The sequence below is a fragment of the Ixodes scapularis genome, unplaced genomic scaffold (genome assembly GCF_016920785.2).
Source record: "Ixodes scapularis isolate PalLabHiFi unplaced genomic scaffold, ASM1692078v2 PGA_scaffold0__279_contigs__length_252992795, whole genome shotgun sequence".
NCBI lineage: Eukaryota > Metazoa > Arthropoda > Arachnida > Ixodida > Ixodidae > Ixodes > Ixodes scapularis.
Window position 1 is genome coordinate 164668304 of NW_024609835.1, and position 71675 is coordinate 164739978.

Below are 71675 nucleotides of genomic sequence, written 5' to 3' on the forward strand. Positions count from 1 at the left end.
ATGTCTACACAAACTACATTCCTATTTTTTAGGGCTTTATTGAACGATAACTTCAACTATAGTTAATGGAACACGATGACTCGATCTCAACAAAAACCTCAACGTGCGAAGCTTCCACAGACGGTCGCTTGCGAGTATTCTGAATGTGAGACTTCAGAAGCTTTCGCTTGCCATAGGGAGCTTGCTTTCGACTACAGCACTGCACGGGCCCGGAAAGCGCGGAGCGCGCTGCTGTGGGGAGAGGTTGACTTACAAGATGACGTGTTACGTGGTCACGTAAGATGGCATCATTTCGTGCAGCGTGATCACGTAAGATGACGTCATTTCGTGTAACGAGATCATGTAAGACGACGTGTTTGTGTCACTTGATCACGTAAGATGACGTCAGTTCGTATGAACTGACGTCATCTTACGACAACGCCAACAACATTAGTGCCGTCCGGAACCATTGACCTTAGAAACGCGCCTCTTCGCTTGAAGAGGTGATATGCGTTGATTGTTATTTGTTTCTTTTGCCTACTACAGACCATTCAAAAACTCGCCTTCTGGGTGCCACCAACTTCGTCTACTGGGCTGTGAAGCGCGTTCGAGCGTGCGCAATACCTCTCTAGGCCGAAAGATTGTACACTGAGTATGCGTTCACAGCTCAATGACTTCGGCATTTTTCGTCAGGATAGATGCTCCCACGAGAAGAGCGTAATGGATATGTGAATAGAATTGGAAATTTGAAATGTTCTTGTCCAATCGCATTTTTCTTTGGTTATCAAGGCTTTTTAGCGTCATCACAAGACGTTCAATCCATAATACACTGGTGATTAAAAAATAAGCACCGAAAAACATGCACCGATTTTCGCTCAAAAATAAACACCAGAAAAAACATACCGTAATCATTACCCATGTCACCTTTTTGGGTGATATGTGAATTTCCAGAAGAACAGCGAGTTATCACCCTCCCCTAGGAATACCCTGACTACAGAGCAGGCGACCCGTTTTTCCCCGCGTTAGACTGCGGTGACCACGAACCGTACGGAGGTCACAGGACGTCCGTGAAAAATAAAAAGGAGGAAAACAACGATCTACTCTGTGCGCGCTGCTTCGTCCCCGATTTCCACGACCCCAAGGCCGAAGGACGTTTGTGTGAAGGATAACAATAAAATAAAACTTTGCGTCAAAAAAAAAAAAAAAAGCCCGTTTTTAAAATAAAAGAAAAGTGGAAAGAAGCGCAACGCGTTGATGGTCCGCTTGCCACAGGACGGTTGTCTTCGACCCATAGCTCCAAGGTGAATTTGCCACGTGCGAAAACACGGAGACCTACCCAGCGAGAACCAGGAAAGCAAGACACGCACACTGACGCCTCGGCGTGCAGAATGAAACAGGATACGGGCGCGGAATACGGCCGCGGAAGAACACCTCGCACAGTGCCGATCCGGCCGATCTCCGAACGGACGATTTAGCATGGATGATGGATGGATGGATGGATGGATGATGGATGAATACGGCTGAGCCCTTTGGATCGGGCGGTAGCTTACGCCACCTAGCCATTTTGTTTTACCATTTAAGCTTAGAATATTTAAATGTGAAATCTATATTCACTTCGCAGTGCAAAGAAAGTGAGGCTATGAAACCCCCTTGCCATCAGTGAATAAGAAAATACCTAGTTTTCTCTCGATTTCTGCCACCATTCACTTAATCTTTGCTTGGTAATCTCTACAGTCTTGAAATCCACTCTCCCTTCGCTGTCTCTAAAACCCAATGACTTTATTAAATCTATGTTGTCTTCGGTAGGCATAGGGTGAAGCCCTTTACAGTAGAGTATCAAGTGCTCAGCCGTCTCGTTCTCCTCTCCACAAGCAGTGCATTTCGTGGACAGCGAGCGCCACCGCACGGGAGAGAGAGGTACCTTAAAAAAGACGAAAACAAGCACCGACACCTTGGTTCTTTATATTTGCTGTAGTTACGGAACAAATCGACTTACATGAATAATTTGAATATTATTCGATTCCGTAATAAATTTAAAAGACATTAAGCGCAATACTTCTTATGTTTGAATTTAGATAATTTTGTAAATTCGCTCCGAACGCAAGAGTGCCGAATTAGCCGATTTTGACCATTTTCATGATTTTTTTAAAGAATATAATTAAATTTATGATGAAACATTTGTTGCGCTTAGTGTCTCGATAATGACTCAATGTCTTTAAAGCCAGAATTTTCAAGAAGATCCGCGCAGCCGTTATTATGTGAAAATTTTTTTAATTTGGTGAAAAACTTCATGTATTCTCTATGGGGCTCTGAGGTGCGCCCCCTCTTAATATTCTCCGGCATGGGCGACCTCCCTTGATTGTTCACAATAGTCGCTAAACGGACAGTCGAACGGAGTTGACGTGGGCGGGACAGGTTGCAATTGCCTTCTGCAATCGTCTCAAGTTACGAATCTCGTACCTACAGTTTACTTTAGGGCAAACACCTAGCGTTATCCTTTGATTTAGGTGTACTCGTTCACTTCTGCGTGGTGAAAACGTTGAATTTTCGTCTCTTTAGGATCGTCAAAAATTTACCCATTAAAGGGATACTGAACCGAAATTTCGAGCTCACTAAACAAGGCCGGGCGGATAGGCGGGAAGCTGCAAAACCAAAAAATATCACTCATACGGCGATATATTTTTGGAAAAGAAGTGCGCGATTGAACCCGGCCGACGAGGCCGACGAGGCAAGGCACGTCACGATTCCCATCCCTCTCTCCTCCTCGCTACGTCCCGTCAAGCTGGTGAACCGAACCGAGGAGGAGAGAAGCGAGGCCGCTTCTCCTCCTCCTCAAATTCTCCCGGAGGACAGTTACGTCAAAGAACTCGCTTGATCGCGCCCTTCTTTCCCAGAAGTACAGCCAACCGTTTGAGATATCGATGTACGAGTGATGTTTTGGGGTTCGTAGCGTCCCGTTCAACACTTCTGCAGCCTTACTTTGCGAAATCCAAATTTCGGTTCAGTATCCCTTTAACCTGTTCAAATTATTAATCGCGATTAAACCATTAATCGGTCGGTTAACCGATCAATTGCCCAGCGTTAATTCCTAGCTGTAACCGCCAATGACGAAAGAACGATGGATAGATGCGTGGTGGCGGTTGAACCATTTTAATCGGGCGGCGGCTTGCGCCACCTATAGTCAAAGCTTCTAAATAAAACAATGAACTAATCTGCGATTCAATTCTCAAGAATGAACTAATCTGCGATTCAATTCTCAAGAATGAACTAATCTGCGATTCAATTCCCGCAGCCTCATCACCGGTCCAGTGGATCCGCAGAAATGCGTACCCGGATGCCGCTTCGTGTACCTACACTGTTAGCGAAAATGTAATATTTCGCCCGTTTACACCCCATTTTCACTCGTTAGCATATTTTTACACGCTCTGCTAGTGATAAATCGTCAAAAAATTACTTGGGGTAGTAAAAATTGGTGTTTCGGTTTCGGTTTACACGACTAGGCGTGTAAGCAACACTGAAAACACCCCAGCCCAACACCCAAAAACGTCGAGCGCCATGTTGCTTCTGCCTTGAAGCGGTACGGCGGACGTAGCAGCCGAAGGTGAGTGTTTGATTTTTTTTTATCAAGTTTGTATAGAATGTAGCACGTCTCAGATTTTTATTACATGACATTCAAGAACGTTAGATTTGCTTTGAGCAAGCCGGCTCAGGCGTTAAGCCCGATTCACACAACCGGCGTTTAGCCACCCCGTCAACCCCGTCGATTGGAAACGACTCGACTGCTCGCCGGTTCTTTTGCGCGAGCTTTCGCTCGGGCGCTGTGAACCCTATGAACTGTGGTGCTCAAAGCTAGCACAATTAGGCACGGCTAGCGTCCCGGTGGAAGCTGCAGAGAGCGGAAACCGAAGACACCGTCGCATAAGAGTGGCGAAGCCGCGATCCTGCGCTGATCGTTGTCCCGCCGCTCTCTCCGGCAATATCGACACTTCGCTGCTGGGTGTCTCGTATTTCGACGTTTTAGAGAAACTTGGCATTGGCAAGCGCGAGGAGTCTCTATATCGTTTTCTCCGTCGCCTGCGTGGAGGAAACACGGTGGCGACAGAAACATATGCTCATGCAGTCAGTCAACTTGGACAATCCCCCTGTTCCCTCAATCCTATCGCATTCTTTGACTGCGTTTGTGACAACAACGTTTCCCCAGTGTGAAAGCTTTCAGTCACAACGGGCTACAAACTGGGTTGTGCATTGCATGTAGCCCTGAGGGAATTCTTCGCCGGAGACACCAGCACATTAGTTTCATTGGTAAGGTGACCGGCCACTAACGTGTTTGGCAAATGAAGCGAGCACGGGTAAGTAGAAATGCAAACAATGTTGAATGAATATTAAGGTGGTTGTAGCCAGAGCCTGCCAGTTGAAATCAACCTTTAACAATATAGTCTGCGGTAACTTCTTTTTGCACTTAGGATTGCAATTTTAAACACAAAGCCACTCCACATAGCTGTCGAAAATCGTGTAAACAACAGCAGTCATCGACCCCGGTTCGGATGAGCGAAGCCTTAGCTTGATGAAAAGAATGGCAATCTATACTTGGTTGTTTCAATCACAACCTCGCACAGCTGAACAGACAAACAAATCAAGGAAATATATCCCGCGCTGGCTTGCAAATCACAGCACACAAGCAGGGTACATAGCAGAGCAGAAAACACTGGCAATGAGCACACGGAGGCATGCAGCTTCCTTTCTTTTTCCCTCGGCGAATGATTGGTTTGCTGCAGCATTCCGTAAGCACGTCGACATTCAAAAGTTGAGCCTGATCTGTCTTGCAGTGCCTTGCGGAACGGCAAGTATCGCCCACCATTCCACAAGGCACTGCAGGACTCGCAAATGTGTGAACAGTGCTTTGCAATAAAGGCCATGATCGGGCAGCAGGTGCCCATCTAAAGACATGTAATATTGATTGGCATTGAACGAACCTTTGGGCTTCATCACGTAGCAAGCATGGGTGAGGTATAATTCAAGAACATTTAATGTTCGACGAGTTTAGTACGTTGTGGTGCTTTCCCATCTGTTTCGGTGTCACGGAGTGGGGTTCAAATTAATAAAAATAATTCAATGATCCACTCTGAGAATAAACGAGAAATTACGGGAAAAGAACAAGAGAGCTAAGTTCGACCATTGACTAGCGCTAGGTCCACGCCTGGTGTATAATCAGTAGAGAAAGATGATGACACAGGGAGGATAAGCAAACAAAAGATTAGATTTAATAAAGTGAAAAACTAAGCTGTACACGGCAATAGAGCACTCAACACAATCCACACTCCAGCTCAAAGCTATGGAGCCCTGCGAGCCAGAAACTAATACTAAAAAGACTCGACGCTCATAAAACCGGAATAAGCCAACAAAACAGTGACGAAAACCCGACACTAACAACGAGAGCAAACGAGAGATGGAGCTCGAACGTTACCGCTACACACATGGGATAATCCCCCAAAACAGTCGCGACAGAAAGTAGCACTGTGTAAAAATCTTCCCAACATTCAACAATTCGTACTTCAGAGCCAGAGAAGGCAGTAGACAAGTCCTAGAAAACCAGGCTTAGCTTTCCGGTAGGTGCCGAGTCCAGAGCAGTCCGTAGTCTAGAGTTGTCGGCCGAAGAACGGCGTCTCGAAGTCCAGCGGTCCAATTAGAGGCTTGATGAGGTCGACACCGCGCACCACACAGCCACACATGCTTCAGCACAACAAACTCAAACACTTGTCCGACAGGCAGGGCAGAAGCCAAAAATTACACGTTCCAAGACTCATCTGCAGGGAGTAACCGCGTTGAGTAGCGACCCGGCCAGCTCTGGGGTTGGACTACCTTCTTTGTTCCCGAACCCCCTTTTATAGGCTCGTCTACCGACCAACCTCCCGTTTCCCCGCCTTTCGGGTCAGTCAACTTTCAAGAAAAACAAAGCTACACAGCAACGACCCAAATGGCAAAACCTATTACATTTTTCAGACAACCAAACATATGTGCCCATCCATTGCCCCGTACGAGTCCAAAAACATCAATTATCGCCGATACATAGAACACGACAGGCGGCAGAATGAGCAAAGCCGCCGCCTTCAAAAAGCGCGCTAGCCAGCGTAAACATCTTTGTATCCCGGCGGCGCCCCTGCATGTCAAATCGGCACCATACGCGAGCCAGCATACGCACCCCTCCGTCCGCGAGGTCAAAGCCACAAACTGTGACCTGGGATGATCTACGTCGCCCGTTAACAAAAACCCATTCCGCAAACGAGCAAATTCGTTGGGGACTTAAAAAGGAACTACGACGGGACGAACAGAGATTAAAAGTGGCACCACACTCCCCCTTTTTGACCGTACCAACACTTAAAGTGGTCCAAAAAAAAGATCATAAAAGTATTTAAAAAAATGAAGAGAAGCCTGAATTTGTGACACCCGGTTTCTCCATCCTGTGTTTTTTTGGTGCTTTTTCTATTACGAAGCGAGACATTATTCCAGCCGTAGGCACCAGATGTAATTCCCGTCTGCGATCATAAGATTATAGGATCCTAACTGCCGGCAGCTAAGTGTCAATTACATCCGGCTTGTGCATACAGTGCAACATCTTTTGCTATTCAGCCGATCATCACTTTACAGCCTGGGTATCTGTTCTTGTAAACAACAGTAGTGCTACATGTTAAACGGCTCTAAAGCGATAGAGCAAACTCACATCTCATTATCTTTTAGCTGAATAAACTGTTTGTTTGGTTATGCTTGTTATCCAATTTTTGTTTTAAATTTAATTTTCTCATATAAACACCTTACATTATAGAAAAAAAATCTTTTTATAGTACGGAGGTGTCCATATTAAGGAGACATGACTGTATCATCTTTGAAACTAGTTTGCCGCAGCCAGTGTTATAATATGTATTGATTTTTTATGCAGTGCCTGCCTTTCCTTGCCCCTTGTGAGGACGACTGAGAGAGCGACTTTGCGCCACAACGACGGATGGCAAGTGTCCCAAGTGTCGTCACCTATAGTGGTCATGTGCTATGTGTTCGCAGCATTGTAAGCCGACCGTGGAGCACTTTCAAAAGGGAACTTTCGCCATGTGCACAGTATGGCCGTGTACAATACGGGGCACGTACAGTCAGAAGAATTTTGAGAGGGAACATGCGGGCGCGTGTCACTTGGTACAGGCAGAGCAGCCTAGCAAGTGTCATGCTTGTGCACTGAGGAGCCCTGGTTTGAAGAGCGGAGGCAGAAGTTTCAGCGGCGGTGTCACCGCCCTGGCGGCTTGTCGCCGAAGCAGAAACGGGGTTAGCTAGCTTTGCTCGTGGCTGGCTTTGTGTAGTGTGTGTAGACCGGGAACGTAGGCTTATGAACTTCGGCAACAAGAATACTACACGGCTTTGGTGTTTTGGTACGAGCAACAAACGTGACACTATCTGCTACGACTAGCTACGACCACCCACCGCAGCGGTGAAGGCATCCAAGAAGCAGAACCTGTGTATTAAGCCATTGCCGTAACCCAACAGTGCTCATTTGTCATGGAGGGCTTTCCGCCCAGAGACTTTGCTCGTCACTGAGTGTTATTTCCCGTGTTTCTCTTTGTGTGCGCAGTGGCTGTACGGGCCTCATACAGCAGTTCTTCAGTCTCAAAGGTGACTAAAAGTTGAGGGTGGATGGACTTGCAGCAATCCCCTCGGTTGGTGCGTGTGACAGAACCTTTGTACGGCATCATCGGGAGGATGCTGTTGTGAGTTAGCAAGTTGTCCAATTGTATGTTCATTATGCTAATATTTGAAAAAGCTTGTTTAAAAGGATGCTGGACCAAAATTTGGATTTCATAAAATAAGGCCGCGGAAGCTTTGAATGGGAGCTCTACAAACTCCGAAACATCACTCATACATTAATATCTCAAACGGATGGCCGTATTCTTGGAAAGGAAAGGGCACAATCAAACAAGAAATGGGACATCATACTTCTCCTGGTACACTTTAGAATGAGGGGAAGCAGCCTCGCTTCTCTCATTCTCGCTTCAGTTCACCTGCTTAAGGGGATGAAGCCTAGAGGAGAGGGAATGAGAATCGCGACATCACATGTCTCGTCGGCCTTGTTGAATCCCACATGTTTCCAAAAATACGGCCATCCATTAGAAATAATGCTGTATGTGTGATGTTTTGGGGGTTTTGCAGCGTCCCGCCTACCGCCCCAGTGTTGTTTTGCAAGCTTCGAATTTCGGTTAAGCATACCTTTTAATATGAATAATTGTGTCATCAGAATGTTAGAACATGTCAGTTCTACACAGCTACTCTCAAACATTTTCGAGTGGTCTCGCCTGCCAGATTCAAAGGGGGGGGGGGGGGGGGGGGGGGCAACATGTACATATTTTTATGTCTACAGCACAAATAGTTCCTATCATGCACTCTAAATAGCTGTCAATCGACAGACTGGGTAAAAGAGTGAGCACAAACAAGTCCAACTACCAACAATGCTGTCCATGGCGAATCTTGGACACCATGTCTTACGTTATGTGGCCTCAGCGGTCTTTCTATAGTTCTTTTCATTGTTGCCGGTAGAGCAGCTACCGATAGGGGGGGTTGCGAGGACGTCAACTTTGAAATGCAGTTTCTTCACATAATGTTTGCACTTCGGGAAGTTTCTACACATATACCTTGAAGTCGCTATTGTACGGATGAAACAACTTTGTAAGAGTGTCTATGAAAACTTGGGCAGGGTTCTCTTTAACGTGCCTGACTTACAACAAGGCTGTCCAACTTGAGAAATTTCACTGGTGGGAAGCTTATTTTCATATAAGAATGGTGTACTTCTTCACAGCGCTGTATGTATCCAACAGAAACTCCAGATGTGTTCAATAAAAGTAGCATTTGCTAATATTGTGTTTTCTGTGTATCTGATGCACTAGGTTGTATTTGTTTTGAACGCTTGCTACGTTTAGGCTATAAAAAATAGTCTAAATTTTATGCCGACAAGCTTATTGAAAAAGAAGTGTTCGGTCTGAATAAAAGATTCCAGAAATTACACTAAATAAATTGCTACTTGGGGTAGCAAAAATGGTGTTTTACAGTCGACTCTCATTATTTCAAACTCCAGGGCCCGTTTGCTCGAAGCGCTAACCGCGGCTGAAGTTAGCCGCAGTACCTAGGAGAGGGATTTTCAAATCACGTGACTGGCTCGGTAGGGATGCGGGGAAGCGTGGCGGTGCCCCGGTGAGTGAGCGCCGCACGCTTTGGAACTAATATGTCGTTGTAGCTGCAATACCGGGCGCGTTAGTCAGCAACGAATGGTGCAGGAGGCTTTCGCTTTGCCTTACCTCACTTCATCACAAAGCATGAGCAAGGCTCTTGCCGCATTTTTTAGATAGTCTTTCGACTCTGGCCATTCCTAAGCCTAAATGAATGTGGTAATTGTCGGCTTAGCAACATCTTTGGAAAGCGGATTGTCTTGACTCTATCGGTCGGGTATTGATTGCACACAAAAGCAAACAGCATCCCTATAGACCTTTTTCTAAATTACCCAAGCATCGAGAAGAACGCTGAAAGTATAATTCTGCGGTCCGCGCGCACTGGCCTTCCTCTTATAAAAGATTCGAAGTAAATAATCATAATAAATATTTGACCAACGCACGTGCAAGACAAAATTTGTTTTAGACTTTTTGCTTTAGAACAGTTACTACTTCAGACGCCAGCACGAACAACGCGTGTAACTACACTTGTAGCATGCACCTCGGTGCTTGGGAAATTTAGAGAAAGGTCTAATATGGTCTATTGGGACGCTGTCTGCTTTTGTGTGCTATTAATACCCGGCCGATTGAGTCAAGGCAATCCACTTTCCAAAGACATTGCCATGCTAACATTTATCGCGTTCATTTAGGCTTAGGAATGGCCAGAATCGAAAGACTATCTAAAAAATGTGGCGAGGTCATATGCTCATGCTTTGCGATTTAAATGAGGTAAGGCAAAGCGAAAGCCTCTGGCACCATTCATTGCTGACTAACGCGCCCAATATTGCAGCTACAACGACATATTAGTTTCAAAGCGAGCGGCGCTCACTCACCGGGGCACCGCCATGTTTCCCTGCACTCCTGCCGAGCCAGTCATGTGATTTCAAAATCCCTCTCCTAGGTACTGCGGTTAACTTTAGCCGCGGTTAGCGCTTGAGCAAACGGGCCCTGGAAGCCACACACTTTAGTTTGAAATATCAGAAGATTGAATTATCAAAGTTCATCTAAATATTGTCACGAATAAAAACATACTTCTTTATTAAACTTAAAATCAGTGTGTAATGCGCCGAACTTGTGCTGAGAAACATAAATTAACAAAGACTTTTGGTGGTGTCGAAAGGACAACTGCCTCAAGCAGCCAAGCGAAGGTACTTTTGTAAGCGCGTGGGTATCTAGAAGTTTCTGAGCTCGAACAAAAAAAATTTAGAGTCGTCTCATCATTCCAGTCACGCAAACAAAAGAAAGAAGGACATGCGCTGGCGGGGTCAGCGGCATGTGAGTCGATCACGCTGCTGACTCGGCTATTTGCACGTGGCATTACTCCCCTCTTGTGAAAGACTCATAGTCTTTATGCAACACAAAATTAAATTAACAGCTTAAACAAGACTAGGTCAAAATACAGAGTCTCGTAAATAGCAGATTTTCACAGTCCTACCGAGCATACCTAGTTCAGTTGAGTCGGAAGACGTGAATCGCCTACGGGTCGCAGAGGGCAGCGTGACAATGTTGATGTGCCATTGGCCAACGACTTACAACTTAGGTCTCATGTAGCGAATAACCTTGAGGTCGAAGCAACCACTTTAACAGTTCCTTGCTGCGACGATGAATTGGTGTTTAGATTCACAGTGGGTAGCCAGGCTGAAACTGGGCGTCGTGGTGACAAAGATTGTAGCAGTCATCGTCAGGAAGTTGTGGCTTGCATCAAAATGCGACCAAGCTGGCAAACTTCCTCCGTTCGTTGAGTGACATACCAGGCGTCGTCGTCCTGTTCGTCTTCGTGACAGATACCACACTTGCCGTAGGTATTGTCATCGGGTTCATCATCAAGGTCGCCGTCAAGTTTGTAGTCGTGGTTGTCGTTAAAGGGCAACTCCGGACCATACTTTCAATTTTGGGATTATGACTGTTTTTAGTGCAGTCAGCGTCCTTGAATTGCAAGGTGTAATTTTTTCGTCGTTATTGTGCATAGTTTTAAAGATATGGACGCCTCAAAGTTTTGTTTGGAGCACGGCCAACAAAACCGAAACTAGCCGCTCGAGGCCCTGGCAGCCGCTATGTGAACGTGACGTCAGGATCGTTCTCGTTCAACGAGTACGCAGGTTGATCAGCAGCTACTTCTGTTGCGCTAGCCGTCTAAAGGTAGGAGGTAAGCTGATTTTATTTTAATTCTGTATATGTGGTAGTTATCCAGCACATGTAGGAAGAGTTAGTGCGTATACCCAAAAGCTAGTGACTGAAAAACCCGTAAACTCGTACAGTGCCGTACTCGGCGGCCGCTGCCGCCGTGCGTGTGCCATGCCGTACTTGTCGCTAGTATACCCAAAAGGTAGCAACTGGAAAACGAGTGAACTCGTTCAGTACCGTACTCAGCGGCTGTCGCCGTGTGTGCAGTCTTCCGTACTCTGTCGCTAGGCCTAAATTGTCATCGGGGCTCCGTGGATGGAGCGGCGTTGCTCTACGACGCGCTGCCAGTGAAGTACAGTACTGGGGGCCCTCTCGCTTTCGCGCTGCGGGTCAGTAACAGACACGAAGCTTTGAGGCTTTCCGGCACGGGCTGCTGCGTTAAGGCTGTACATGTCTGTTTTTGCATTCTTTTTTCCTTGGGCGCGTAAAAGCCAAAGTCCACTCGTCGAACAGCGTTTACCCACACCTTCTTCAATTTTTGGTACGTTGGAAACTTGTGAAAAAGCACCTCCGTGTTGTGCAGCGGGTTGTTTGAGCAGCCCACAGCACTACAAGTTCTACTCGGCATCCTTCGAGGAACAGCTGGGCAGTCTTGGGTGCTACGAGTTGCTCGCTAAAACCAGTCTTTGAGTCCTCACAAGCAAATAAACAAAAGGCTATACCGAAGCTACACGGGCTACAGATAAAAGCAATGGCTAAACATGACAATCACAAGTCCAAGTAGCGGTGGTAGCGGCTCAAAGAAGCGCACTCCGTGTAACGCTTGGAGGAAAAAAAGAACGATACTGACGTCACGGCCCAATGTTGCTTTAGTGATCGGCAACCCGCTAGCCGACCGCTAAGGTGCAGCGGCTCGCGGCGGGTCACATTTTTATTATCGGCATTAGTTGAGAATGCGGCATCCCACGGACGTAATATTTTGGCTGGGGTCGTATTTTGTGTCACTACAGCGATACCAGTAATTTCTTTAATTTCGAGTTTTGGCCGGAGTTGCCCTTTAAAGTCATCGTCCGGATTGTCCTTGGATAACTGTCAAAGCCCTAGTCGGGATCGTCTTCCATGAAATTGTTTGAGTCTTCGCCTGGGTCATCATCAGTGTCGTCATCAGTCTCGTCACCACGGTTGAAGACTGTTTGTCATCGAGGCCGTTGTCAGGTTGGTTGTTGACATTGTAGCCGGGTTTGGTCTTTGGAGTTGTCGTCCGTTTCATCATCAGCGTAGAAGTCGTCATGATGTTTTCGTCTAAGTGTGGTAGCCAGGGGCTTTGTCAAGTTCATTGTCCGGGTCGCTTCCGAGGCCATAGTTGAGGTCGTCGTTGGTGTCAGAGTTGGAGTCGTCCTCGGATGATTTCAAGGACGTCGCCTTCACGATCGTCGTCTTCAGAGTTATCGTGTTCACAGATGGTACGCTTTATGGGCATAGACTGCGTTACCCTGCACATCCACCAATATGTCATGAACAAAAACAAACTTGATTAATAAAACTTCAGATCAATGTTAAATGCAGCGAACTTGTGCCGAGAAACATAAAGTAACAAAGACCGCACATACTTTGACAGCGACAAAAGGACGACTGACTCGAGCAGCCATGCGAAGCTCTTTTTGTAAGCCCGTAGGTATCTAGAAGGTTCCAAGCTCGAACAAACAAGATTCTCGAGTCATCTCAAACATTCTAGGCGTGCAAACAAACAAAAGATTCCCCATTCCACCCAACTCCATTGCAGAGAATTGGAATTTTCTAATACTAATTCCATTCCTTTGAACTCCTGGAAAGGAAAAACTGGGCCCATTCCCACTCCTGGAATGGCTGAACTGCTGCATTCCATTCCTCTCAATCCCTCCCAATTGTGAAAATGGCACTTGACAGCTAGTACTAAGTTACCGGAAAATAACGTCGGCGTAAAGCTGGCGTTGTGAAATGCGTAGACAACTGCAAAATTCAAAACCCTACCCGCAATCATTGATTTTACTAAGTTGAGCTTTGGTCGCACATAGCACTAGTGGCAATTGGTATGGGGGCACTGCAGATATTGATCGCACCACCAGGTGTAAAAGCCTCGTAACAGAGAGGAAAACTAAGTCGCCCATCTTTTCCACAAAAGAACCGTATATGTCCTCCACTTTTACGAGATACATAATAAGTGAGGAGTCACGTGTATTAACGAAGTGCGGGCGGTGTGACATTGTCCCTGCCTGGTGGCCTGCAACTGGTGCTGTAATCACACATGGTCCCAACAGCCTTATGGTTGCATCTCGCAGCACCAGGAACGACACTTTGGCTGTGTTCCAAATCTTACCCAAATAGATCCGAGTTACTCCGGTGGGTCGTGTCACGTGACAACACAGATTGAAAAGTGCTGGGCACGGGTAGTTTTTGGAACGCTGAGGTACAAAACCCTTACCCTGGATTAAGATTGAGTAAATTGCCCTTGTCAGCCTACAACTCTACAGTTTGGGTTGCTTCACTGGGGTTGCCACTTTCATCCTCGAAGGAACATAAGCAGTCAGATAACCAAACCGTCAGTTACCTAACTGCAATAATGCCGTTTCGAAAGCCCCTTTGACGGCATCTAAGCAGCTCGCATTAGAACAAAGCCTATTCCATTCCTACTCTATTCTGGGCAAAATGTAACTACTAATTTCATTCCCATTCCATTCCAGTGCTGCCACCATTTTATTTGCATTCGATTCCAGGGTTGTGGAAGTGCGGAATCGTTCCAACTCTGGAGTGGCAACTCCTCAACACTGGTGATAGTCACTAAGGCACCCAGTTCAGTGTGAATGCTGTCCTCACAGCCCATCCAAAGCTGTTATTACTGTAACAAACTCCAGTACGACGAAGTAGTTGAATTTGGAAGCCTGTTGTGCAGATTTGTACCTTGCATTGTATTTTTTTTTTTTTATTTCTTTTGTATTTTATAATGGACAACAACCGTTGTAATCTCGGTATTGTTGCCGAACCTGAAGGTTTTATCATCGGTGCACTTTTAAATAAATACATATATGCCACAGCCGCAGCTCAGCGATGAGCACTTACACTGCGACTTAGGTGTTTCGTAAGTATTCATTTTGATTGCGCGATAATGATGTTTGTCTTCTGTTAGAATTAAAAAAACCAAAACAATATTCAACATGATGGATAATTTTGGACACCTGCGGCATGTGTGATCTGAGCATTTGTTCTTTTCATCTGAAGTGTGTCTCTTGCTTACTACCTATAGAGTATACGATGTTGTGGACGGAAAAGATGCTGCGACCGACTCCGAGCAATAAAAACATTCTGTTTATTCTCATGTCGTTGAGCTCGTGGTGACGAGTATGAGTAGCACTGTCATCTTTGGCGATGCCAAGGCTGAACCGATAGACTGCCGCAGAGCTATCGCCCTCAGCTCTGCACTGTGAGGAATGGCACGATTTTGTTGAGGTGACTGCGGCTCCAGAGAGGTGTCGTTGCTGTTGACGTGTACCGCAAGCAGGATGACATATTAGAGAGCAGGAAAGAGAGCGTTTGGAAGCCGTGCATGGTAGTTGATGCCGAGGTCAGGAAATGAGGCAGCAGACGGGGGAAATCGACCCTGTCGTGCTTTCAGTCCGGCTCGATCAGTTTGGAGTGTACAGCCTCGGACTGAAAGGGGGATGCCGGCCGACTGCGGGGCCGATGCAACATCCCCTAAGATGAGGAACCGAACTGAGAGCGAATGCCTGACATGGCAACGATGAGGAGACCCTGGTCGGCTAGCAACATGCCTTGTGAACAGTGTGAAGATGTCGATGAATATTCACTTGCCAAGCTGGTGGGGCAAGCAAGGTGGTCGCAGCCCATTGCTGGGAGATGCCGGTGCTAGATGCGACAGAGCAGAGGTGGTTGCGGAGGCGCTGCAGATGTGGAGGCTGAGAAAGTTGAATATGTGCCTACTGCATTTTCGTCCGAAAAGGCAGAGCCATTGCCGTGCCCTTGGCCACGAAGAACATTCCCCTGGATATCAGGCGCTCGGAGTCAATCATCATGTCCAGGTCACCAATCTGTAGCACTTTCGATCTTGAGGACGGAAGAGACGGTGCAACAGACTCTGAGTTTAACTGTGAAAACATTCTCTTTATTCTCGTACCGTCAAGCTCGTTCCGACGAGTAGCTTGCTTTTATACACTGCAGTCATTAGCATTATAGTTGATCTAAGTATTTTGCAACACTATTAATACGGCAGATTGGGCCAGTTGGTACGGCATAATTACGAACCAGCGCACAGGTAGACCAGTTACTCAAAATCCAAATACACAAAAATATACACTCGCACAGCGCTGATGTGAGTTTTTTGTGTTTGGATTTTTGGTAACTGTCTACCTGTGCGCTGGTTCGTAATATTGCAACACTGCCGTCTTTAGGCGGTGTGGAGGCTGAACCGATGGACCGCCAGAGGCCCATATCTGTATCTGTTTCATATAGGCAACCTGCAATGCTGTTTGGTTTGGCGCCATCCAGCGACTGAAACAAGAAATACTGGGTACCCCTGGGGGTGGCGGCTGCATTGTTCAAACGTGAGCGCTTACTCCGGTGGCGCCGCTTAGCCTAGTGTCTGAAGCAAGAAATACTGGGTATCCAAGGAAGCCGTGATCGCGTAACGTGCCAGTAGAGCGGAAGCTACGGCCCTGGCGGTCCAATCGGAACGTGACTGCCTATCACCGGAGCGCGCCTCAACTCCGGAGAAGTATCAGGCTTTTCGCTGCGTCATGCTCCAATATATGTGCGTTGCGCTCGTATACGTCGCGCATTTCGAAGCATTCGGCACGCAATGTGGGGCTTATCGTTCACCCTTTTCCAAGTTACAACGAGACAGGGTATAACCACGCGCTCTCACGCTGCAGGCGCCGCCTGGCCGTTGCCGGTTGGCTATACTGAATGCCTTTTTGCACGGCTCTGTGTTTACTTTTGTCTTCCAGATTTTTACTGCTCACTTGTTTTTTTAATTTTATTGAGAGGATACTACTGGCCATTGAAGGCCCAAGTAGCAGTGGGGTGCAACATATGCATTCACACACCTACAACAACAAACAAATAACACAACATTAAGAGGTTTACAACAACTAACCAGCAAATATATATTTAAAGGGGGGGGGGGGGGGGGGCGGCACAGCATGCATCAAGCAGCATGTAATTCAATCATTTGTAATAATAGATGTGAAATTTAAAACTCATATTTAAGATTGAACATTATCAAACAAATGTGAATTTAATTAGGCTATAAATTTTATATAGACTGTTACTTTTTATACAATTTTGTCTAGATTTGTCAGGATACAATCTGCAAGTACGCATAAAGTAACTGGAAAGTTGAAAGAAGCAAATTAGAGATTGCAAAACCTACTTCTCAATAGATATTTTTTCCCAAAGTATTTACGTGATAGTGCAGCTGAAATAAGGCTCCTTTTTCAGTTTTTTTTATTTGAAACACCTTAAAAATACATTGTTTTCTAAGATTTTTTTATTATTATTATGCTTGGAAAATTAAGTTACCGATTGTGTTCAGTTTATTCTAAACTATTTATATGAAATTCCAGAGTGCTTTTGTGCATAACAGTGGCTAGATAAGGTTTTTATAACTTCTGATAAAACAAACTGACTAGTTTCTCTTTAGTGACCGTTTCGCCAAGGTGGCAGCAGAACAAGTAACGGATCCCGACGTCAAACTGCAGGAATTTGAGATATATGTTTTCTTAGCGAATGCACGCCACTGTTGTGACATATTTGAATATCCTTATCGCTTGCTTGGGCTCAGCGGGTAATGCAGGTCGGCACTAGCGTGAGTATAAAGGCTGAACTGCATAAAGCGATTTAGCGAGCGACGGCGACAGCGACGAGTCAGCGACGTATTACGAAGATTTCTTACTATCGCTCGTCGCGTCACTCGGTTTTTGGATTTCCAGAAAACATCGTTCCGCTTTCATGCGGCTTGCGTCGTCGCGCGAGTGATCGAGCGTCAGCGAAGCGGGTCGCCGTCGCTGTTCTCGTCGCTCGCAAAATCGTTTACATTCGGTTTATACTTCACGCTGTCAATAATATCGACTCGAGCGCGCATAATTTCATTTCCACGGGAGCGCGTGTAAATCAAACCCTAAACCAAGACGGGGGCTGCAGCCAGCAGCTTTGAGAGCGTCATACAATGGATTATAGTTTGACAGAAGCAAGCACACACTTCGCTAGCGCATTACAGCCTTGAGCGCTCGAACTTCCGAAAACGAAACCAGATTTTGCTACATTTTGGCTAGCTCGAAACATTTTTTTAAAAATATAGGGTGTCTTTTAGCTATAATCTAGACTAAGAGAAATGTGTACCTTCCCAAATTATATTTATGTCGCCGTACTATATAAGTAATAATTGTGTAATATCGTTACGTTCATATAAAATACGGGGGGTGTCACCGGACCTTCGTCTGAAACAAAAAGTCTGCTATATATACCGAGCGGGTTTTTATTACAATTGAGTAGGAGTGTCGGGTTGTTAGTGCCTCTGTTCGTTGTTTGTGTATGTAGATGCTTGTATGTTAATCTTGTGGTATGTGCTGTGATGTATGTGTTGGTATGCTGCCGTCCGTGTTCGATCGTGTCACTTCCACGAATGCCGAAATGTCCTTCATTTTTTTAGTTTTTCCGCATACTCACTAGATGGCGCAAGCAGCCGCCCAATTTTATTTTAGCTTTGTTCGTACATAGTCCATTTATGTGTAAGGAACCACACCACATAGCTACAGTCTAGTAGAAAAGTAACCGCGTGTTTAAATGGCGCGTAGCGCCGGCGTTCAGTTCGTCTTCGTTCGCTGGCCGTTTCGGTAGCCGATTCGTACCCGGAAAGCCGCAAAATTTGCGTACACACGAGATATGAGTGGATACGTCGAAACGTCGCGTACAACTTTGCTCGCGGTAAAGAGGTGAGCGGGACGTCGGTAACGCCGGTCGAATAGGGTCGGGTCGGTGTCGGAGCTATTCGTCGTCGCTCGCGGCAAACGGGCTTTTTCAATAAAGTTCATGTCTGTGGTCGCGAAAAGATAACTGCTGTGGAAATTACCCGGCGTCGGTGACAATGCAAACGGCTTGAGGCCTCGGCGATCGGCTGAACCGCCACGCGAACGAGACCTGCTCGATGGGGAAGCACGCTGCTGGATGCAGTCGATGGTCGCTCCCACTGTCGCGTAATCGCCGTAATGGATACGGCGTCGGCGCTTGAGGGGTGAATGCTTGCGGTAGTTCAGCACGTATGGACGATTACGAACGAACACGTGCAAACTACGCTTTCGCTGCGGCGAAAAGCCGTGTAAAGCGCTGGGCCTCGCTCGTAGAACCCGTCTTGCGTCAAACGGCCGCCATTGTAAAAAAACACCCCTAGACGTGTGATCGCAGAACGAAGTACACGTTCAAAGATGTTCATTTTACACGAGACCTCGGGTGCAAACGAAATACACCGAGCCTCGCGTGTAAAACGAACACCATTTGGGGAGTCCGCCCTGGGACAACGGTTTACACGTCCAGGGGTGTACTTTTTCGCTGTGTGTGTAGGTGCCGCTTCAGAAGCGAAATCTGCATCCTTTGCTTTGCAAGCGCTCCTAGTTCGATCCGTGGCCGTCGCAGTTGTGTTTGCGCGATACGGCATATGTCTGCTCGAAGCTTATGGCTGTTTTCGAGTAATATACTGCTAAAAGGTGTGACATTTTTTTTGCACACGCTTGGGAACTGCATTAAAAGAACCGTATTTCAGTAGGGTACAGTCTAGGAGACTAATTCGAAACAGAATAAAGACATCCATCGACTATAATGCAATTAAATGCAAAGGCACAAGCGAGCTGGACAAGAGTGACGAAAATAATCCTTGGAGAAGGGGAACAAGAGGGACAAAGGACAAACACAAATCTCCAAACACAGCTAGGTAACGCTTGTTATCCCGACCATCCGACAAACCTTTGCGTTTTGTGACGTCACGCAGCAGCTACGGATGTCAGCCAATGACACTGGCGAAATTCGGAATGCAGTTTCGTACATACGGTCATGAAAGGTTTAATTAATAACGGGAGAACATATATCAAAATAAAAATGACGTTTGTGTACATGAAGGCTCCCTCGACATAACGAGCGCAAAAACTTAAGTACTTCCGGTTTCGACCAGACAATCCCTTTAAATAATCTGGGAGTTGGTGTCTCGACCTTTCCGAAGTAAAGAACAAAAAACCGCTTTTGCCTGCATGTCCTAGTTTTTATTTTAAAAATGGGCAAAGATTGAGATTTTCGGCACCTCTCAACTCCTTCACCATCTTCCGGGGCACGTGCGCTGTGACGTCAATGAGGGTGGCGCGGGGTTCCGGTGAAGCTCTCTCTAGAGCCATCAGTGTGCAGCGAGAACTTATCCGCTCGCGACCGCGTGACCACGTGCTGGCGGACGCAGCGCGAACGATATGGTGAAAAGAGGAAAGTCTCATCCGGGTCCGACCATACCCGTCCGGCCCTGTCCCCATCCCCCTCCGGCTTCTGGCGGCTGTTCGCGGTAGCAGATAAAGCTGACGGTTTTGTGGACCTAGGATAGATGGCGCCACAAAAACTCCGTATAACAAAAGTTTTGTCGATGACTACCAGGTTTTCGATGCATTTAATTTACGTTGGAACGACAAGATTTATAGGAAAGTCACCTTTTATCGAGCAGGTATTCGCACAACTGGCTATCTTTCTACAAGACCCCCATTGACGTCATGTGGCGTGGTTCTCATGGCCGCCGCTTGCGGCTGCAGGTCGGGGAATATTCTCACTTTTGCCTCGCGATTACGCGGCGGAATCGCAACATTTCGAAGGAAGGAGGTGTGTTTCTGTTCTTTGTGACAAGGTGAACAATGTCAAAAGTAGAAGATGCCAATTCTTTCAACGTTCAAATCGTTGCACAACTCCTTTAAAGTGTTGAGGATAGAAATGACGCTGCGCTATTGGATTTAAAGCGGTATTCGCGCAGCCAACTTTACAGCGGTGTACTCAACAAGGCGAAACATGTCGAGTCCCGGGACGCGGACGCATGCGCGACGTCTGATAGGCCACGGAAGAGAGCAACCACGCATGCTCAAAACGGAGCAGTATAAAATATGGCAGCGTGCAAAAAATAATAAAAAATAATACTGTTTTTTTTTTTTATTCACGACGGGTCGTCCTTCATTTCCCAACACACACTCACACCTATTAAAGCGGTATCTTTATAGGGCCAAAGAACCTCAGGAGCCAAGTATAAGTTCAAAATGTGAAGGTCAGCCCGCAACCGCTACACAATGTTAAAAAAAAAAAAAGTCATTTGGTGGTAGGGATCGAACTGCGGTCACCGGTGTGGAAGTCGAATGCGCTGCTGACTGAGCTACGAAGCCAGTACGCAGGAACGGGAGGAGAAGAACCAGGTGGTGTAGAAAGAGCGCGAGTAAGCGGGGAGTGGAAATGGCAGAAAAGCGTGCTTCCCTTCTCTCGGTGACCCAGAAAATTCAGCGCAAAGGCTTTGTATCCGGGTGGTGCTGACAGCAAACGCACGCAGCGTCACGAAGAGACAATGGTGTGACGTCGTCTGTTCCATACAAAACCTTGCTCTAGGCACCACCCGAACCTGCCAGGAATCGCGTACGACTTGCGCGCCGCAGCATGGCCACCCCTACAAAGCCACGCCTTCGTGTCAGCACCTCTGACCGCTAAATAAGCAACAGAACATATGTGCACACTGCATGCACTTACGCAGGCGGACATCAGCCAGGATGCCACGTTCGCAAAAATACCGCAACAACTACCACCAGTGGCTCTAAAAAAAAAAAAAAAAAAGAAACGCGTGACGCAGTTTGCGGCCATGTGACCGAAGGAAGAGCACAAAGCCGGAAACGGAAGAGTCATTCTGACGAACCCTGGAGAGCGAGCCAGTCCCGGGGCGGCCCCAAGGCGAACCGGAGATTACTGGCGTCGTCTCGGACACGCCCCGCGGACCCCCGACAACGACATCTCCCGGTACGGCCCATTACACGAGTTCACGAGCGCCTCATTAGAGAAACTTGGCCGCGGAGGACAGCGGTGGGAGGACGCGCCACGGGTGCCAAGGTGCTGTGCGCCCAATCGGGGGATGCTGGCCCGGGTGCTCCCGAACGAATGGGCGCACGCTCGCAGCGATACACAAACGTGAAGGTGTGCCACTCTCACTGGGGAAACCAACGGAGCTACAGCTAAACAGATCGTCAGGTTGTGCAGGATCGAACGATACCATATGCACATACAACGTATATGGTCATGTCTAAAATCGGGCCCGATGTGAGTGTTCTGCTTCTAGTAGAGTTTAAGTAGATCATTCCGATAGGAACACCGGATACTCCGTTGATGTCTTTGAAACCCCCCCCCCCCCTTCCCCCCCTCATAATGGCCATCTCTCTATATATATCTGGAAACTAAAGCGACAGCGAATATCAATTTTTGCATCCAGCCCGGCCCATCTAAAACAGAGACCTCTGAAATTATTTAGAAGGCTTATGTCAAAAAGCAGTGAGGTGTACGAGGTGTGTTGAGGGGCACTCGCCGCCTAAAGAATGGAAGAACGTCACTGAAGTCAAGGAAAGGTCGGATAAGGTCACCTCACCCCTACCCTTCCAGCGATGTTCTGCCCTTCCTGAGGCGCAACTGCCACTCCAAAACACTTCGCAACATTCACTGCTTTTTGACGCAAGCCTGCTGAATCCTTTCAAAGGTCTCTGTTCTACATTTGCCGAGTTTGACGCAGAATTGGTGTTCGCTCTCGCTCCAGTTTGCAGTCTATGTTAAAATCGACATCGTGACCGTGCACGTGGTCATAAAAACTCGCGTAGCGCAGCTGCAAATGTTCACCGAGCGACGCCCTGTGGTATATAACGAGACACGGAGGTCCCTTCCTTTGACTGCCACGCGCGCATCACTGTGCTGCCCTCTCCTTTTAGCCTACAAAGTCAGTACCGGAACTTTTTGGTTACACCTTGTACATCGTGAGAAAAACAAACAAAACAAAAACGATAAAAAAATAGATTTTTTGCTTGGAAGGCGGCTTCCTTCGAACAACAGCTCTCCGCACAGACTCAAAGGCGGTACACTTCATTTCGTTCAAATACCCGTACAAAACGACGGGAGTACCGACCGCCTATTCTATTACTGGAGTCTTTCGCTTCATTAATTTTATAACTTTTATTGGCGTAGCTAGTTTCCCAAGTACGCCATCTGTTCGTCCGAGGCCTCGGTGTACCTGTACGCGCGCCAAGTCAGCGACAAAGGCCACCAGGTCGCTCCTCTCCACGCAGGGAGCTCTCCCATAGGCGGAACGTGTATCGGCCATGAAATCGAGCCGCTTCTGCCCCTCACCGCGGCGTTACCCATTACCGAATCAGCGGTGGCGTAAGAGCGACCATGAATCCCACAAGGCTGTCCCCTCCTCCCCCACTTCGGTCCGAGGTCAGGCTTTCTCCCCGCTCGAGGAAATGACATCCACCGCCAAGGAGGAAGGGCCTCTTTGCTGCACCCAGGCGGCGCTCCCGATGCCAACTCTTATCGTCCTATAACCGTGACACCGGTTATTTACAGGTTGGTAATGCAGATTATAAAGAACAGACTGGAGGAATGGGTAGATTGCGAGGGCATACTGGGCGAGTTACAGAACGGGTTTCGAAAACAAAGAAGGTTGGAGGACAACTTATTTTCTCTAACACAGTGTATAGAAATAGCGCAAAAAGAAAACAGACAGCTCTGGCTGGCATTTCTGGATATCAAGGGTGCCTATGACAATGTGAACCAAAGAAACCTGTGGGACATAATGGAGAACTTAAACCTAGATGAAGGACTAACAGCACTATTAAGGAACATTTACAAAGATAACAAGGTGATTATAACATGGGAAGGAAAGGCGACAGGGAAAATAGAGATAAGACGAGGCCTTAGGCAGGGGTGCCCGTTATCGCCTTTGCTGTTTATGTTGTATCTGAGAGGATTGGAGGATAGACTAGAGAAGAGTGGGCTTGGGTTCAACCTTTCTTACAGTAAGCTAGGCCAAAAAATTCAGCAATCCTTACCGGGATTGATGTATGCGGACGATATTGTACTAATGGCTAACAACAGGACAGAGTTGCAGGAATTAATGAGCATCTGTGGTAGGGAAGGAGAGGAATTAGGTTTAGAATTCAGTAGCGAAAAATCGGCAGTCATGATTTTTAACGAGGATGAAGTTGAGAGGCTGAAGATACAGAATATTACAGTTGAGAGAGCTAGTAAATACAAGTATCTAGGAGTATGGATATGTGATGGTGCAGAATATCTCAGAGACCATGAAAAGTATATAATAGGTAAGGGCAACAGAAATGCAGCTGTAATGAAAAATAGAGCACTTTGGAATTACAACAGGTATGAGGTGGTGAGAGAGATTTGGAAAGGGGTAATGGTGCCTGGCTTGACTTTTGGAAACGCAGTGCTATGCATGAAATCCGAAGTGCATGCGAAACTAGAAATAAAACAGCGCGGAGTAGGTAGACTGGCTTTGGGGGCGCATTGCAAAACGCCAAACCAGGGAGTACAAGGAGACATGGGATGGGCATCATTTGAGAGCAGGGAAGCGGTGAGCAAGGTAGAATTTGAGGATAGGTTGAGGCTAATGGATGGGGAGCAATGGGCACGAAAGGTTTTCAGCTATTTATACATGAGGAGTGTAGACACAAAGTGGAGACAGCGTACTAGGAAATTAAGAGGAAGGTTTTTGGGCTATAGCGAAGATACGGAAGAGCAAGTCTCAGTTAAGAAGAAAGTTAAGGCCACAGAAAGAGATCGGTGGCTAGAGGGAATGCAGACAAAGACTGCTCTGGAAAGCTATAGATTAAACAAAAGAGTTATTGCCAAAGAAAGCATTTATGACAATTCTAGGGGAAGCTCATTGCTGTTTGAGGCAAGAACGGGTGTTCTGCGAACCAGAACATACAGAGTGAAGTACCAGGAAATCGATACAGTGTGCACTGCTTGTGGAGAGGAGGACGAGACGGCTGAGCACTTGATACTCTACTGTAAAGGGCTTCACCCTATGCCTACCGAAGACAACATAGATTTAATAAAGTCATTGGGTTTTAGAGACAGCGAAGGGAGAGTGGATTTCAAGACTGTAGAGATTACCAAGCAAAGATTAAGTGAATGGTGGCAGAAATCGAGAGAAAACTAGGTATTTTCTTAATCACTGATGGCAAGGGGGTTTCATAGCCTCACTTTCTTTGCACTGCGGAGTGAATATAGATTTCACATTTAAATATTCTAAGCTTAAATGGTAAAACAAAATGGCTAGGTGGTGTAAGCTACCGCCCGATCCAAAGGGCTCAGCCGTATTCATCCATCCATCCATCCATCCTGCTTCCAGGGTTATCACCGCGCGCAAAACCTAGTGTGCCTCACGCCCTCTCTCTCCCCCTCTCTCCAAGACCCGCGAGCCCCCTCCCTGAACCTCCTTCGCGATCGAGCACGGCATGCGAAGAGAGCAGCCGAGCGACGATGTCCTCGACCTTGACAAGATTAAACATCCTGCTCCGGGCTTCGCAGGTGAGATGGCATACACACACGCGTGATTTCGAGCTAGCACAACAATAATAATAAAAAAAAAATAAAAAGAAAGCCAACAAAGATACCCTTTCATCGCTTAGGCGGGGCTGACCAGGAAACCAGACAAGCACCGACCAAAGGTCAAATCGGACACTGGACGCGGCTTCAGACTCGAAGGACCGCTGTTATCGCAACGAAGATCATTCCAGTGACTGTCATCACTTCACTGCCCAGTAGCTAACCCCCAGTCACACTGGGAGGGGCTTTCCCTCTCGGCTCTTTCCGCGGAACAATGAAGTCGACATCACAGACGAACCAATCGGCGGAACAAAACGTGGCGAGCACCACTACCGTCCCACTAAACTTTTAAGCAAACTAACATGCGTGGTTAAAAGCAGTCATTTTTAGCTATCCAAAATTAACACATTTTCGGAATGCCCAGGCTTTGGTCTTCTGGGTAGAATAATTATTCTCTAAAGAATAATAATATTAATAAAAACCTAACCTTCATTTGCCGTCTCTCTCTCTCTCTCTCTCTCTCTCTCTATATATATATATAGATATATATAACAAAAGTTGAGGAGTTCCAGGAAAGGCCTTTACTGCACCAACGTTTCAAGCGGGGACCGCTTTTCTTCAGGGTGGACCCTGAAGAAAAGCGGTCCCCGCTTGAAACGTTGGTGCAGTAAAGGCCTTTCCTGGAACTCCTCAACTTTTGTTTTACGTCCAACCGGCCCGTTGAACCCTCTCACCGTATGTATGTATGTATGTATGCATATATATATATATTGAGAAAACGGCAAATGAAGGCTACGTCAAAATAAAGATTCAGCATTACCCGCGATCCCCAATGGGGTGACACAACACAACCTGGAAGTCAAGCAAGCAATCTTAATCTACAAAAAAAAAAAAAAAAAAAAAAGTTTTTGAAAAGTTTTTGAAAAGTTTTTTAACGCCCTAAGAACTTTTGCAGCTCGTGAAGAACGGTTTCGACTCAACCAGAGTCGGCCCCCGCCCCCCGACGCACTAGAAAAGTAACTGGGCGATGAGAACTCTTTCGCATCGAAAAAGGAGGTTAAACCCGTCCTAGGTTGTCCACGAAGAACCCTTTTAGGCTGTGCTTAAAATACCTTTCTCAGGGTGCAAAATATAGACAATCCAATTAAACTTGTGACCCGATGGGAACAAGCTGTACTCCAGATGGATGGATAGATGTTAGTGGATATATCTTTCGTAACGGGCGCCAGCTTGAGCCACCTACCCTTCTGCAGTATTGCCGGTAGAGTATTTCAACACTTACAAAGAAAAATGCAAAATCTTTTATAAAATAACAAATATTGTGACTCGTAAGTTGAGTTACTAGATCACACGCGTCCATTTGTGTGTTTAAGCAATTTTTGAGCCAAATCAGTGACCATGAATAGGGGGACTAGCCCAGCCGGCAGAGCGGCAGCGAAGCCCAGGTGGGCATACTGCAGCGATATATCTGACTTCTAAAAGCAGCCTCGGCGTAGGCCGACACCAGGGATGTGCTGGAACGGCCGACGTCGTCATTGGCAGCCGCTCGGAACTTGCGGAACGGGCCCTTTCTTCTTGGCAGCCTGCTCTGCAGAGGCTGGCCGACCTCCCGTAACTTATTGCAGCCAGCGTCCTTCCCTGTCACCTTCAATGCCTAAACGTCTGTTCGAGCAAAATCCAAATCTACCAGCCATTTCTTTTTCTAGCAAAGACAAGAACGCAATGTTCCAGAAAAAGATACATCAAGGCAATATGATACGACTCCAACCAACCTAGCCCCGCCGCCCACGTATGCGCCTGCGTTTTCATGCATGTGCCCAACCTCCTAACGATTAGAATAGTCAAGGGTTTAGCCTGCGAGGGTCCCAACAAGCAGTCTGTCAGAACGTTGCGAGGGTGTTGCCATTGTTTTGTACTTTCCCTAACAACTGCGCAGACGCACGAGAACCACTAATCTTGGTAATCGGGCCCGGGGATAGGAAACATAATAAACCGGAGACACGGAAACAAAACGGACGTACACAACACCGTCTATGACGGATAACGCCGTCCTGGCGTCGGGGAGCTCGCTCTTTCCTCCTACAGTGACGACACATTTGGTGACGATATCAACTGCGGAAAAGAGAAACCCTGGCAGCTCATTTAGTCGGTTTCACAAATAACCGGTTGATTGGAGGACAAAATATTCGTCATTTCTATATTTATAACTTCATCTACTGCCCTCCGACCTGACGTTGCCGCGAAGGTTTTTTAACGTTACAGTTGCTTGAGCCGAACTGCAACTTTAAATTACATTTACCCTAACTGTAATTACCCAAATCCCCCCCCCCTTTTTTTTGTCTAAACAAAAAAAAATAGAAAAAAAAATAGAAAAGAAAAACGCCTTGATTTTGAGTTGCTGGCTAAGTTACAATTACATGAGTTTACTGCAAGCCAGTGCGTCCAGGAATGGGCAGTATTGCAAATTTGAAATACGCATTTAAAATACCTTGTGTATTCTGCATTTAATTACATATTGGCTAATCCATTTGTCGTTTCTATTTAAACACTGAAAATTGAGTATTTCAACTACTTGCATTTGAAATACTGCCCACATACAATTTTGGTCACTGCTCTTCATAATCAAATATCCGATATTATGCACACTCTTCGCGATGGGAGTCATTCGCAAAGAGTATGAAACTTGCTGCGCTTTGCTCATAACAAACATCGCAGAAAAAAAGGAAGAGTAGAACAAGGAATGAACGGGGCGATATAATTTTTAACTTTTTGGTAATCTCATTTAAATTTTAGACGTCGCATTAATGACGTGGTCTTTGAAAATGCTTTATTGTCTTAACTGAACCTTCCAGATTATAGTTGTACGGACGGGCAGTATTTCAAATACAAGTATTTGCTATACGTACAATTCAGTATTGTGTAATTCGTATTTAATTACATGTTGACTAATGTATTGTTGTCAGTTGTACTAAAATACAGAAAATTTAGTATTTCAAATGCGGACAAATAGTATTTTGGCCACTATTTCTCGCAATTAAATGCGATATAATATAAAGAAAGAATAAGTAAACAGGCGAGCTGGTTTATGCTACACACATTTGAGAAGAAAAAAAAAAAAAAAAACGGAGACGACGGATGAAGGGAACAAACACAAATTGAGGTGTTTTTTGTTTGTCCGTCGTCTCCGGTTTTTTCAATATACGATATAATATGCTCTCTTCACTATAGGAGTCATAGGCAAAGAGTAGTGTCACTAAATAAGCTACGCTTCAGAGTAACGAAACTCGGCCATATTGTGGCTTAAACTCATGGTTGCCAGTTATCTGAAGCTTTATCTGAAATCACAGGAAACGCTTTTCCGTCCCCCACAAATGTGTAAGCAGTTTGCGACAAAGCAAAGCAATATTACATGAGCTTCCTAACAGCGAATCTAATGCTGAGGAGGTCGCACTTTTCAATCATGACGATCGGCAGTTCCGTCTGCTCTGCATACGAGCTAAAATGGCGGCGCCCACAACAATGTCGGAGAACGGAGTGCCGATACTCTAGGCGCAGCTCATTTGGGGGGTCTAGCAAAGAGCATTGAACTTGCTGCGCCTTGCTCATAATATACATGAAAGAAAAAGAAAAAAAAAAAAAAAAAGAAGACTATAGACAAGAAATTAACGGAGTGGGTACAATTATGGACTTTTTATTTTGGCTGATTAAATTTTTTAAGCGACGCGCTGACGACCTGTATGAAAAAGGTTTATTGCTTCAACTGAGCCTTTCACGTTAAATTCGTACAGGACACATTTAGTTTCCAGACGTTGTACCCGCCTATTTTGTGACAAATTGTATTTGAAAAGCTGCAGGTTTCTACAAAGCGCTTGATTTTTTTTTTTTTTTTAAATATAGGTGGTATTTACTGAATGTGCATGTTCGATTTTGCCAGGGAGCGCCACTGTCGCGCCGCCATCTTAAAGGTCGCGTTTTTGTTTCGGCGGCTTTGGTATAGTGGCCTAAAACCCTGCAAACTTTAAACTGCGGCTAAACCACGCTGAAAGAAACGGTCAGACGAGGGGCGACACGCAATGCGGCCTAAGAGGGATGAGAAAGAGACCTCGAAGATGACGGTCGACGCCAGCGCACCTAGCGAAGCCGCCTCGGTGGCTCCGAGGCGAGAGCGCCGGCCTACGGATCCCCAGGTGGCGGGTTCGAGTCCCGACCGAGGTGCCCGCAATATGACGGAGGCTTATTGTGGAGAAGGCGCCGTGTAACCGAGCTTTCGGTTGCACGTCAAAAGATCCCCAGGTGGTCGAAATTAATCCTCAGTCCTCCGCTGGGGCGTGCCAGATGCCCGTCGTAGGTTTGGCACGTAAAACCCCCAAATTTGACTTTGGCACCTAGCGAGAGACGCCTTTATTTGAGCATGCTCTTTTTTCTTTGTTTACTCAGAGTTAAATTTATGTTTAAGTTTATGGTAACAAGGTGTATTTGTAAAAGTATCCGAAGATGATCAAATACTTTTCTTGGATTTGTATCTTGTAATAAAATTTTAAAAAAAAGTGTACGGTAGTTGGATTTGTAAAAAATACATTTTTGTCTAAGTATTTGTATTTCGCCCAAGTTTGGAGGTATTTTGGCCATCTCTGGTACATACTTAAAGATGCATTTACTCCAGCTAGTTACCCCCAAAATAACTAGATTTTATTGAAATCGTTCATAAAATGTCCCGTAGCATCCAGGCCATGGGTGTTGTGGTCCCGTTTCGATTCGGCATACTGTTGATTTCGAAACAATGTAAGAAAGCGAAGCGACTGAGTGAAATGGTCGGCTCAGTCAAGAGCTGTCTGACTCAAAAAGAGGGGGAAAGAAAAATAAATTATGCTGCGAACAGCGGAATTTGAAGGAGGAAGCAAATAGACTGAAAGGGTATTTCAGGTCTAGAGACAGCAAACGAACAAGTACTTAGTTACTGCAGCATGAACTTTAACAAGCACGTGGTTACTAAAATAATAACACGTAAATTGTAAATCAAGAAGTACTCGGTTACTGAAATCGGAATTTCGTAACTGAAATTTTAACTGAACACATACTTTTATTGCATTTTTAGTTTATCAAATACTTATAGTTATTGAATCTTTAACTTGTCAAGCACTTAGTTATTGCATTTATAACTTATCAAGCACTTAGTTAATGAAAAAGTAATTTAACAAGCACTTAGTTACGACAATTGTAACTTAGTAATTGAGATTGAAACTCATTACAACAACTGAATTGAATGTAATGAATTACTTTACGGCTCCAGTGGTATTTAACTCGTGTTCCTTTTGATTGTCAGTAGATTCTGCTATCTGCCAGATGTGATAAGTTGATCACTTATAGCAAGTTCACATTTCCTTGTTGGCATGCTCTGTACCACATGCTTTAGCATTGCTGCACTCAAATTTAAGAGCGACTTCAGTAACACCTGTTGAGGGACGTAAGAACTTAATAGGAGAGGACAGTGATAAACAAGGGCAGGTGGTGTGCTGTTTTGAAGAAACAGGATAAGTTGTTTACGTTCATTTCCTTTAAACTAAAAAGTGGGCACAACTGTGTGTCCCAGATGTCTGGAACATATGCGTGCAGCTAGCACTCAAAAAATGAATGTAACTATGCCGCTCTTCATATGATATGGTCACGCGTCACACGAACTGACATTGTTGTTTAGAATTCACTAAAACAAAATTGAGTGAACGAAGTCACGTTTAAAAGACGTACAATTTGCATTACGTAGCTGCCCTCCTTGCAACGAGAAAGAGGGAAATGTTAGGTAGCACTGCATGTGCTGCATATGCAATCGTAGATGCTGCACGAAAATTGGCTCAATGCGACGATATGAAAATGAATGAAAGAGAAAATCTTTTTACGCCGTCAACTATGCGTTCACAATGATAGTGCCATTCTTTAACCAGATGACAAAAAAAAAAAAAAATCCCTACCAAGGATCGCATACTTGTAAATATATCAGCTTGAACTTTAGAAATAACTAGAACACAGAGAAAGAAAGGACAGCATATGACACACAGCTGCATGCCATATTCTGTCCTTTCTTTCTTTGTGTTCTAGTTAGTTCTAAAGTGCAAGCTGATCTATTTACAAGTATGTACCAACAAGCTCAACTCTTAACCGTTATTAATGATCGCATCTTGATTTAGGGCTTGCTTGATCCTTATTTCGACATGTTTTGAAACTACCGCGTCATCACTGAAACCCTAAAACTAACTAAATATTGTAAACATTTAGTTCGTTTAGTATTGTAGTTAAAGGTCGACAATACTTTTGAAAATTCCGACTGGCAACTTGAACTTTAAACTGCCCCTACCAAAATCTGCCCTTGGGCCTTCCCAAAACACAATAGGAAGCATTGGCTAATAGATGGATGACAGACACAATTGGTTCCCAGACAACAATGGCGCGCTAAAGTAATAAAAAATCAGTCTGGAAATCGAGATCACAATAAGAGAGATAATAAGGTCACGCACAGTTCTCTCTCGACACAGAGCGATTCTCGAGACTGCGCTACGGAACGCAGCCAGTCGCGGTTGGAGAACGCTATCCACTACAAAAAAGCGGTGCGTGATATGCATAGCCTTCTGTGGCACAGGGTCCTTATGCATCCAATAGTATACACAAGTTCTAACAGAAACACAAACTGCAACAGGCCTGGTTAAATAACGAGCCAACTAACCGAGCACAAACACTGTTGAGATAAACCCAAATGCAATGAAATATGTGATTTTTTTTGGCTAACTGAACATTTTGTAAGTATACAGGATCAGTGATATCTTTCTGGTTTCATCGTAGAAAGTCACGCAAGTTTTCTTGCCAAAGCCTCACTGCCGTTAGTTTGCTCGCTGTGTTCACCCTTGATGTTGCTTTAAAAACAGGGTTGTAAACCTAATATGTGGCTTGCGTGTGACATCACCTTGGTGTGCTGCTTATTTTATGCATCTTTCACCACATGTGCTGTGGTGAAAAATGGCAATACTGGAAGATGTCCTTTGAGTAACAAAACTGCTAGGGTGCACTACTTTTGGACATGCTTCAATTTCAATGCTTCAGTCAACTGTCGACAGAGAGATGACAATAATTACTCTGGCTGCTTAATCTTTCAAACGTGTGGCCAGCCATCAAGTGTGAGAGGTGAGAAGGTTGTGAACACGGTCACGGTCATAGCCAAAAAGATTACATTTCTTGCAGGTTCCATCATTCAAGATATGACAATTCCTTGTTCTGGTAGACGACACACCACAAACAAGATATAGGAGTAGGGCTCTGCTGTAGCCAAGACATTTTTTTCGGGGGGACGGGGCTAAGGTGCCTCGTGGTCTGTACCTTGAAGTGCGGGGAGGGTTAATGTCTAAATGCGGTCGAAAGACGAAAAAAAAAAGGGGGGGGGGGGGGGGGAGCTGTAGCCTCATAAGCCCCGCTGGCTACACCACTAGAGGGGTGCGATGAAAACCTGTCAAAAATTTCCCCCATTCCCTTCGTGTTAAACTTTCCCCAGTGTTTGTGGACAGCTAAGAAGGGCAATGTAAGATTATGCACTTTTCAACTGCAATAAACCCACATAATAATAATAGGTCTTTATTGGTCCAGGAGATCTGTCATGATGTTGGTGGAACTTGAAACGTTGTGTGCGACTCCCGCCCTGTCCGAGAACACGGAACCCAACACGTAACGCAAGGTTGTTTTTTTTTTTTTTTTAAATTTGTGGCAGTTTTTTTTTTTTTTTTTTTGTGGTGCTTTGGGATTGAATTTTTAGGTTTACTTTTCTTCTAATAGGCTACTTCTATAAATCTGTCACCGCGCGCGTTGCATTCTGGGAATCTGGGGGTCAGGAGCGGAGCGCGTATGGATTTTGCTTCCCACTGATTCTCGCGATGAATAACGCGGCATTACGCCGCGATGCGGCGCTTCGAGTTTTGGAACAAATGTTGGAAAGTGTTGTTTGTGTTCAATTTTTTTTTATTGATTTAGTGATGTTCAGTAAATATTTTCGGTGGGTATAAAAGTCGGCATTTATCGGGACACATGTTGTAGAAAACGGGACACAGAGCTCCGATTCGGGGTGTTTTCTCCGATTTGGATATAAAATCCGGCTCGGCGTGGTCACATTTAGAGGTCTAACGGTACGCACAGAAAACACGGAACTCCCCAGTCATACGATATCGTCAGACTGGAGTCCACGGCGTCGCCAAGACGTCCGGTGAGCCAAGCATTTGCGTATCTTCTTTACCAGTCCTTGGAACCTTCCCGCACCGGCAGGGAATGCACGCGGTGCGCGTCGTCTACGCAGTGGGCTCGGAGCCGAGAGTCACACGCGAGCTGGCGGCAGTGACGGCACACGTACAGCAGCGAATACGTAACCGACAGCGATGTTTTCATGGTCAGAGCCTTGGCACAGGGAGAGCTGCCAAAACGGGAAATCCCTTCCCTCTCCCCCCTTTCCCCCCACCGACGCCGTGTGACACACGCGCGTGCATGTGCAGACGCACCGTTAGCCGCAGCTGACAACGCGATACATTCGTAGTTCGATCCAGCCGAGCATTCGAGAGTTTTCCACGACGGTTCGGCAGCGCAGACGAACTTGGGCGCCGCGTCAGGTCTGCGACCATCGTAGAGGGACTTGGGAAAACTCTATCGCAAGCACGCCGCGCGACCGTGAATCCGCGAAGGTCTCTCGCGCGAGCCAAGTTCGACGGATGGATGGGACGAGCCGGAGAGGAAAAGGGAAAAAGAAAGGGAAAAAAAAAAAAAAAACACAACATAAAGGATAAAACATCAACACTGAAAGCACTGCAGTTTCTCCCAACTGCAAGTCGTTACCGATAACGCGAATCGGACCTAAAACTGCACTGATGTGAACAACGAAGCTCGTTGTTCGGTTGCCCCGTGTGCGCGCGCGCGGTGCGCGTCTGCATGGAAAAAGCGCGTAGTCGGCGATGTAGGACGGCAAGAAACGCCGCATTGCATTAATCTCCGCCTTTTGAAGGGGACCACAAAAGAGTGCAAGCCCGAGACCTCGAGCAGAGGACGGCACGCGGAACCGCCGATAACATTTCGGGGTCTTCCTCCCAGGGTCGCCGTTGTTTCACGAACAACGTCTACTGCGTCGCCAAGAGGAAGGCCGCGCGTCCGTGAAACTCGCTTATGGCACATGCGCGTTTACAAAATCGCCACGAAGGCCGAGCTCTTCCGTAACTCGGAAGGCCACCGAGATCGCTGTATTGCGAAGATTAAGCCTAAAACCTTCCGACGAAATCAGCTGGCCTTCGTCCCGATGAACCGGTAGCGATCGCTTCCCCCACCGACTACTCCGGCTCTTCCGCGTAAACTCCGGCCCCTGCCGCTTCGTTTCCAGTTCGAAAAGCATCTAGAATTGAGCTCACCTCTGTTGAGTCTGCAGCGGTACGGCGGCTAGGTGTCCAAGCGCACGACGAGCACACTCATGCGCCCGGGCAGACACCGATGTCTTCACACAAACACGATCAGCCGCAACGCCGCTTCTGCTGCTCTCGACATCCACTCGCCGTATGCGATCGCGCTGCTACTGCGCCTGCGCGCAGTGGGCAGACAAACGTTCCGTTCCTCTCGGCCGCACTCTTTTCTTTTTCTTTGTCCCAGGCGTCGTAAAAGTCGAGAACGGGAAGGCACAATGCGAACACGGTGATGAAGGACCCACCTTCGCGAAGAACTTCAGAAGAACGGCGCTGCGTCAGCTGCGTTTCCACAAGTTTCACAAAGCGTTCGCGGTCCAAGTTACGCCGCAGTGAATGCGACAAGGACATCCCTCTGCCGGCTCGCACGCATCGACTAGCAGACGAAGTCGCGTCCAGTTCGTATTCAATGCAACGTTTCGGTCGTATCAGCCATAGCCAACGTTTCAGATCTTTATAATTTTTATTTTACTAATGGTGTACTACAATTTTGTAAAAAAATATATTAGAGAAACGAAATTTTTACGAAGTATTTTAATGAGCCAAGTTTTATCGGTTTTATCGATAAAAGGCAACAATGTTTCAAGATGGCGAACGCCTTGTTTCCTGTTTCCTTTCAATCTTCCGCTCCGGTCGCTCCGGTAGTAGGTCCTACTTCAGGCGGTCCCACCTCAGGTGAACATTTGCTCGATTTGACGGCTTTTCTGACCCGCCCATTGTAAAATTTTACATTCCGCTCGTCACACGAATGACCAGGTTGTTGTCACTTCAAATGAACGCGTCCTAGTAGCTGGGAAGAGAGAAATGTGAGTCTGACAAAAGAAGACCACCATCCGGTTTTCAACCTTTACGTGGCTGGCGTGGCTAAAGCCGGTCGTCTGCGACCTTAGCTAAATGTCTTCTTGGAGTGTTTTACTTCTGGAAATTCTTTAAAGCAGAGCACAAAACAACAACGTCCGCACACTACAAGCCTTCGTGGTACGGGCGACCTGCCTTTATGAGGCTCCGCGGTTCTCCTGAGCTAAGTTAAATATCACTACCACTAAAATGCAAACGAAAAAAAAAAAAAAAAAAAAAGCTTTATGCTACTTACTACTTGGTCCCCACATATTGTTAGAGTTAAAAATCCACACAAACAAAAAGTGCTACAACCCAGTGTTAAAGAAATACTGAGCCAAAAATCGGGGTCGAAATGATTCGTTATAATAGTATTTATAGCAGATCACTAATTTTTATACCACGTTTATTTAAACAAGAATGCCCTCTAAAGTTAATTATACAAGAAAATTTATATAAAAGGGTGAACCTCGGGGGGGGGGGGGGGGGGGGGGGGAGAGTGAGAGAGAGAGAGAGGAGGAGGAGGAGGAGGAGGGGGAAGAGGAAGGAGGGAGGGGGGGAGGGGCTGGGCTGGGCTATGTTTGACAAATGTTTCGTTTCTTCTGAAAAGAAGCGAAAGTGACGATATAGCGTCTGATTGGTTAGAGGCTCAAATGACGAAAGTTCCCTCTTTCGTCGATTGAGCCTCTAGCCAATCACACGCAATATCATCACTTATGTTTCTTTTTTAGAAAAAAACTAAACATTTGTCGAGCATAGCCCCTTCGGTGAGCTTTTTTAGAGGCTTGTTTCGTGACGTCACGGTCCTCGCTCAGCTCGCTCCTCGGCGGTGAGGGCTGCGATACAGCAGCCATCTGGGGCTTGTGGCGGTCGCTGGGTTTATAACAACTTAAAAGTGATGCCACTTCATTGCGCTGTGCAAAGCTTCTCCAAACCACGTAGGATACAGCAACAGGCCTGTGTGTATGTCTTTGTGCAAGCTTGCAGTGCAGAAACTCTGGATTGAAGTGGCCCGCCCTTTACAGCTGGCATTGGCCTCTGTCGAACCCGCCTATCTTGCACAGATAATTTCGTAAAGGGGGATGATGAAAAGAGCCCAAGGCACTCAAAACTATTACAAAGTCTCAGCCTGCCGGTGAAAAATATCAGCTTAAAACCCATAGATTTGCCCCCCTGTTTTACGTAGAAACACAGCGAGAGCGATTCAGCGGGGCCATGAAAAAAATAGTGGTGTGAAGAACTCTGTTGCTTTCTTGGCATCTCAAATATGTGCATGTAATAGAAACGGCTTCATTTGTTACTCGTTCTAGTGATAGTGTAAAGACCTTTCCAATCTCAGTAGTTGCTTGACTTGGTTGGTTTCAGTTTCGGCACGCTTACGTTTGTGTTGGTGTGTTATGTAGTTTTTGTTTTATTTTGATAATAATTCGTGTATTTCTATCTACATTGATGGTGGAGCTCGAGGAAAAAAGCTGTGAAATACAGCTTGACAAGGCCCTCGACCCACTACATAGGCAAAACAACAAAAATGCAGGAAAAAAAATGCTACTTTATGCGAGAGTATGAAATGGGTGGATAATATACGCACACAACGCACAAATAAAAAAAATATTGAATAGTCCTGGAAATATTAAACAAACTGCCAGATCACTGGTATTTCACCTGTCTAGGTTTACAAAATTTGTCTCAAAGTTGCTTAAATGACATCCTAATAAGATCCAACTCACTAGCATCAAACTGGTTGAGCAATCTAGGCAGCGTATATCTAATCATCTGAGAGCCGTAATTTGTCCTCGGACCTCCGCGCTACCATTTTCCAATGTTCTGCGTGACGAGTGAGGTAAACCGGTTCCTCTACCAGATAGATGTCCCAAATTCGTAAGAAAACACGTTTCTGTGGCTTTCCAATTTGAAAGTATTGTAAGTCTATAGTTGTATAAATTGTATATATTAATAACGCGGAGAGCCGTAAACCATAGAGCTAGAGGTTCAACTGGTGCTAGTGTCTACGCGACTTCCTGGAGGCAAATTGGAAGCAGACAGCAACCAGTCTACTTTTGCAGTGCTCCTGTACATTCCTGTGGGAAAACGCGTGTGCATTTTGTCTCTTCGCCGGAAAATAACATGAATAACTTTCGTTATTTCGGTTGTACCGTATAGTATATACCTTTATTAATTTTGGGAAAGCATAATTGCTTTAGTTACAGCTTTTTTCTTTACCCCTGAACGGTGTTAAACGTTGCTGTATTTCAGGCCCAAATCTCTGTACCATGGCAGGTATGTAAAAACGAGCGACGATTCTAAGCATAATAACAATCGAAAGGAACGTAGAGTGTGTTCAAGGTTAGCTAGCATTCCGGCGGCACTTATATATTGCTAATATGCCCGTCCTGTCATTATATGAAATTTACTCCTTCGTGCTCATCTTTACGATCGGTTAAAAAAAAACATTCGGACGTAAAACATAAAGTATGTGTGTCTTTTTATTATTTCCTATGTCGGGCAGTTTTTATCGGGCACCTGTTCTCTGGCTTCTCCCTATTTTCAAAGATTTGGAGCGTGCGAGTGATGATTTGAACCCAGAACAAGCATCTTCGCACATATTCATGAGCAGAAAGAATAAAACAGTACTTATTTATTGGAAATCGGACTATATTACGTGGCTTTCAATTTATTTTGATCATCTGCATGCACAAGGAGTTACTTATCCAGTGTTCCAGCGTAGTTCTTGCGGTCTCTCTTTGTTTTCCATGTGTCCTTCGTTCGTTTGGCATGTATATCCCTTATGCTAGAAAGCACCGACGCCGTGTTCACACTAACAGTGTTCGACAGTGCACATAAATACATGTATGAAGCAGTTTTAGCACCGTTTTCCATGCCAAGAATTTAAAATAAAAACACTGTAACTGACCAATTATTTCGTCTGCGTGACTGAGAAATGTTACAATGTGCCTAGTACGTACAAATTGTTCGTGATATTTGCTCTTATAATCGAGCGCAGAGAGAAAATGCACTCGCTTTCTCCCATAGAAATGCATTACCAGAAGTCAATTTCGGACTGGTTGCTGTCTGCTTCAATTTGCAGCACCACACTAGCGCCAGTTGAACCTCTAGCGTACATTATAATAATTCTATGCCGTAAACTGACCAGCTGTATGAGAGTCAAACAGGATGCCACCGATGGACCTCAACACCCTTTTTTGTAATAAAAGTATTTTCTCAAGACTGAATAATGTAGCCGAGCCCCAGACGAGATGGCAGTAATTTAAGTGGGAATAAAACAGTGAATTATAGATTAGTAGCTTCACATTCTTTGGCGAAATCGATTGATGAGGGCATATCAATCCAGCTATTCGTGACAGTTTAGTGATTATAAAATTAATGTGATTGTCCCAGGACATATTTTCAGAAAAAATTACTCCCAGTGCCCTGAAATGACTCAGAAACTTGATTGGAGTTGAATTTAAAGTGATATCTCGCGTTAGTCTGACCGATTTACCTTTGATGTGAAAAAGTGCAGCTTTTGTCTTGTTTATGTGTATCTGTAATGGAGTTCTCCCGACTCCAAATTTACAGTTTGGAAAATGTGAGATTTGCGATGTCTACTAGCACATTGCAGTCCTCTCCCGAAACAAGTATTGTTGTACAGTCTAGGGTCGTTATGACAGACATTGATTTTGACCAAGATTTCGATCTGTTGTAAAAGGAGTATGTTGTATGCAGATATGTAGTTACGGCGACGGCGACGCCACTCAAGCCGGAAACGGGCGCCTAAGAGCTGCGCTCTAAAATGACTATAGGGAGATGGCACGTCGGACCCTTTTAAAGGATGACCATGGTACGACTTTTTTCATGCGACACCTTTCTTTCTGCAGCTTCGAAACGGATCAAGGTCCGCAGTTGCCGCTCCCTCCGCCCAGACCGGAGCCACAATGCGCGCAGTCGTCCAACGGGTCAGCTCTGCCGCTGTACACGTGGACGGCCGCCTGGTGAGCTCTATTGGCCGTGGCCTGTGTGTGCTCGTTGGCATCCACCGCAACGACACCGATGGCGACGTCGACTACATTGTCCGCAAGGTACTCAACCTGAAGCTCTTCGACGGTGACGACGGCAAGCGCTGGCGGCGCTCAGCACGCGAGCTCGGCCTCGAGGTGCTTTGTGTGAGCCAGTTCACGCTCCAGTGTACCCTCAAAGGCAACAAGCCGGACTTCCACCTAGCGATGGACGGCGACCGGTCGAGGGACTTCTACGCCGAGTTCCTCCGCAGGATGAGGGCAGAGCACGGCGAGCAGCTGGTCAAGGACGGCGAGTTCGGAACGCTCATGCAGGTGGACATTCGCAACGACGGACCGGTCACCATCGAGCTGGAGTCGTCCGGCTTCAAGAAGGTGCCACCGCTTCCGCAGGAGAGGGGAGAGCCGGACGGGGGCGTGGAGGAGGACCCCAACCCGTGATGACGGTGCACGATATTCAAGGTGTAAACTGCCCGAAGAACCGGGTTTAGGTGCAAGGAGGACGTTGCACGTGCTTGGGAGAAAGGAGGCTCGGCTGACACAGAGTTTCTAAGTGCTTGGGAGAACCACAGTAGGAAGAAATATGGCATGGGTCGGCCAAGTGAACCGTAGCTGGTGAAAGCCGGAACAGAAAAGCCGTACCGATGGCGTACGACAGTGTGCGACAGCACCGAGTGAGGATGTATTGTGTGCTGGCATGAAAGCGTGCATATTTGGCATGGCTAGCAATACATTGGATTCCCGGCCTGAAGAGCCGTTGCAATGCCAGTTAGTTTAAAAAGTCCGTGGAAGGAAGGGGAATTGACTGCCGCGCCTCGCTGCTTAAATTATCGGGCGGCTCTACGTCAGGATATGGCATTGGAAGAAGGGAGTGAAAGTAGGAGTATGTCTTTCGTTTTAATTCTATTATTTATAAGCAAGAGCCGCATCTTTTTTCCTTGTCGCGAGCAGTTTCTACGCTGCATCTTTTTTTCCTATCGCAACCAGTTTTTCTGTGATCTGTAACGGAAGCCACTTGGGTTTGACTGGAGTGCCTCAGCATTGCCAACATTGATGTGCCCTATGTCTCCTTTTGCTAATAACGAGATTTTGTTTCATAGTAGACCAATAGCATAGCCAATGGGGAGGCTTATGGGGCTTCAGCCCCCTTGAAATTCAGCCGACCGTATAATATGCACATGTATTTTGAGCCCCTTTCTCCCTTTTTGCACCCCAAGTCATGGACATCCCAGCTGCTTTAGCCCCCAACCCCCGCCGAAAAAGGTTTTCTAGCTACGCCTCTGTAATAGACCAATTTCGAAAGCCCATCGAGCAACAATGACAGTCACCATTCCTTAGGCACGAAGCGTGTGATTGGATCCGAGTCCTTGCCAAACGCTGACACAGCAGTCATGTCCAATATATGCTCAGATTAGTATGCGGAGTGCAAGTTTGTCTGCTTCTTGCACAGGGTTGTGGTGAAGTAAGAATGCAGAGTTCTGATTGGCTCAGATTGGAAGGATAGTGGGTAGACCTCCATGCTAGCTGCCTTGAGCTGCCTGCGCAAGGAGCAGACAAACTTGCGCTCCGTGTATGACAGAACAGTGGCGGACTCGAATAATTGACGCCGCAGTTACTAGATGTGTTGGATGTGTACCTGAAAGGATGCGTTGGGGATTGATTGACTCTAAGTTTCATGACTGGGGCTTGACACACCGCAGTTTCGTTTCTTGGCAACTTGATAAAGCGTCCATAATATCTTTCAACAACAAAGCAGTGAAGTTGCGTATGAAATTGAGCACTTTTTCGCCTCCTTTCGGGATCTATCCACAATTGCAGAATGTGGCATTGCACCATTTGCTTCCTTTGTTTGCGAGTGGGCACTGTACACTTATTGTGCAGATTAGTAAGCTCAAACCTTCAGGAACACTTCAACCTTAAAGGGAGGGTGCAACGATTTCCGGACTTCGGTCAAACATTTCTGGAAGTTGCCTTTTGACATTTCTAAACTAAAGAACCAAAAACCGATTTCGCCTGCGTGTCCTAGTTGTTGCGTAAAAAAAAGAAATATTGGCATTTCGGGCACCCCTCAACTCACTCCCAGCCTTCAGGGTCACACCAGGTCCCCCTCCTAGTGACGTCATTTGGAGTGCCGTGTAGGTTCCCGTGTGCTATATCGGAGGACGCTTCCTCTCCCTCTTCCTACTGACATAAGCGGGCGTTATGCTGCAGCTTAAAGCCGAGCGAGGTCACGTAATCTTTTAACCGTAGTTCCTTCGGCTGCCACTTGGGGCTGCAGGTGAGGGAAAAAGCTTGACTTTTGCTTTGCGATTATGAAGCGGAATCACAACATTTTTAATGAAGGAGGTGTTTTCTCTATCCTCCGGGACACAATAAACAATGTAAAAATGACGAGATGCAAACTCTTTTAATCATAAAATCGTTGCACTGCCCCTTTAAATGACGCAGAATTGAAACCATGCCAGCTTGATAAGCAGTATCTCTTTGAGTGAAGTAGGCCCTGTTGTGGGCTTTCTAAAGAATTGCATGCATGTTTTCGTTGCTTAATAGGTAACCTCCAAAAAGTCAAATATTTGTGCAGTTTCTCAGTTCCTGCTGTGCTTGATTGGCCCCGTGACTGTCAGTGCAGTCTGAAATTTCTTTCCTTGCATGTTTTGATGATTTTTTTTTTTTTTTTTTTTTTGCAAATGTTTGGTTTTTATTGTTTGGGTTGAAGCCTGAGGACAGCTTTCACGAGGAAGGCTGTCACGACGTCGTACCAACCTGCAAAAGGCTCGTGTGTGCTTAGATTTTTCAAGTCTTTTCGATTCCCTTTCGAAAGCCCGCTTACAAGTCTTTTATAACCAGGCGTGGCCTAACGGAGAAATTTTTTCCGGGGTGATACTGGTAATAATATGAACCTGTTTCAGGTTACGAAGATTGTGTTGTAGCGTTGCACAACAAAAACAAAAGTGTGCTTAGTTGCAGTATGCCAATATTAGGAAGTATATACTTTTGTCTGAAGCCAGCATTGGGAATTCTGGGACAAGCTCGCAGTAGGTAGTGATGCTGCTGCTCAGAAAGCCAGTGTTGGTGAGGCTTGGTTTTCGTCTGCCTTGTGTGGGAATGCAGAATGTTTGCCTCAACCAAATTAAATCCATTGCATTGGACAAGATTCCACTCCTATTTTTTACTGTTTTGAGCTTACATTCCTCCTCTTTTAGAGTGCAGCTCTTAGGTGCCCGTTTCCGGGTTGAGCAACATCGGCATCGCCATCAGTGTAACCGCGCGTTGCATTATGAAAAAATTTCCCGCTAAATTTAGCGGAAAAATTTCCCTGCTAAATTTAGGGGGAAATCAACGTCTCGTTACCTGAACACCACTTCAGTTTCCTTAGTGGGAAAATTTTTGCTAACTTTCCCTGCTAAATTTAGCGGAAAATATCCCTGCTAATTTTTGCGGGTTATTTTTACCTGCTAAATTTAGCGGGGAAATCGACGTCACATGGGCCTCAACAACGATTCAGTCTCCCCACTAAATCTAGCGGGAAATTTAGTGAAAATTTTCTGCTAATAGGAGGACAGCAGGTGAGGAGGAGGGGAGGGGGAGGAGAGGCATATTCTCCCCTCCTCCTCCTCAAGAGCTGTGCTCTAATTCAGCATTGCAGAGAATTGTAAACGTCTGATTTTTTACCTTGTTGCTATTCCCCGAGACATTGCACTTTAGTCGAGGAGATCGGCGACCGAGCGCCCCACAACCCGGAGCACGTTGAGCTAAAGCTCGTGCTGCAGGACCCGGTGATCCTGGGTTCAGTCCCTGCCCCTGCCCATTTCGATTTGGGCAAATGGCGTACCAGCGTGCGGCCACATACCTCCACTGCGCAGTGCACGTTAAAGACCCCAGGCTGGGTGCGGCAAGGGCTAAATTTCTCATTCACAGCAGAAACACCAGGTGCTCATTGGGGCCGATTGCCTTCCTGCTTTGTCAAAGCATTGAGACGGGGTTATGCCCTGCAAGTGTTTACACCAGAGACGCACCTTTCAAGGCAGTTTGAGCACGCCGGTCCTTTGATCTTGGATAAAAAATGTGATTTGTAAGCTTGTGTCATGAAGGTATTGGTTTTTCCGGATTTTTTTACCAGATGTCGTGCCTTCGTGTGACACCTGTGCTAAAGGCTGCACTTTCTCTGGCTGCTGCCAAACGAAATGTAACGCGATAGCATTTTTCCTAAAATTGCCGAAGCAATGCTGGAACAAAGAGCTTGCAGCGGTATTAGCACACTGTAGTTACCCATGCGACATAGTCTTCGCTAGTGTGCGTTGCTCTTCGCTCTCGTTTGGTGGTTGCTGCGGTGGTACGCTGTCCATTGGTCTGACAGGCTTATTGTAACTTGGCTGTGGCAGCTGTTGCACATTATCCACTGCATCGATGATCTCTTCATTGGCCTGTTGCTTCGGCAATTCTAGCACACTCTTTGGACGTCCGTTGAGCATTGCGCTCTCGATCTGCCTTAGCGTGGCACCGTATCTGTGACAATTCTTCCTTGCGATCCATTGGTCCCCTTCTCGAAGGCCTTGTAAAGAGACTAAGCCACAGTGCGTGCCTTCTACCAAAGTGTGCATACTAGCCGTGAACTACAAAAATTACCTTCACATTCTAATTTGTAGTCTGAGGGTGCACACACCCTTTCTCCTTATTATTTTAATAAATGTTGTATACTTTGGCTAAAGGTAACAGTGTGTGACTTTTTAACTTCGCTGTTCGTTGTAATCTCTACATCTCTCCGTACGTCAATCAAATACCATAATATCCGGAGTCATCGCCCAATCCCCTGCCGCCTGAAATCCAAGTCGGGCACCTTGTCAATCGCAGGGAGCAGGCTCTTATGCAACTTCCTTGTCTGGTGCACGCATGCATGCGTCCGTGCACGGCGTGCTATCAACGCGTGTCGAGACGGTGTTGCTTTGTGGCGTGGGCGGCACCACGAACGTGGAGCTCGGAATGGGACGCGTCTGTGCGTGGCATTCCATCAAATCTTTATTTGCTCGCTGTGTTTGTCTAAAACATCGCACAAGCTTACTAATTGTGGTCGTGACATTCCGGGAGAAGGAGCGGGTTCGCAGTGGGACCTAAGTTCGGTGGAGACAAACGTTGACCTTACTATCCACGGTTACACTCCAGGATATGGGGCGTTCGCTGACCTTGCGATCTATGAATGGGTTACTGCTTGTGCTATCTTGCCGATTTTTTTTTTTTTTTTCGTCTCAACAAATTTTTTTGTAACAAAACAAAGTTTCATTTTGTTATCTCCATCGTTTTCCTTTTGCACGAATGTACCCCGACTTTGGGGTCGCGGAAGTCGGGGAGGAAATGCGTAAATAAAGAGAAGTGCCTTTCCCTTCATTTTACTTTGTTACTGATGTCCTCCAACTAGGGTCCACGGCTGCGTCATTCGGGTAGAATGATTGTTTGCGATCGCAGAGCCCGCATTGCCATATTTATAAAGATGGGCGACCGGTCCGTGCTTTTTGGAAATTAATATTTGCCCAAAAAGTTGGGTGGGCAATGACTCGGGATATTATGGTATTTGATTGATGTACGGAGATAGCTTTCTTGTGTCCACTTTCTGAATATTTTTCATAGGTTTGTGGGCATGACCAATGTTACACTCCTAAATTGAAAACATTCAAATCTGCAAAGACAGCCCGCTCAAGAACATGACTTCATAAACCTGAGAGCAGTGATTTGATTCATCGACACATATATACACTTTCGCTCAAGATCTATAACAGGCGTGGCCAAACCACAACTCGCGAGCCTCGTACGACTCCTCAGGGGCCCAAGTGCGGCTCGCATCTCCCTGTAAACCTACCTCCCCCACAGGATCAAAAAGACATAGAAAAAAGTAATTTTTTTCGCCCACAATGTGCAAAGAAACGAAAGCGAGAGCTGTAGCATGGTCGTGCAATGCGGGTGGAATGGAGCCCTCACGTACCCGAGGACGGAGGTGCGACGTGGTTAATTCTGATACCTGCCATGGTTGGCATCGTGGATGCTACTGACGATTGCCATCAGTGATCCATGAAGTGGATAAGTGCGGTGGAAGTTTCTAAAACAGTCCAACATTACGCTTAGCAACTGAATGCTGCCATAGTTGGATTTCACATAATGCAAGTAATGTTGTAAAACAAGTCTTTCAAGCAGACACAATGAATCTCCCTGCATTGTGCAATTCTTGGCGAAACGCCAGGGCTTCCATCTTGCTCTTTGCGCGTGGCACGGAGCACGGGAAGGATTTCCCTCTCCTCGTGGCAAGAGGGGAGAGAAGAGTTTTTACATTTTCCCCACACGCTGCGATGACAAGGGACAAGGACAAAATCTCTGCAAAGTGTCGTCCATAAAGCTATCGCTTTAAAAAAACGCTGCTTGCCTTTCGTTAACTTGTTGCCATTACACGCACGTCAGACAAGGTCCTTGTTTTATAAATGGGGACTTACAATAAAAAAAGCATACTGAGCAATCGCTTTACGAGTGAAATTTGTCATGGCCACCGACTGAGAAAAAAAAAACTTTTATTGCGGCTCTTCACTCAAAGATTATTCCTTTTTGTGGCTCTGACTATGTTCATCTCACCACTCCTGATCTATAACAACGCTACATGACAACTCGTAGGAGGATTTTTATGCGACTGATTTCGGGCACGAACGTCTTGCCGTAAACCATGCTGGGACATTTCATCCTATGTGTTTTGATGAACGAAGCCATGTTTTCCAGCTCGCTCCAGTTCCCTTGTCTTGTGATACAATTGCCCATACCGCTGCCTAAGCAGTCGGCGACACAAGGGAGCAGTACCCAAACTTTATACATATGTACCAGTTATTATTTGGAGGAGCATCCCACTTCCTCTGCAGCCACAACTGCTCCAGCAGACGATGCTGGGGCAAGCCCGAAAGAGAAAAAAACGTGAAATGAGCAAGGGTTTGTGGGGCACAAATGTGTCCCTGGTCATGCTTCTCGAGTTCTATATCACTGACGGTGCCACTCACCAAGCTTCTTTTTCACACCGCAAAAATAAGGGCAATAAATAATCGTCTGCGTGTGAATTAATGAGAAAAATGGCAGGCGGCCATACACGGCTTACCAAGAGTGCAAAGGTAGCAAAATTAAGAATTTCAAAAGTATTGAAATGACACTTTCATCTGGATGTGGTGAAAAATCTACTTCAGCGAGCAGATGACGCACTTCGCAGAAGACGGAATAGGCCAAGAAGATGGCTGTCAACCCTAATCATGCATCTGCCAAACTGGGGAAGATACTGGATACCAAGAAGGACGAGGAGAAGGCACAGCGAAACAGAGACAAGGTAAAAGAGGTACGGTGACAATGGCGTTGGAAGTCAGCAGACCTCAAGACTCAATAGAATCGTTGCCTCTGGATCACATAGCTTTGACAAGCCCCCTAAGAACTGCTATGTGTAAATAATACTTGGTGAACATGACAGGTCTTCCTGTACATTTTGTGCCATTGCAGGCATCTGCATAGTTGCTTGAATTTGTACACAATGAAATCATTGGCTACGGGTCAAAATTCTTGCATTCAGGTGTGGAATCATTGTTAGCACAGGTGCAGAGCAGAGGTGCTCTGCACAAAGACAGTCGGAGATAGGATATGGCAGCCAGCAAGAGCAATCCACGTCTCCAGCCCCAGCTGCCCTGCGTGCCTGCCGTTGCTGCTCCCTGCAAAGTGAAGGATTGCCTTCACCACAGACACCTTGCTTACTCGGTGCCACCGTGTGGAACCCAAGTGCACCTTTTGCCCACTGCCTTCCTGTTGTATATGCTCAAATTTGACAGGCATAGCGAAGCTTATATAGGAGGCTTACTGTCGGCGTTGGCTTAGGACAATTGGTCGGTGTTGAATGAAAAAATCGAGAGTGCAGGAAAGCTGGTGGAAGTTCAGCATGATGCTAAATAACCTGAAATGGAGGAAAGCAAATTGAAACATTCAAAGGCGGAAGGGACAGGCAAAACATAAAAGGACAGATCACGTCGTTGTCTGTTCATCGTATCCTTCAAGCGTATGCCACCTACAATGTCATTGTGGCATGCATTCATAAAGATGTACGAATGTTAGCCTGCTCAAAATCTCTTTAGTCCTTTCAAATCACAGTCCATGTTTCTTTCTTGATTGCTACTACTTCAGTCATTGGCTTGCATTAGTACTATAACTCATTAATTCTACGCCACAGGGTTGTTCTTTTTTGGCACAATTTTCAAACTTAATAATTGGCCTAGTTAACCACTTTGCTACGAATGTTTCCCTGTAACTGCACTCTTGAGGAGCATTGGGGATCAATGATGCTACCAGCATCGTGACCGCTGATGTGCTTCAACGTCAATGTAGTTCTGGGGATAATAATTCAAGAAATGGATCTGCATGTTTTGTTATCCAATCTTGGTATGCTATAACATACCATATTTTACCATACCACACCATATTTTACCATGGTGTACCATATTTTAATGCGAAAGCATTAACTGTCTCATGGAGTAAGCCGACGTCATCAGCTTCGAAACCACACCAAACTGCTCTTTTACACCGCTTCAATCCCATTGGCTAGCGCGTCCACAGCCAACGGCACCTTTTACACCGCTGCGATCCCATTGGGCGCGTTCAGTAGCGGCCCCGGAGTCAAGGAGTCACTGACTCCTTCCACTGGACAGCCAAAAGTCACTTCCGGTGCACGTAACTCCGGGGCTTCGGAGTCAAGCTCCGAAGCACCGAGTCCAGAGACGGTGCTCGTAGAGTCAAAGGAGCTAAAGATGACGTCATTTCCTGACTGGTGACGATTTCCGGCAAGAGAAAAAACAAACAAAATGGCGGGATAAGCTGCATCAGTTCTGTCGCGGGTGTGCGGTTTGCTCGCTTTTGTTGAAAAGTGCTCAAGGTAAGACGAATAACGCGTTTGAATTTCTTTTCCAGGTAAGGCTCTTTTCGGAAAATGCATTGAACCGTATTTTGTTTGGTTTGAATATGCTAATAAACAACGTAAACGTTCATTTGACGCCGTGTCTTGTCCGCCGTTGCACGGAAACTCGGTGAGTATCGACGATAGTCCTGTCCGTGCTGAACAGAGCAAGGCAGGGTATGAACGCGAATTCAGTAGCCGGTTGGACACTCACGCAAAGCATGATCCCAATTGATGTTTTGTTTGCATAGCTAAATTGGGGTGCACGTTGGTCGACGCCCACTTCGGCTGACAAAACCTTGATCACCGAGCCCGGCCGAACTTACCATGTGTATACAAATACAAAAAAATTGGGTTGTGTGTATGTTTATACAGCCTAGAACTTGGCCTGCCTCACAGGGGCGACGAGTCTCCCAGCTGTAGATGAGCAATTTAGCCAGTGCAGTACAACCGCTAGCCTGGGGTCTTTAACGTGCACCACACAGTAGTGATACACGACCGCACGCCAGTACGATGCTCATCCAGATCGAAACGGGCAGGGGTAGGGCTCGAACCCACGATCCCTGGGTTCTGAAGCGCGAGCTTTCGCTCCACGCGTGTCGAGCTGGGTGTGCGCTTCAGCCCACTCGGCCACCGATCCCCCCTATACAAATACATTTTATAGGAAGTTCGTTATGAAGGGCAGCACAAACGTATGGCCGTATAAAAGTATCGCAACCGGCGGCGTAGATTCGCCGAGCTCTATATTTTGTGTGTGCTGACGTCGTTTTTGTCGATTTTTATAACAGTAGCCGCCTTTGCACCGCCAAGCGAAGGGCTTGATCGCGTTGCATTGCTTCGAACAGCAGCGCTGATGTGTCCAGTCACTCGCTTTTTCTTCAACGACCTTGTCAAGACTTCTTCATACCGGTGTCAAATAAAAGCGATCGTGCTCGCTATCGTCTGCTTCCAGTTTATTCAGAGACCGTCTGGCACAGGGGAGGAAGTGGAAATTGCGTAGAAGCAGGTTTGGAGCCGAGCCTCAGCTCGAACGGAGTCACTCCGTTCGAGCTGAGGGAGCCGCTACTGAACGCGCCCTTCGGCTAGCGCGCGTCGACCAGGCTCCCATTCGCCGGACACACAGCGGAATGGGGTGGCCGATCATTAACCTGATGCTGCACGTCAGTTTCAATGATCGGCCACCTTATGGCACTGCGTATCCGTCAGTGCACCAACACGCGTAGAGTAAGATTGATGTACATGCTTTCGCATTCGCAACTCATAAGAAGTGCTTAGGTATACCTTGATCATTTTTGCCCAAAAAGTTGCTGGTGGCTAGAAGCCTAACCTGTCTACACCAAAATCTAACTCTGAAGAAAAAAAATATAGTATTTGTAATTTGGTTCTTTTATAACTACAGATTGAAAGTTTGTGCCAGTATTAGAAGCTGACCACAAGTTTTGGTTTTGGGACCTTAATATAAAAAATTCTAACAAAAACAGTAAAAAAATTTACTGTACAGATTTTACTGCATACTGAACAATGTAAAGAGTACCTCTGGTAAGCTTGTAATAGTCGAACAATATGAAAAAGCTCAGACGAGTGCGTGGCTCTGAAGACCTCCAGTGCTGTCTAATTGAAGAAAGTTGAGTTATCATTGACGCTACTGTATGAACAAGCAGCATTTCAGCGGCTCTTTGAATTCTATCGTTACTCCCCACTTGGTCGGCAAACAATTGTTGAGTCAACACTTACAGTAGTAGTGCTCGGTGAAATAAAATTAAAACCGCTTGTTGTCATTTATCCCACAAACCCTTTATCAAAAATCTGGACACTGATCACTCAACCTAATGACCCGGTCGTTTCAGCCACGCTTAATTTTGCCTCTTGTCACAGAATGCCTCTACATTCGGTGCAGAATTTAACATTAAAAAAAAACACACAACCTAGGAAAAAATACTTTTTTTTTTCTCTACCTGTTTAGGATTGGCATGCCTCAAAATAAATGTTTGTTGAAAAAAAAACATTTTTTTTGCACAATAATTATGTTACATTACGAATTTTTAGATGTGCGGGCAAAACCGAAACTGTACTCTTGTGGTATGATGATGATTGCACCCAACTAGTGTGTGCTTCAAGTTCCAGCAAACTCGAAGTGCACACTAGTTGGATACGAACACTATCATCATCATACCACGGATGAACAGTTTCGGTTTTGCCCACAAATCGAAAAATTCGTAATGTAGCATAGAAATTGGGCCAAAAAAAAAAGATTATTTTTTCGACAGACATTTATTTTGAGACACGCCTGTCCTGACTAGGAAGAAAATAATTTTTTTTTCTCCCTAGGTTGAGGTTTTTTTTCACTTAGTGACAACTGAGTTAATTATGCTGACAGCTGATCAAGCGAGGAGTGGCGACAAAGCAGAACAGCCACTAAAGCCACGGTGGTAATGGTCGAGCTTTCTTCCAATAGATAATGCGGCAAGCCTTGCAAGACACATTCACCTGGGCTTTTTTATATTGTCTGCCACTGTACCGAAATGGACTTTATTACAGACTCATTCTATTATGTCATTGCAACCTCAGATAATGTCACGAGGTGGCGTTATTCTTGAGCCAAAAACATGCACGTCCTTGTGGGAAAACGAAAACCAAGATTTATTTTCAGTGCCTTAGCCTTCAGAAAGGCTCGACACTGTTGGCGACTCACACAATTGAGCAAAGTTGATGCAGCCCATTGAGCGTTGTAACCTTTACGGGGTGCAAAGTGGAGCATTCGTGGAAGGGGCTGTTGTCTCTGCTAGGCAGCCAAACGTTTGGGCACCAAAACCTTTCCCTTCCAGGCATCTAAACCCGAGAGCAAAAGCTTCCCGGTCGTTGCGTACAGGCACAATGAGGATTCGTACGGCGCTGCAGACCACTTCTCCATTCGTTGCAGGCCTCCAAAGTGGGCTTTGGAAACCCGTAACCGAGAGAGAATCAATACAATAGAAGTGACGCTCTTCCTTTCTCCTAATGGCAGCTATTTGGATTCAGATGCCACTCCTACAACCCAAAAAGCTCAAAGCCCACCTACCGCGCCTACACCTCAGTGTTATTGTGGCCACCGAGGTTCTTGGTGCCCATACATCTGACCTTTAGTGATCATGCCCTCCGACTACTCTAACGATCCTCCTCTATACAAACTACGATGTAGCGCCTTCTTTTGTTTTCTTCATAGCTGTGACCTATGGAGCGTCGCAGTTTTCCATTTTCACTGACGACATTGTTTCCCGCTTCACCGTGATAACATTGAATGTTGACTCGCACAATGTCCTAAAATGAGTCGGTACTGTGGATGAACGAGGAATACGGGCTAAGGCAGTTAATGCAGCATCCACACAGACACACGCACACTTTTCTACACATCCTTACACACACGCCTACAACCGCGCATAGAACAAAACAGTCACGAAACGATACCTGACATCAATGCCTGTCAAAGGCCCACAAGGTCCAACGTGAGCAATCTGTACTTTCCGGGAAGTCCCCTCCACCGTCCATCTTCGCTACCCTCTCCGTGCAGGTTCAGATGCTCTCCTTCTCGATGTGCACATCCACACGCACATGCACGCACGCACCGCACAAGGTTTGTCCAGGAGGCCCCTATGCTCCCGTGGCCTCAGAACGTCCCAAAGACCTCCTCCTGTGTAGGCACAGGCCTGATCTGGGGTCCCAGTCTCGTCCAAATGAAACCACACTGCGGCCCCTCGGGGGTCTGCTTTGGGTATGGGCTGTTGCGGGACTTGAAGTACTCCGATGGCGCGTGGCACACAAACTCCATGCACTCCAGCTTCCGCGGGATGTCCTCCTCCGGACCTGCAAGTTGAGCGTGAGCTGAGAAGTTACTCCCCACAAGTTGGGCCCCAGCTCCCTCCTCTGGGAAATTGAAAACTGTCTGCCTATGCCCTACATGGATGCAGGCCAAGATTCTAAAATTCTTCGTTATATAGACCTGCTTTTTGTTTCACGGATGCCTTGATTATGAATTTTATTTTACGACCCCTAATGAATTGTATTGTTTTTAAAGCGAAATAATTCTGACCTAAGGGGCCAACAAGTCGAAAAGTCACACGACTCCAAAAGGTAAAACAATTATTGTTTTTCATAAACTAAAATGTCACATATGTAAATTTATGAATACAACAGGAATCTGTTCACATCTCGCAAGTTGTATGCAGTGCTATCGGAAGCATGAAAATGCGTGGACAAAACTTAGCAGAATGCCTCCTTTACACAATGAGCACTTTCTGAAGTCATGTGCGTGTGTCTAAGCCTCCAACAACTCTATATAGAACCTTTCAGATGGAGTGTGGTGCAGATGTGCTAGTGCTTTCACCAGCACAAAAGGTCTGGATTCTGAAGTTAGAAGGAATCTGAAGCCGCCGGAATGTCGTGGAAGCAAACGCACCAAAATGAAACTGAATCGAAGAAAGGAGAGAGCTTTTCGCCTTCAATATTTTCATTTAATACCTTTAAACATAAACAGCAGGCAAGCACTGTATGTGGTCTTACTAGATATATAAACAAAAACTGTGCCTTGACCTTTCAATGCTAAAGCATTAACTGTCCCATGAAACAAATTCAGCATTGTCTGTAGCAGCGAAAAACTGTACCTAAATTCCGTCTGTAGCAGCAAAAAAACCCCACAGCAAAGATTGGAGAGCAAGAGCAAAAGCATTAAAACTACCAAAGCCGTGCTTCCACCTGTTTGCAGTCAATACAGACCAATAGCCATCAGGTGTGTAGCCGAGATAAACAATCATAAGTAATTCTAGGGTCCAGCTTGCCCACTATTTACAAAAAATTATAAAATTGCCCGACAAATTTATTATTTTTTTTTCAAATTGCTTTTATTTAGAAACACTAATAAAGAAAATGCAAAAGGCCCCAGAAAAAAAAAAAATGTTCTGAAGTTAATTTTTGTTACTTAGAAGCAACAGCAAGAAGGCTGTTTTAAAAAAAAATGACAACAAGTCCACCACAAAGCAGGTCAAGGACTATTCTAAAAGTTGTTTGACTTAAAGGATTGTTTGATACGATCAAGATAAATTATTTATCACATAGATGTGTGAGCCCGACCCCATTTTTTAAGGCCTGCCACTGGTCAGAGATGTCGCACTAGCCGGTGGATGGTGTGCTTGCTACAACATGTTTTTTATGTGTTCAGTTCTTTGTTACATTATCAAAACATACATGTTTCAAGTGCAAGAAAGACTGCTTTCTTTGACTACCGAATCTTGCAAACAATATTCCGTGCAGTGCATAAACTATATCTGCAAAAATTGTCTTTTTTTCTTTTTTTTGTGCTTTTGTGAATTTCACATTGCACTGAGCAAGGTGACATTCCACTGGTCTGTTTCATTTCGACCTAGCTTTGTGTAATTAAGCACATTGAGCGTTGTGCATAATCACCTAAAACTGATTGGGTAAGTTTACATTATTCATAAAATATAAATTCTGAATATGAAAGCTTTGTCTCTTTAAGGCATTCCTTCATGTTACTTTCAGCGTCAGACGAAATCTGGTGAAATTTCGACGAGGGTCTGGTATCACGACCACTTTCCGATCTGGTAATGCCGACTCCCACGACTCCTACATTGCACCAATTTCTTTCCCTCCACATCCCTGCCGCTATAACCGGGTCAGAGAAAATAATCACCAGGACAACTTTTGGGAAATCGGGCAAAAAGAACATGAATAAACATAGAAAAAAATACATCCCGACCTCCTGCCCCAAGTGAAGGAGTTGCAAATTTTCCTCTGTTCTGTCTGTCCCCCCAGTTGTTTTATTATTTTATTATTTTTATTGTAGTCTGGTCTCATACCAAAAGGCAGATGATAGATGGAGAGAACATGTGACACTTGTCTGTATGCATGATGATGCGTGCCAACTCAAAGTATAGGGACCATATTCAGAAAAGAATGGTACAAAAGTGACCGCCATTGTTGTAAAGCCTTAATTTGAAGGAAGAACAGGACCTAAACAAACATATAAAGGCACTGATTATCCTTGTGACAGCGCCTGTACTCTTTTGATATGGGCGGAAGCCTCCGCAAACTTCGGAGCCCACCAACCTAACCAAGATGCTCCTCCGTGCCGGGTGCTTCTCCGAACACACCGGTGCAAGGCGGTGAAGTTTTACCTGCGAGCGCCAATGGCGAAGCGGTGAAGCCCGACACAAGAACTTTGGCACAAAGCGGCCTTGTTGGGAGCGGCATGGCTGCTTTACAAATGAGCGGTTCTGCCAGATTCCTATACTGCTATAGCATTCCACTGGATCAAACAAGGGCCCACCCTATTACGTGTCCCTCCTGCTTTTCCACTCATGGACCTAAAAAGTGCCCATTTCCATTTTTGACCAATTATCACTTTTGGGCGGGCGCTACCTCAATGTTTTATGGAATGCCTCGCACCTAGGACCTCGCACATCTTCTGATCATTTGTGGACCATCAGAGCGAAATTTGCGAATACCAAGTTAGCTAACAAATTTTGTGCAAAATGAATCGGATGTAGGTACAGCGTGCCACAGGCAGGTTGAATGCAATCTGTGATTTGCACACTAAACGGGGATGCAACAGCTTTATACGTGCAAAAATGGCAAGGCGGCTTGATGCTGAAGTCCTCATTTTGCTCCTCTTGCAAAGCAGTTGGCACGTGTCTCTTTGTAATTTACTAATTTGTTGGAACGAGTTGAAAGTTACAAAAATCTGTGGATTGCACGTCTCCCGTGCAGTCCTGTTGCTCCCTCTTAGATGACTGTTCTCAGGCCCTTGTTGAGCTACTTGTTCAGGCATCCGTTCTGGTGAACAACGTTTTCAGTTTCATCTGGTCGCTTTTAATGGTCATAAGGCACTTGTCACGCAGCAAGAGTCCAGTAGCCTTTATTACAAGGTATCTTTAGGGACTTGTGCATATTTCCTAAGAATCTTGGCCACTGAAAAATATTTGCAAAAAACGGGAGGCGGCTGCGAGGTACGCAGCCCTGCAAAAATTTTTTTTTCACGAGCACATGTGCCGAAAGCTTTGTTCAACCTTAAAATGTAATCAAACATTGTGACTTAGGGTCGGGTTCCAGATACAGCTACGATTAAAGTGGCAGGCGTGGTATGGTTGGGGTACAGATGTGGGCCTTAGGTCACGATAGGACCGATCTCATCGGAGACTACCATATTTACCTGATCATAATGTACCCCAATTTTAAGGGGGGACGAGGGTTTTCAAATAGCTGAAAATGACAAAATAAATTATTCTTAAGAAATCGTAATTTTAAAATTTTGACAAACTATGATTGCACTATTCCCTCCTTAGCTATTTTAAAAACAACAAAATTCAAGTCTCCAGGAGCTGGATATAAAGTATATAAAAATATTTGAGTGATTTTCTTATCTTTGCCTTTTTTGTCAAGTGCCATTGCTTTACGGGGGTTTTGAGGAGGTTCTTCTGAATGGATATCAGGAAACTTGATATCAGTTTTCTCCAATAACTGAACTGCATCGTAAATCTTTATGATTCGTCCTATAATAGATAAAAAGTGATTAGCTGCAATCATTGTTGGGTAAAGTATATCCAAAAACTACTTAAAGTAAAGTCCAAAGTACATTAGAGGTTATGTACAGCTGCAACGGAAAAAGAGTAGCACAAGTCACCGATGACCGGAGCGGCAAAATCGCGACACGCGGTGCTATTTTTCCCGAGCGCGCCGATAGCGAGAGTGACACTCACGTTCCATGTCTCAACGCGGGGGGCGGGGGGGCGGCAGAAAATTAAAGGATAAGATAGCTTTCGAAATGCGGGCTTTAGGATGGGCTGCTTTCTGCCGGCCACCCCCGTGTTGAGACATGGAACGTGACTGGCACTCTCGCTATCGGCGCGCACGGGAACAATAGCGCCACGTGTTGCGATTTTGGCGCTCCGGTCGTCGGTCACTTGTGCTACTCTTTTTCCGTTGCAGCTGTACTTCAAGCAAAGTAGTTAGTCTACCAGGCACATTGTACTTGAAGTAAAGTACTCTACATACAGTGTACTTTCAAAGAAAAGTACAAGTACTTTTTAACACAATCTTTCCATGGTGCCCTTTCATTCCGCAATCAGTAATTGTGACTTACCAGAAATGGCGGTGAATATTGGTTAAAGTTAAATGGCCACAGAGTATAGTTGTTCTACCCTCGCTGACAAACTACTTTAACACTATCAACATATCGGGCACTTATTTGTACCTGTCTTATAGCCACCATTACTTCACTCAGGGAAATGACCAGATAAGCAATATGTCGTCCGCTCGGGTTTCTGGTGAGAGTACCAATATCCCTCCCAGTATCGCTTTAGGGTTGACAAAGCATCATTTTGAGATACAAATTTAACAAGATCAAATTTGAGGAATGTGCTTTGAAGTCAGGAGCTATACTTTCATTGGAAAGAACCAGAAAAAAATACTATGATGGTGAAAAAAATACGATGGACCCTTGTAAATCACCATATGTATTGAAAATAAGGTTTTAGTGTGAAATTACCCTATTGACTCATAAGAAATTACCTAATTATGAATACATATTTTGCCATATCTTTTGATTGCGAAAAGACATCTAAATCTGATTACACATTCAAAATTAGCACTAAGCATTAACATCCCAACACTGTATTTGAGCGAGATATGTTAATAAATAATAACATTTTAAGAACCCTCATCCCTTCTTAAAGGGGCCCTGCAATCACATTTAAGCGTATACCTTTTTTGCGGTTTCCACGTCTCTTGGGGTTCGGGCAAGCCAGCGGGCACGGAGAGAGTAACTAAATATCAGTGCATCATATTTTAACCGCACGACGCGGAAGCTTCCTCCACCGACGGGGGCGACCCGCGGTACCGAAAGCGCGCGAAATGTGACGTCTTTGGTCCTTGGCTTACTACTGGTCAGAGCCGCTAAAAGCTTCTTTTTAGTCGAAATACAAAATATAAGTGGTGCGAAACGTTTCAATTGTTTATAAAAGTAGTTTTTGTTCAATGTTTTAGGTCAGAAAAGAAACAAATGCAGTTTATAAAGTACGGAAACAAGAAATGACCCGTCGACATACGCACCACCAAGCGGGGGAAAAGGCAGCGCATACTAGAAAAGAGTAGTGGGATCAGGCGCCGACACGGAAAGGTCCCGAATGTACGCGGCGGCGCTGCGGTCGTTTACGGACTTGAGGATCCGACCGGCTCCGAGCGTTCCGAAGCCTTTCAGCGAGTAGCTTTGTCTTGCGTTTTGGCCATTTTGCGGTACGGCAGCGCGAAGTGACTCCCATTCTGAACTTATCTTCACCCCGTGTTTGCTGTCGTTTGTGGCCAATGAAGTGTCATGCCGAATTAGTGTTTAATCGCGCAGCAAATGCAATGAGAGCCGCTCTGGCTGCCCGCTGTATACAGCCTATCCAGAATACGCTTTAGTGGCGCCCTCTCGCGCCGTCAACACGGAGTGCGGCAGCCGTAAGCGCTCGCTGAGCTCACTATCACTCCTCTAGTTCACGGCCGCTCAAGCAACCAAGGACGTCATGAGGGAGGTTATTTTTTGCTTGTTTTTGTAATTTTAATTTGCCTATAACTTTTAAAATAAGGCGAAATTCGAGAAAAGAAAAGTTACATTAAGTTACTACGGTCAGTGCGCTCAGGTTTGATGCAAATTAAAAACTAGTAAAAAAGTGCTTGCAGGGCCCCTTTAAGGCATACTTAGTTTTCATACTAAATATAACAATTTGAACACGCCCCTGATTTCAGTTTTGTATCCGATACTAACACACAGGCAATTTTTATGCATATGTTTCTAAGAAAGCTGTGTGCAATAAAATCGGGTAGTTACGGTAATTAGAGTCACCTGGAAAAACTCGATCAACAGACAATTTGCTCAAACTTTAAAGACGTGAAGCACACAAAGAATGATGGGAACATTCTGCATGCTCCTCCTCAATCTGCTGCATGTGCCACATGAAACTGAAGGAATCAAGAGGGGGAGAGAGAGACAGTACTGCAGTTGCTCGCCTGCCCCCGCCCGCTCGTCTGCATCGCCATCGTCGTCCGCTACAGCCGGTTCATTCTATACAGCCAGTTCCCAGAATTCCTTCCAGTGCCACGGAGGGCGTTGCCCGTCTTCCAACGGGTCCATTGGGGCGGTACTGACCCAGAAGGTAGGTGGAAGGATCGAAGTGGTCCTTGGGGCTGGCAGTGGTTGGGATAAGCCAGGTGATGACCGCACTCTTCTCGCAGTACTGGTCCTGCAGCAGGCCCCGGATCTGGGCGTAGTAGGTGTCGTCCTCTTCATCCATCATGGACACTATGTCTCCGACCTGGTAGTACGTGCCCTGGGGGAGGGGAAGAAGTGACAGGGGACGTCAGCACAGCACACGGGCGGTACACGTCGCACAACCGACAAAGAAAACTAACGCCGAGTCGAAAGCCTCGCAGATAAGTGCCATTCTGTGGCACCGATCCTGAATGTGGAGTGGTATAAAAATAAAAGCTGATTTAATGAGTGGTCAGACTACCGCTCACCACCCGTGAGCGAGCACCTCTTTATCGCTCAATGTTTTCATTAGTGGTGGTATAATCCCTGCCAGCCGAAGGCAGAATAGGTCTTAAGACCAAGAGGATGAAAGAATGTATGAGCCATATTGAAACCACCCTCAGAAAGCACACTTCATCATCTAACTTGCTCCTTTCCAGTCTTGTCTGGAGATTTTGGAGAAACAACATACTCGTCACACACTGGGCAAGCTTTACCCTTCACTTTGGTTAATCTAGGCTATGTGGCTTGGGTGTAATTTAAGGATTTATTAAAATGTGTCCATACACAAACTTTCAACTGTTGTCTGAATTTTTTTTTTTTTTTTTGCCGTCTTCACTTTTTGAATTTTTTGCTGTGGAAGGGGCACCGGGTTTTAAATAAATTAATATGAATATTGCTTCCAGAAACATTTACCTTTCCTAATTGTAACATGCTGCACAACCCATGCAAATAAAACGCGAAAGAGAGAGAGATAATAGATGATGTACTGTTCTAAATAGATTGTATCAGAACCCTTCAAGGGCACTGCAGTTAAACATATTATTAGGTTGCCACCTATGCATGACTGGAGTGTGCACGCTTTGTAGCAGGTAAACTATTGGTTTGGAGCAGCCACTGATGCTTTTGGAGCAGATGCCAAGAAGTGTTAGCACGTCATTTGAAAATGAAAATTTAATTGCATAGCTTAACGGGTTTATATTTGATAAAGATGAAGGGTTCCTCTTTGATACTGAAGCAAATTATATTTGTTATCTTTTGTAGTAAGAATGAATAGAACACAAAAGGAACACAGTCTTCTCTTTAGAAATTAAGCTCAGCTCAAAGTAGATTTCATTTAAAATCTGGGATTTAAAAGTGGTCGAAAATGAATCGCAGCACAAAACTTTAGTTGAGATAAAGCCCCTCTCCCTTTTACACTCAATAGATAATTTAGCCCATAAATACAATTCCTCTAATGTCAGCAAAAGTCAACATATCCACTAAAAAGTCTATCAATAAAATTACGTCCCACCAAGTTTTATGAACACCAAACTCAAGATTCTAATATAATAAACTGCCAAAATAACTGCCATCACATATTATGAAAACTTACTCATACATTTGTGCTTTAAAGTGACACTGCGCTTTAGCGGCATCCGAACTGGAGCTGAGTCAAAGTACACTACCCTTCCGGTTCACTGCTGCACAGGAGCTACCCGATTACCAAATTTATTCAAATATACACCTTTGTTTTTTTCTTCTTTCTTGTCACATCTTTTCTTAAATTAGACATCAGCCTACAGTCAAGAGTCGTCATAAGTGCTTGTCGAAGTTGCTAGCGAACACCACAACGCCGTTAAGGTAGACAAGACAGCTCTGCCATTTTAAGCCTGCTAGCACGGTGTCCATGACACACTGGAAGGTTGCCAGTGCTGTGCATATTCCAAAGGGCATCACTTTAAATTCGCACAGTTTGTCAGGTGTGACGAAGGCAGTTTTCTCCCGGTCCTGTTCATCAACCTCGATCTGCCATTAGCCACTCTTCAAGTCCATCAACGAAAAGTATCGGAAGTGGCGCAGACGGTCTAGAGTATCATTGATGCGGGGGAGCGGGTAGACATCTTTCTTTGTCACAGCATTGAGTCGACTATAAATTACACAGAATCTCAGGGTTCCACCCTTCTTCCTTACGAGCACAGCAGGTGAAGACCATGAACTGCTTCATGGCTGGGTGATGTCATCGTTGAGCATTTCCTTCACCTATTCTTGGATGATTTCCCCCTCTTTCAAAGAGACACAGCACGGTGACTAAAAGACTGGGTGCACGTCGCCGTCGGTAACATTGTAATATTTCGCCACTCGTGTGTGGCAGACTTTCAACGACATGGAAAAACAGTCACTGCGTCCACCGAGGAGATCAACCAGTTGCTGGCACTTTGGAGCTGAGAGCTCAGGGTTGATGTCGAGCTGCGGCAGCGGCATGCTCTCGTACTGTCACGACGAGGTTTCCTCTGAGATTGCGGTGACCACGGCTGGCGCTTGAAGCTCCTTGACGTGGCCCATGGCTGTACCTTTCGTTAGGTGCTGCCGCTCCTCTCGCAAGTTTCTCACAAAAACGGTTGTATGTTTTTCTTAGAGATCCATTATGCCTCATGCGATGCCAATACCTTTTTCAAGGAGCAGTTGGATGCTGGCTTCCGGAAGAGCCTCACCGCACATGGCTGCGTCGGTTATGACGGTTACAAAAACATTCGACCGCAGCGGCAGGTTCACATGGTCAGCAATAACTAGGATCGCGGTTGACATCGTCTTGGGCTCCACCGGCGGCAGAACAGGCTTTCGCAGCATCAGCTGGTTTGCCACAAGGTCGATGATGGCACCATACTCACAGAGAAAGTCCATTCCGAGGATAACGTCCCTCACACAGTCCTGCAAAACAACGAACTTCACAGGGTACGTCTCACCGCGGATCTTGATGCGAGCAGTGCATCTCCCAACTGATGTGTTCCATCCAATGGTGTCGTCGCTTTCTGAAGGCGGCGAGAGAGCCTCCCACTTAAGGCTGAGTAGCCTGCGCCGGTGACTACAGCTGCCAATGTGTCTTGGCCATCGATAACAATGTTTAGGTTGTTGGGCACTGTTGCAGATGATACGTCGAAAGAGTGGGAGTGCTCCGGCGTTCTTGGAGGCTCTTTACCTCGGTCGTCCTCGGCAACACCACCTCCAGGTGTCAACGCACTTACCGTAGATTTCTTGGTGAGATCGGGCATACAGGCTGTGCCGCCAAGAGGCAGAAGGGCAAAAACGCACTTCAAGGCGAAGGCGAACGGGAACCTTGTGGTAGAGTCGGCTCCGGGGACAGGGGTCATTGGAGGTACTCCTCGATGTCCCTTGGTCGCTCTCCATGGCGGGTTTGCGGGGCGCTCGTTGCATAACCTTGCAGGCCCATTTGTCGGTATAGGCACCTCCAGTAGACATGGTCGGCCTAGCTGCAGTGATAACACAGGGGTCGTCGATCAACCGTGTGCCACACACCCATCTTCCTAGGCACCGCTTGTTTTGTACGGACGAGCTCGGGCTTCCCTTCTCGACGTTGGAAAGTATGCGGTGCTGGTAGCTCACGTTGAGGCGGTGCTGAATACCGCCGGGCAGCTGGCGCCAGTTTTTGAGCTGCTGCGGCGGAGGTCAGGGGGGTTCCTAGGGTGCTGCTACGCTGGCAGAAGTCTCCGGTTGGATTGCCCGCTGCACTTCCTCACGGAAAACTTCAGCTATCGACAATGAAGAGGGCTGGTTGGCAGCAGGCAGGAGCTTCCTGAGCTCTTCTTGGACGACGTCGCGAATGATCTCGCGAATGCTTGGGATGTTGGAGCTAAGATCGCAGCTAGATGGCCCGAGGGTAATCGCTGGTAGTGACTAGCTTTGGCTTGCAAGGCACGCTCAATGTTCATGGCCTCGGTGACAAAATCTTCAAATGCTGTCGGAGGGCTGCGGACGAGGCTGGAGCTAACATCGCAGCTAGATGGCCCGAGGGTAGTCGCTGGTAGTGACTAGCTTCGGCTTGCAAGACACGCTCAATGTTCATAGCCTCGGTGACAAAATCTTCCAATGCTGTCGGAGGGCTGCGGACGAGGCCTCCAAAGATGTCGTCTTTCACCCTGTGCATGGGGACCGGCAGCTTCTCGTCATCTGTGGCTCGCGAATCAGCACGGGCACTCAGGCGCAGGGCATCTTCTATGAAGCTAATGATGCTCTCGTTGGGGCCTTGGGTTCTGGTTAGTAGGTCTTTGGCTCTTTCACGGCGGTGTGTGTTGACAAATATCCCCTTCAGTTTGTTCTTGAAAACGTCCCACGAAGTCAAAGACTCGTGATTTTCGTAACAATGCCTGGCAGTCTCCGCCAGCGAGAAATAGACGTTTTGCAGGCACTGCTTGTCGGTCCAGCCATTGTGGTGAGCAACACGTTCATAGTGGTTGATCCAGCCTTTGACATCTTCGTATTGTTCTATCTGGAACAGAGCAGCCGTCTGTGTTGCGACGGGCAGGTAAACGATGGCAGAAGTGGCCGGGATCTGCAACTGGTTGGCCATCGTTGTCTTCTTCGGCTTGAGTCTGTCCAGCAGCAGGCCAAATCCAAAAGCATATTCCTGGGTGTGGCGGCTGGCCTGAGTTTCAGGTCCCTCGAAGAGTGGTCTTCTCGCCGGGCTTGGGATTGGACTTGGTTGACAGGTCCGCAGGGGAAAATGAGTAACCTTGGGCATAAGGTGCTACCCCGCACCTCCACCGAAATGTCACGAACAACATTTGATGAGGCGACGATTAACTGAAGAGAAAACTAAACATTAATGGTGCAAACTTGTGCCCTAAACAATATAGAAGAAGGCTAGCGTCGCAGCGTCAATGTCGGTATAACAGCAGGGTCGAGCCCTGGGGCGAGACTGACTTCGGCTCGCCACGTGGGGTTCCTTATGTACATGCCTGGGCTTCTGAAATAATCGGCGTAGAAGGTTCGGCGTGCAGAACATTCATACCTTAAACAAGCAACAGGGTTCTTGAATGTATCAGAACGCAACATTTACAGAAACAACGAAAAGGCGCTGAACCTCAGCCCATTGCGTGGGAGCCAAGCACGATAACCATCTGGACACAGGAACGCTTGCTCGGAGGCACACGTGGCACTATTGGTTATCCTATACCTAGAATGCGGCTGATGTCTGACCAAATGTTTCAGCTGTCACGGTAAATTTATGTTTAAAATTGTGCAATGAAACTATGATACAGAAATCATGCATTCCAGAAAATTTGCAACTCACCTTGATCCTTTGCATAAAACTGAGATGCAGAGCATGTTGTACGTAAGCCACTTTAACCTTTTTTTTTTGAGCTTTTAGAATTCTAGGTCCGAGTTAATCTTGCTTTCTTTTTTTTAGCACTATTAGACTTCTTTCATATGTATTGCTCTCTTAGAGTGCTTGAAAGGCTAAGGCAAACACAACATATTCTCCATCTTCCAACATTATTGAAAGAATTAAAGTAAGTTGCAAATGTTTTCCATTAAATCACAATTTTAGCACTTTAACTTAGTTCGCAGGGCGCATTTCAATCCCGCTTCTAGCTGCCTGTTTTGGCTGTTATGTGAAGTCCCATGACACACTCATCAGACCATGACACCATGTGACATGATCCCCAGGTAACTCTGGTGGATCATGTAACACCTATAATGGTCATGTGACCATGTATTGTAACCTATAGTTATTCAGCAATGCAAGTAGATAGCAGCTGCATAATGGCACTCATCCAGGTCACTCGCTGGTGCAGGGGTAGAGCATCAGACTACGGAGCGAAAGGTCCGGCATATGATTTGTAGCGACGTGCGAAGCTTTTTGCCTTGATGCACCTCTACATCTGCACGTATCTCGTCAATGACTTGCCGATATACAATGTCATGGTCATATGACCAGTGCATAGCAACTGTGACGATACCAAGCTGTTGCCATGGGAAGCCCTGTCACATATTTTCGTTAATGCTGCATTCTAGATGGCAAAACCAGTTCATAAATAGAAACACTGTGAACTGGTTTAAACAAATCAAGCATGCTTCTTTTTTTTTTTCCTCTTCAATGACAGACATTATAGCATGGGTGACAAATGTCTATGTTGACATATGTCACCCGTGCTATCATGGGTGACAAATGTCAGCTCAGTAAAAAGTCTGATTTGCCATGTTCCAAGAGTTTTTACTGAGCTGACATTTTGCTGGCAGTCCTTGGAAGGCGTTTACATCGAATTTTCAGTGCTGAATGCAATTTCAGAACTGAAATAAAACTTCTAAAAATGTGGAGGGCACCATTTCTCGAACAACTTTCATTTATATTTTCTCTCTCGCCCTTTCTCCTTCTGTGGAGGGCACGCCTTAGATGTTCTTCGTGACAAACCGTACACAAAAAACAAAGCATATGATATCATAACAAGAAAAGCTATTTCATTGCTTTGGAAGTGGGGCTAGCACAAAATTTTGTTAAGATGTGCTTAAATAATACATGTATTTTATCCCCTGGGAGTATTCATTTTATGTAAATTAACGCTACCCACACGATCACATTTTTCTCATAGAGGCAGAATTAGGTGCCATATTTAACAGATTGAGATTAAAAAAAGAAAAAGAGTAAAGCTGCGTTTAGATTTTCAATTTCAGTGATATTGTCTGCTCAAAATTTGGTATGACAAACTCATCATTTCAGGATAGATATTTGACAGGTAATACATGACTGATATCAAGCAAACTACACCAACTTGACATACCAATATTAACAATTTAATCGGACATTTCGTCTCCCATCATCAGTGCACATTCAGAAACATATAATTAAGACAAACAGCTTATCTCTGCAATTTGGTCTTTCAGTCTCCACACATAACGGTAAGGAATATAAATCTGTGTCGAATAGTCGTGCAGGGTCAAAAAAAAACTTCAGTTGTTTGAGAAAGCGATACTGCCACCTTCACTTCGCTAAGCCAAGTATTAAGCTGCGTGACATAAAACTGTCACTGCCTGCCCTAAATGGCCTTTGCGTAATCAACTGCGATGGTAATAAAAAAAAACTGTTAAAGCTCACTCCCCAAAGAAAGCTGAGCAGCATAGGAGAACAATAGTATGGCACGCTAAAACATGATAAAGAACAATTTTGCACACTTACCCTAAAGAATACAAAATCACTCGTCACACAAGTAGCCACCGCGGTTGGAGCTTTGAGAGGCTGGAAGAAAGAAGAGAGAAAGAAAGATAAAGAAAAATGAAGGGCACACGTGGCAATTATTCCAGACGTTCGAAAAGGCGAAAAACTCAAACAAAGTGGCGCTCTTAAGCTAGTGTTTCGGAACAGCGAAGAGTTCACGCACAGACACAGCATTAACGCTGTGTCAATGTTATTATCTAAACGCAGTAGGTTCGAATGATCGCGTCGAAAGCGGACCGTTCTAATGGTCGCCCCGGAGCGACACAAAACGTTCCCCCTCCCAGAGTGGAAACAAGGGAAATGAAAACGACGATCACGACGACCGTGAGCTCGACAAGGAGGCGGACAGAAGCAGCCTCGGAGGTAAGCTTTTAAATCCGCAATGAGTACGTTTTTGCAAACCTCGATGTGTTAAACGTGCATTTACTTAGCTAGGAAACCTGAGAATCTTCTAGAGCGAGTAAGAAGGAACCGAGGCTGCCACAGGCCGACCGATCCTGTTCCAATCTTTCCCGCTGCGATGAAGGCGTTCCTGCCTTCGATTTCCAACCCGACGCTGTGTCAGACGCCTCAGCCACCTCCTCGACCCGCCTACACCGTCGCCGTACCCCGGAGGAAAACGCGGCCCTCCCCGCGCGTACGAAGCGCAAAGCCGAGCAAAGTGTGCCGAGCTCGGCTCGAGCTCTGTACGAACCCCTCGCTTGAAGATGGCCCTGCGGCCTTTCCCCTTGGGCACGGCCGCCTTGGCCTGCTGCTGCTGCTGTCTTAGCTTGGAGCTCTTGGCCCGCGTGCTCTTGCGCAAGGTGAAGGGGCACCCGTTGCTCGTGCCGCCGTTGGCCCCGTTGGTCTCCTTGGACGAAGCCGCCTGGTCGCCGTCGCTCACAGTGTGCCCGCGGAGCGCGCATGAGTTGCAGATCACGTCGCCGGCGTCGGTCTTGCGCCACATGGACGACACGGTCGTCTTGCATGTCGCGCAGAGCGGTTTCACGCCGAAAGGCATGACGCGGGCGCCGATCGAGCTGGAAACGTCGCCGTCAGGAGAAGAAAACGGGCCCCTCAGTCGCCATGTTGTTTGAGTGGACGGGAAGGTGAATGGATGCGCGCCGGCTGAAGCAGGTATGGTTTCGAATGAGACGGTAGTGCGCGCCGTTTGTCTGCGCTCCGGCACCGTACGCAACCACGAAAACGCACAAATCCGAAAGAGCTTTTGGCTGTCATAAAAATAGTTCATAAAGTAAATTCAATTACATTGAAATAATAAGCTTGGTTTTTCTGACGATCAGTGGAAGAAAGACGTATGATGTTTGTCGAAATATATTGAATTTCTCTAGCTTTTTTTTTTTAGTCAAATGCGAGTCTAAAAAAATTGATCTGCAAAATAAATAGTTTTAATTATATGCTATATGTATACAACTTTATTGCTCAATAATAAGTGAGCTAAGTCCGCTTATTCCGCTTATTCCCTTTTCAACGCTCAACGACAAGCCACAAGCCAGCCAAATGCAATCCAATCCAGTCGAGCCGCCAACATGGCAGATAGTAAGCGTACAAAGCGTTCGCAGCCGGGCTGGAAAGCCCCCGTCAACGAAGATGGCCCTCGTTTACGCCTGTACAACAGCCTCAGCAGGGAAAAGGAGGTGTTCGTGCCACAAACAGGCAAGCGGGTGCTGTGGTACAATTGCGGACCAACGGTCTACGACGCCTCCCACATGGGGCACGCGCGCTCTTACATCAGCTTCGACATCTTGCGCCGGGTGCTGGCCGACTACTTCGGCTACGATATCTTCTACGTGATGAACATCACGGACATCGACGACAAAATTATCAGGCGCGCCAGGCAGAACTACCTCCTGGAGAGCTACCGTAGCGAGAAGCGGTCAGTGGCTAGCCTGCTGAACGACGTGAAGAGTGCCGTCGATATTTACAGCCAGAAGGTGCAGCATGAGGAAGACCCGGACAAAAAAGCGATGATGACGCGCTTACTAGAACAGTCCCAGGCGGCGATCGCAGCCGCTGAAGAGACACCCGAAGACGGAGCTAGCTCAGAGAGTAAGCGAGACGCGCTGCTCGACGCAGCCGCCGACCCGGTCTCCGCCTGGCTCGACTCCAAGCTGGGCTCCGCGGTCTCCGACCATTCCATCTTCACCAAGCTGACGAGGCACTGGGAGGAAGAGTTCTACAAGGATATGACGGCCTTGAACGTGCTCCCACCGGACGTCGTGACGCGGGTGAGCGAGTTTGTGCCGGAGATCGTCGACTACGTGGCCAAAATCGTCGAGGCCGGGTTTGGCTACGAGTCCAAGGGGTCTGTGTACTTCGACACGGCCCGCTTCGATGGCGACCCCGGCCACTTCTACGCCAAGCTTGTCCCGGAGGCCTTCGGCGACCGGAAAGCGCTCCGCGAAGGCGAAGGCGACCTCAGCGTCGCGGGCGACGACGAGAAGAGGAACGCCAACGACTTCGCCCTCTGGAAGGCCTCCAAACCGGGTGAGCCTGCTTGGGACTCCCCGTGGGGCGCCGGACGGCCCGGCTGGCACATCGAGTGCTCCGTCATGGCCAGCAATCTTTTGGGTTCGTCGTTGGACATTCACACCGGGGGCTACGACCTCAAGTTTCCGCACCACGACAACGAGATTGCCCAGGCGGAGGCTTACTTCGGCAACGACCACTGGGTGCGCTACTTCCTGCACTCGGGGCACCTCACCATTGCAGGCTGCAAGATGTCCAAGTCGCTCAAGAACTTTGTGTCCATCAGGGACGCACTGAGGAGCCACTCAGCCAGGCGGCTGCGGCTCGCCTTCTTGCTCCACTCATGGAAGGACACGCTTGACTACAGTGATAACACGATGGAGTCGGCTGCCCAGTGGGAGAAGACCTTTGGCGAGTTCTTCCTCAACATCAAGGATGTGCTCAGGTCGGCTCCCATGCCGGATACCATAGAAGCCTTCGCCAAGTGGGGCCCCGAAGAGTCTGGCCTCAATGCCAGCTTTCAAGACGCCAGAGCAGGAGTGCATGCAGCCCTCTGCGACAACATTGACACAAGGAGCGCCCTCGAGAGCCTTCGGTCTGCCGTGACAGCCTGCAACGTCTACTTGAAAAGCAAGAAGGCGTCCAAAGCGATTCCGCATGCGGGTCTTCTCAAGAACATGGCTCTGTACGTGACAAACATCCTGAAGGTTTTTGGAGTGGTGGGCGAGCAAGAAGCACCGACCCTCGGGTTTGGGGGTGGCGGAAATGCGGGAAACTCTGCGGTCAACGAGGAGAAGCTCGTGGCACCTTACCTGGAGGTGCTCGCCGAGTTCAGGGAAGGGGTGCGCCGCTTGTGCCGGGCAGCGGCGGGAGGGAAGCCGGAATCCCGCGACCTGCTGAATCTCTGCGATGCCCTCAGGGACGATGTGCTTCCAGAGCTTGGAGTCAGGCTCGAAGACCACGAGGAAGGGGCACCGGCCATCAAAGTGGTGGGCAGGGAAGCCCTCGTTGCGGAGAGGGAGGAGAAGAGGAGGGTGGAGGAGCGGAAAAGGGAAGAGAAGGAGAGGAGGAAGAGGGAAGAGGAAGAGGCAAAGAAGGAGAGGGAGAGACAGCGGAGGATAGACCCCAAGGAGATGTTCCTCGGCGAAACGGACAAGTACGGCAAGTTTGACGCCGAGACAGGGCTGCCCACGCACGACCTGGAGGGAAAGGAAGTGAGCAAGGGGCTGCTGAAGAAGCTGAAGAAGTTACAGCAGGCTCAAGAAAAGAAGTACGCAGAGTACCTCAAGGAGATTAGTAGCAATGGTGTGCCAGAAGGTTCTGAACGCTGTGGGGATTTTTAATTATTTGCAGTTGTGGTTCCTAATTTAATGCAGAGGATGATAAGATGGGTATGGGTTTGCAACAATGTAACATTGCTTAGTTGTAGTAATTGTTTGCAAAAAGTAAAGCAGTCATTGTTTTCTTTTACTTTCTTTTATTGAGCCTGAGACAGGCCTAGCTATACAGAAAATTGTTGTTGCATAAATCAAATGGAAACCTTTTTACCCATGCAATTTGCAAGAGACCAAGTCAGTTAATTTTTTTTCAATGCCATGCAGCCACGCGACTAGAAGAAGCTCTGGGGTGGCTCCGCGATGTTTTTGTTTGTTTGTTTGTTTTGCCATGGTTTTCAGCAAAGCAAATCTGAACATATGTGGTCAGTTAATGTGGCATAGTACAATATTATTAACCTGAAGAATACCAAGGTTTACTGGCATAGCATTTTGTTTTTAAACAAATACTTAATTCAGTTGGGCATGATATGTGCTAACTGAAGAGTTGTGATGTGCAAAATAATTTAAATTCTGAGCAGGGTCTTTTTATGGTTTTTCACTTTATTTTAGTTCTAATTAAAAAAAAAGAGTGGATTTGAAAAAAAAAAGTTATCTAGTACAATGTGTTCATTGTTGTTTGTGGTCAGTGATTAGATGTGCCAGCTTAATATAAATGTTTCTTAGAATTGTTTGGTTTCCTGCAGCAGCAAACCTTCTTGCTGGGGATTGTTAAAACCTTGTTCCTGAGCCTTTCTTAAAAACAAACAAAAAATTATCTTGAAATGCCCTGCTCTTTGCATACTATATATTTATTGCTGCAAATTTGTTTCTTCATTTGCTTACGAAAACTTAATAAAATGCACAGCACTATAGTTAAAATGTCAGATTTTTAACAATTCGTTTTCTGGTAGTGTGGTTCTGCTGTTTCGTATATCTAAAGTCGCGCTAGCATTCTAAAAGGCCGCTTGATTGTTGCAATTTCTTGCCTGTGAATCCAATAAATGCACATAAATTCCTATGTTTCCAGTGTTCAAACTGAAATTGCTTGCAATGCAGCTTCAAAACAGTTGGTGTTGAGCACCACTGCAGTAGGCAGTGGTGCTCACTGCAGTAGGCAGGATGTCCTAACGTCCTGGGATATCCTTTGAACGTCTACAAGACATCCCCAGAACTAAGTTTTCTACTACAGAAATTTCTTCGCGCAGAGCTCTTGCATTCTGGAGAAAGTGAAATGGTCTATTTGCTCCTTGAAAGACCTGTTTACCGACCCTTGAGAACTTCATGATTTAGCCTCCACGCACCAAGATGTGGTTGCAACTTGCACTGGACCGGGCGTCTCGCACTTCGAACGCGCGATGCCGTATACTTTCGTGGAGTAGCAGGCAACAGAATACTATATTTTATGCAGTGTGTCGAACCGAAAAGAATACGGGTTCGGTTACGGTTCAGGTTCAGGTAAATTTATTTTGTTCCGGTTCGATTAATTCGATCCGCGAACCGGTTCGTGAACCGGTTCGGGGCGCTGAACCGGTTCGCGAACCGGTTCGAAAATTATAAATGACAAATTGCAACATCAAAATAAATTATAAATAAAACATCTGAGATCAGCACATACGAAACGGGATACATCGTAGTGTAAGGCTCGGGGATTTCTACCAGGAATGGTTTCTTTATGTGCACTCAAAGGTTTCCTCACTGACGTTTACGCATTCGGACTTCACCTAATTGGGTCCGACGCAGTAGCTGTAAAATCCGCGACCTCCTTACAAACCCACTTACAAGTAGAACTCGCTAACTATCCCGCCACCTCGGCGTGTAAGCAATTGAAGGAACAGTGGGGAGAAAATACAGCTTTTTTTATTTGAACTAGCCTTCGGTAACTCAAATTAGACCCTTAAAGAAGTTTTCATTAAACAAGATACGGAATATGAAAAACACTTCACCGAACGCAACGCCAGAAGGGCGTAATAGGATAAATATTAAAATAGAAGAGTTCGCTGTCTCACAAATATGTTAGCTTCTAAGTGCCTATAGGAAACCGGATGCATTATTATCAAACTCCCACAGCCTTTTCTTTTCTCATTCCGATGGAAGCAAGCTTCAAGAACTCGCGCGTTCTAGAAACGTGTTATGAAATGAGCACACAACAGCATTTAGGATTTACGAGATTGTAGGAAAATGAAATCCCGTGACGCGATTTTTTTTTTTTTTTGCACAGCCTTTTAATTCTCTTTCTTCCGTGCAAGCCGCGACCAGCGCAATACTGGTTCCTATGTCAAGATTCATGGACGCAGCGTTTGTCAAGATTCATGGATGAAGCGCTTATATTCCTAAGACTGAGTGGAGAAGAAAAATATGTAA

The 71675-nt window shown here is 46.2% G+C and overlaps 3 protein-coding genes across 4 annotated transcripts; 2 read left to right on the top strand and 1 right to left on the bottom strand.

The window, feature by feature from the left end:
• Positions 1–35046: 35046 nt before the first annotated feature.
• LOC8051372 (D-aminoacyl-tRNA deacylase) lies at positions 35047–42474 on the top strand. Of its 2 annotated transcripts, none has more exons than XM_002435247.5 (2): positions 35047–35134; positions 39172–42474. In XM_002435247.5, exon 2 carries the CDS (start codon positions 39229–39231, stop codon positions 39748–39750), a length of 522 nt encoding a protein of 173 aa, XP_002435292.2. In that variant the 5' UTR covers positions 35047–35134; positions 39172–39228; the 3' UTR covers positions 39751–42474. The 2 variants fall into 2 exon arrangements, with proteins under 2 accessions (XP_002435292.2, XP_029825122.2); XM_029969262.4 differs by having other exon boundaries at positions 35095–35265.
• Positions 42475–50770: 8296 nt separating this feature from the next.
• Positions 50771–66605, bottom strand: LOC121835783 (GATA zinc finger domain-containing protein 1-like). Its single transcript, XM_042290281.1, has 4 exons — positions 66224–66605; positions 65491–65550; positions 58434–58614; positions 50771–52096 (listed from the first exon to the last, which is right to left on the bottom strand). The coding sequence occupies exons 1-4, from the start codon at positions 66527–66529 to the stop codon at positions 51900–51902; spliced, it is 744 nt and encodes a 247-aa protein (XP_042146215.1). The 5' UTR covers positions 66530–66605; the 3' UTR covers positions 50771–51899.
• On the top strand, positions 66601–70332 carry LOC8053645 (cysteine--tRNA ligase, cytoplasmic). Its single transcript, XM_029969419.4, has one exon. The coding sequence runs from the start codon at positions 67059–67061 to the stop codon at positions 69339–69341; it is 2283 nt and encodes a 760-aa protein (XP_029825279.3). The 5' UTR covers positions 66601–67058; the 3' UTR covers positions 69342–70332.
• The last annotated feature ends 1343 nt before the right edge of the window (positions 70333–71675 follow it).

Coding starts and splice junctions, on each gene's coding strand:
- LOC121835783 (XM_042290281.1), bottom strand. CDS start 66,529: ATGCCTTTCGGCGTGAAACCGCTCTGCGCGACATGCAAGACGACCGTG. Junction 65,551..66,223: donor GGGCCATCTTCAAGCGAGGG/GTTCGTACAGAG, acceptor TCTTTCTTCCAG/CCTCTCAAAGCTCCAACCGC. Junction 58,615..65,490: donor GTGATTTTGTATTCTTTAGG/GTAAGTGTGCAA, acceptor CCCCTCCCCCAG/GGCACGTACTACCAGGTCGG.
- LOC8051372 (XM_002435247.5), top strand. CDS start 39,229: ATGCGCGCAGTCGTCCAACGGGTCAGCTCTGCCGCTGTACACGTGGAC.
- LOC8053645 (XM_029969419.4), top strand. CDS start 67,059: ATGGCAGATAGTAAGCGTACAAAGCGTTCGCAGCCGGGCTGGAAAGCC.